The sequence below is a fragment of the Chiloscyllium plagiosum genome, unplaced genomic scaffold (genome assembly GCF_037043375.1).
Source record: "Chiloscyllium plagiosum isolate Xiang-an unplaced genomic scaffold, Cpla_swu_hap1 HiC_scaffold_8, whole genome shotgun sequence".
Taxonomy (NCBI): Eukaryota; Metazoa; Chordata; class Chondrichthyes; order Orectolobiformes; family Hemiscylliidae; genus Chiloscyllium; species Chiloscyllium plagiosum.
The window spans coordinates 117,123,649-117,195,737 of NW_028270146.1; the positions used below are offsets into that span (position 1 = coordinate 117,123,649).

Genomic DNA, 72,089 nt, shown 5'->3' on the forward strand with positions numbered 1-72,089 from the left:
GGCACACAGTTGAGATTTCTCTGTTCGGAGATGACCTGCACAGTTTACCCCGATCATGGCAGCTAAGGGGCAATTAAACCACGGTTTGTCGACAGGGGCGCGGAGGTCCTGGTGGATGGGCTGATACAGAGGGGGACTATTCTCTTCCCAGAGGGGGCCACACCACCAGACCCACCGAGCATGGTCTGAGCTCACCACCCAACTCAGTGAAGTATCAGCGGTCTGAGGAAATGTCCAGCAATACAGGACAAGCACCAATAACCTTCCCCGCTCCATCAGGATAAGGCTCACCTTAATCTCTGCTCCCTCACACTCACTGTATATCTGTTATAGCACCGACCCCCGAACAAGGCTCCTGCTCCACCACTCTCACTGCTGCAAGCAGCACCTTCCTTCTCTCTCTCTTTCCCCTCCACTATATCTCTTTCTTTAATAACACTTTTTGGATACAACGCTATGGACTGACTCCCTCTGGACACATCACCATCTCCACCTCCCCATCCACACCAGCACGAAAAGCAGGGACCCTCCTACCTTCACTCCCTCCCTCCATTTCTCCCATTCCAAGAGAAACAGCCTGGAATAGGACGGAAAGGGACAAGCCGGGTGGTGGAGTGCCCAATGTCCATCTCCCCACCACCACCCGTACCTGTGTGTCTGTATTTGACTCTGTGAGTATCTATATATAAGTGCAGGTCTGGCTGTCTCTGTAGTGCTGAAAATGAAACAATCTCTCTCTCAGCTGGCCTCCCCATCTTACTGCAGCGACAGTGGCAGAGAGTGACAACACTTGAGGATTCAGACTGGGAGGGAGAGAGAGTGAGGCAGCATGATGAATACACACACACGCGCGCAGGCTAGCACACACAATGCTGGTAGATGGAGGGTTGAAAATATACTTGGCCCTGTCAGAGTGGAAATGTTCACCTCTGATTGAACCATTTTGTCAGGAGATGACATGAATTGATTTCTCATTCTGTGACTTGCACTGTTTAAAACTTATGAGAGAAAGTATTGAAAAGTCCTGAAAAAGGCCCAGTAGTGTTGCTAATGACGCAGGAACAACATTGCTCAGTATCGGACAAAACAGATCTATGCTTCCAACGATATTATTGGAAAAGTCAAACGACCGTGCAATTTGAGAGATGCACAGTAAAGGATTTGTTATCTTCTGAGAGAGTAAAAACTCTGCCATTGATGCAGTGGTGTGGGGAGGCCAGCAGAGGGTAGTATTGTATGAATCTAATCACAAAACTCAGAGTCGAGCACTTGCTGCCTCACAGCACCAGGCACCCGGGCTCGATTTCACCCTCGGGCGATTGTCTGTGTGGAGTTTCACATTCTCCCCGTGTCTGCGAGGGTTTCTACCGGATTCTCCTGTTTCCACCCACAGTCCAAAGGTGTGGATGTTAGGTGAATTGGCCATGCTAAATTGTCCATAGTGCCCAGGGATGTGTAGGTTAGGGGCATTAGTCATGAGTAAACGTAGGATAGTATTTTAATGGGTCTGGGTGGGTTGCACTTCGAAGGGTTAGTGTGGATGTGTTGGGTCGAAAGGCCTGTTTCCACACTTTAGGAATTCTATGAACTCTGCGAACAACAGGGACAGACAGAGACAGAGGAGGAGGGAGACTTTGATTCCAATTTCAATTACTTCAAAAGCAACTTTGCACAGAGATGCAGACAGAGGTACACACAAACTGAGATACTGACACTAACACACATAACATATGCACACAGAGATACGCACACAGATATGGACGTTTACACACAAACACACGAACATAACCCCACATATAGGCACACACTGTCTTTAATACAGAGATATATACGTTTTTATTAATAAGTCATCAATGGTCAGTTGGAGAAGGCAGGAAAATGGGGTTGAGACATATTGTAGCCGCGACCAAATGTCATGATAGACAAGATGGGCTGAATGGCCTAATTCTGCTCCAGGGTTCATTGCTCATATGATCCTGTGGTGACTGGAATTGTCTTTCTACAACGTCAGTGGAGGCTGAATTTGTTAAGCATTTCATTTAGGAGCGTTAATGAGAATGTGGACAGGCTTGAGAGGCTGAATAGTCGATGTATGTTCGTAATTGTTGACTCCTTCTATATCAAAAGAGTGGTGATTTGTTTGAGGGGAACACATTTTGAAGATAAGGACATTCCCATTTCTGACTGAGACAGGGATGTTCCTTTCTCCTTAGGGTTGTATGATCTGTGGTGTTCTCATGCCGAAGTAGCAAGGTTCCGTTCCATAGATCTTTGATGAACAAGAGAATCCATATTTATTAGGAACCGAGAGGAAGGGGATGTTTAGTTGCAATCACATCAACAACGCACATTCTGAATGGTGCAGCAGGCGCGAGGGGCTGAATGGCCAGCTGCTGCCCCTAACCGATATGTTGTTCCCTCTACCACACAATAATGTTACAGAGGTAAAGAAAGATCCCATTTAGCTAGTCAACATCGTTATAATGAGACAGACGGAGACCATTCTGCCCTCTAAGGATTTACACAGGAATAGATTGAAGTCCTTTGGCCCGCTAAGTACATTACACAGTGTAGGATGAGGCCATCCTACCTTTCTAGCTTGCTGCCCAGCAACAGGGGAAACCTGGTAAACTATCAGGGAATAAACATTCAGGATAATTGTTTATATTCAGGTTGTAAAGTTGTAACTTGGTGGAATGCCTCAGTGAACAGTGTGACATTATCAACAATTTACAATCTATACCAATGACTTGGATGAGGTGACTGATTAGATTGGAGCTCAATTACTTCATTTACCAAGATAGTCATTTCACAGCATATGGAATCTCTGCAATGGGATACCCACAGGGGAAGTTAGTGAGCAAACTTTCGCAGAAAACAGTATAACAAGGGCTAAGGGAAGTCAGCGCTCAGAACAGATAAAATAACAGTAACCTACTTAAATGGAGAGAACATCGCAGAACACATTGGTACAGAGGGATGTGTGTGTCTCGGTACATGAGCCACCTAAACCCAGTCAGCAGATTCAGCACGTGAATAGGGAAGTGTATTTAATGTTGCTGTTTCATGCAAAGGCTATCGGGTATAATCACCGGGATGGTTTACTGAATCTGTACATGATGATACTGAGACTACATCACATGTATTGTAAGTAGTAATGAACCCTGAAATTGAAAGAAAAAAATAAGCAATTATTGTAGAAACTTTTCACAGATGCTTCACTTTACTCCTTGCTAGAATGACGGCCTGATAGAATCATAGTGTCATACAGCACGGAAACAGACCCTTCAGTCCAGCTCATTTGCACTGACCAGATATTCCAATCTGATGTAAAATCATTTGCCAACATGAGACCCATAACTCTCTAAACCTTTCTTATTCATATTCCCATCCATTAAATGTTGTAATTGTATCAGCCTCCACCACTTTCACTGCCAGCTCGTCCCATATACGCATTACCCTCTGTGTGAAAAAGACACCACTCAGGTATCTTTTTAATTTTCCCCTCTCACTTTAAATCTTTGCCCTCAGGTTTGGACTCCTCCAGCCTTGGAAAATAACCTTGGCTGATCCCGCACCCATGCCCCTCATGGCCTCTACAAAGTCAGAGTACTTCAGGCCTGAGAATGAGAGCTGATCATATTGAACCAAATAATTCCACGAGGAGAGTGTATTGGGGCATAGCTGAGGGATGAGAGAATAACACTGAAGATTCCAGTTTAGAAAACAACACAATCATTTTAACACAGGTATGAAGACATGAATTTATTGTACAAAAATTATGCAGACACAAATAAATATACCTTCAAATTATAAATTACAAATTATTCCTAAATGGAGCAGGTAACAGGGATGGAGGCATTCAATCAGGAGAATGTTCAACCAGACCTTACCCAGTCCAGGTTGGTGTTTGGGTCACATTATTGCATGTTTCAGATCAGAGAGAGAGCAAATGCAACCTGTCGTAGAAGCAACGGCCATTTCTCCGTCTCTACTTGTACTTCTCTACGGCAACATATGAGAGCTGAAAACCAATCAGCCATCTTTAGCACTCTTTGAGGGTTCCTGTTGAGGATTCATTGCAATCTCTCCACTGCCTACAGCAAAGGGAATTCAGCCAAATCCAACTGTTCCAGGAGAAACCCCAGTGCCAGCAGCTTCTGTGAGGCAGAATCACTTCAGAGGCAGAATAACAATTCAAACATTTTCAATGTTGCTTTTGTCGTGAAATTAAATGTTAGTTGGACAAAGCTCTTTCGAATTAATATTCTGCAGAGTTTCATTTTTTTCAGTTTGCCTTTAGATGTGTGTGTGTGCGTGTGTCTTTGTGTGCATATTTCTGTGTCTCAGATTTATAGAAAAATAAATGTTGATGTACATATTGTCAATGTTCAAACTCTATATCATTTATTTATCCATCATATTTCGAGTAACTGTGCTTTTGTTTTAGATTTTTTACAAATTTAAGAAACCTGTCTGACTTGTTCCTTACACTGAACCTGACCCAGTCTGAGACGGATATCATTTACCATATCACAAACTTAGTTACAATGATAATTTGTCGTGACGTCTGGAGGAGTGGGACTAGAAAAAGAAGCAATGACTCTCTAACCTCGGTAGGAACAGGGATAAGGAGAAATTTTCAAAAGGCCAGTTGATTGGGAATTGTTCCTCCCCATAGGTTTGTGGTACCTGTGTGTTTGCATTTATTCAAAGGTGTGTTAGTTAAATATTTGACGGGAAAGTGACTCAAGGATAATGAACTGTAGATAGGAACGTGGGGCTGAGACCACAATCTGATTAGCCACAAACTTAGTGCCTGGTGGGGCAGGGACCCACTCCTGTTCCTCAGTCCGACTTCACCCCATTCCATTCAGACCCTCAATCTGCTACTCACGAGCAGTTGGAGACCACCTACTCCTACTACCTGGTGCACAGAAACTGAGGTGACCATTCAGCCCCTGAATACAGTCAAACATGATTTGGTGTGGATTGGAAAACGTTCTTGGGAAAAAGAGTTGTTGTTACTGTGAAACAGTTCCCTCCTCTCTCTTTACAGAAGTTCCCCGTCTCCATTTATTTGTCATGCTGTTGACCCAGATACACAGTGAATAATAACCCTATTCTGTACCCAGATATTGCTCACAAAATCCTCTGGCCTCTTTGACTACAACATTCCTTCACAGGACAGCCAGGAAAATAACAACGATGAACCTTCCAATAACAGAATTCAAGAACATGAGAAGCAGGATAGGTCATTCAGGCCCTATTGCCTGCCTTTCCCTTCAATACGATCATGGCTGATCTGCTCTATGCCCCAACTCCTGGAGTGCCTGCCGTGTCAAACATCCATCCATCCCTGCCTTCCCACTATCTCAATGATCCATCTCCCCAACCTCTCTGGGATAGAGAAGTCCCGATGGTCACACCCCTATGTGAGAAGGAAACACATCACACACATACACCGTGACCTATTGACATGAACAAAATATATAAAAACCAGGTAATAGTGACTGGCCCTGACAACAAGGCAGTGGTTAACTCAGGATGGTATCAAGGAACCTGAAGAAAATGGAACTTAATGGAACTCAAGGGTAACCTCCCCACCGGTTGGAGCGATTCAGCGCAAAGAAGATGTTTGTGGTTCTTCAACATGTCCGATCTCAGTCTCGGGACATCTCTGCGGGAGATCCACAGCACAAACATCCTCATTTACGCCTCGATGTCTTTCCCCCATCAGAATCTCAGAAGTGGAGATGGTGACTGAAAATCATGTAATGTTCAGAACAATGTGCCCCACTCAGCTCCTGAAGCAGTCTGTGTCCATGTGCAGCAAGACTCGGACTGCATTCAGGCTGGTGCTGTTGAAGTGTCGGTAATATGCATGTAACAGTCCTGCTGGACACTGTGCGTTACCAGAGTAAAGAGAGGTGCTCATTCAGCACCTCAAGCTCACTTCACAGGAATATGAGGAGGTCATTCCGCCCATCAGTGCTATTGGATAAGAATAGGGATAGCCCATTCATTCTCTCCTGACTATTACACAGGAAGATAAGGAGCCCAATCAAACACATTGAGCTGCTAAACAGGATCCACGGGTTGGTTGCCCAGTCAGGTTCTTGATCGTCTCCCATGACATCAGGAGGTGGCCATTCAGCCGCTCAAGCCCCTTGTACAGAAATAGGAGAATGTTATCTACTACCAAACATGACAAACCAATGAAACAGAGACTGCACGGATAGACTGCTCCATGCCGTTCCTCCTGGCTCCATAGCTAATGGTATACAATGGATACATTAATATGATTTGTTGACGGTGAGGAGGGAGGACATCTCCGAGAAGGCAGACCGATATTCCTTATGGAGGTCAGAAGCTGTTGGGAACGGCCAACATTTTCAGGAGTTAAGCATTGTAGCTGCTGACAGATTTGTGAACAATGTGACTTTCAGTGCAGGGTCACACACCAACTGCACATTGAGGCAATGAGAGCTCATTCAGAGCCTGAAGCCCTCTCCCAACTGACATAGGAGCTTCACAGAGGTACATAAGTTACCAAGAAGCACGTATCTTGGGGAAAATGTATTTCTTATGCCATCAGTGTCTATCTCTGAACATAATGTGTGTTCGTCCATAATCTTCAAGTTTCAATGCAGTCAACACTTGTTCCCTCACCGTGCGACAAATTAAACATCCACTTCCTTCACACTCTCTTCATGTTACCATCATCCCAGATATTATCCTGATAAAACAGCTTTGCACTACCTCTGTGACAAGGAGACCATTGATTTATAAAGGTCAGAAAGTCTGTCCACAATAGCCGAAATACTGCCTCAACAACACTCCACAACTCCTACACAGATTCATTTTGTAATGAAGGCTGACATTTCATTTCCTGTCCTGGTTAATGGATGCCCTGCATGAATTCTGTTCGTGATGTGTGACCAAGGACATTCCGGTCCTTTTTGGCAAAAGCACTTCCCAACCTCTCAACTTTTAATAAATACAACATGAAAAGGAATGAATAAGTTCACAAAAAAAGAACAAAGGAAATGTACAGCCCAGGCCTCCAAGTCTGAGCCGATCCAAATGTACTGTCTAAACCTGTCGGTCAATTCCGAAGCATCTGTATCCCTCTGCTCTCCATCTACTGCATCTGTCCACACGTATCTTAAATGAATCGACCGTGCCTGCCTCTACCACCTCTGCTGGCAACGCGTTCCAAATGGCCACCACCCTCTGTGTGAAGTACTTGCCGCGTGTATCCCCCTTAATCTTTTCACCTCTCACCTTGAAAGCGTGACCTCTCGTTATTGAATCCTTCACACTGGGAAAAAGCTTGTCTCTATCCACCCTGTCTAAACTCTTCACGATTTTGTAAACCTCAATCAGGTCCCCCCTCAATCCCCTTTTTATTAATGAAAATAAACCTAACCTACTGAACCTTTCTTCATAGCTAGCACCTTCCATCCTCGTAAACCTTCTTTGCACCCTCCAAATGGCGTCCATATCCTTTTGATAATGTGGCGACCACAACTGTACACAGTATTCTAAGTGCGGCTGAACCAATGTCTTGTACAATGTTAACATGACTTGCCAGCTCGTATACTCAATACACCATCCAGGGAAGGCAAGCAAACCATATGCCTTCTTGACTACTCTATCCACCTGTGCAGCAACCTTCAGAGTACCATGGACCTGCACTCCCAGATCTCTCTGCCCAACAACTTTTCTCAAGGCTCTTCCGTTCATTGTATAATTCGCTCTAGAATTAGTCTTGCCTACATGCATCACCTCACATTTGTCTGGATTGAAAACTATCTGCCACTTTCTGCCCAAATCTCCAGTCCCTCTATATTCTCCTGCATTCCCTTATGCTTTCTGCTACTCCAACAATCTTCGTGTCATCTGCAAACTTGCTGATCATACCAACAGTGTCCTCTTCCAGATCATTTATTTATATTACAAACAACAGTTGCCCCAACACTGACCCCTGTGGATCACCACTGGTCACCTTTCACCATTCCGAGAAACTCCCTTCAAATATTCCTCGCTGTCTCCTGTTTCTCAACCAGTTCTTTATCCACCTAGCTAGAATACCCTGCACACTATATGACTTCAATTTCTCCATTAGTCTACCATGTGGAATCTTATCAAACGCCTTACTAAAGTCCATGTATATGGCATGTACAGCCCTTCTTTCATCTAGCAAATTGCTCACTTCCTCAAAGAACTCAATTAAGTTGGTAAGGCACGATCTCCCCTGCACTAAACCATTTTGCCTATCACTGTAAACCCATTCTTTTCTAAGTATAAGTAGATCCTATCCCTCAGTACCTTCTCCAGCAACTTTCCCACCACTGACGTCATGCACACTCATCTTTGGTTACCCAGAATATTCCTACTACCCTTCTTGTACAGGGGACAACATAAGCTACCCTCCAATCCTCCGGCACCTCACCTGTGTTTAAGGATTCCACAAAGATGTCTGTCAGGGCCCCAACTATTTCCGCTCTCGCCTCCCTCAGCAACTTGGGATAGATCCCATCCGGTTCTGGGATTTGTCCACCTTAATAACCACTAGCCTACCCAACACATCTTCGCTACTTATGTCAGCGTGATCAAGACTAATCAAACTTCTATCTCTAATCTCAACATTTATCATGTTCCTCTCCTCAGTGAACACTGATGCAAAGTAATCATTCAGAATCTCACCCATTCTCTCAGGTTTGACACACAGCCTTTCTTTGTTATCCTTTAGTGGACCAATCCTTTCTCTAGTTACTCTCTTGCTTCTTGTATAAGAATAAAATGCTTAGTGATTCTCCTTAATTCTGCTCACTGAAGATATTTCATAACCCGTTTAAGCTTGCTTGATTCCTCGTTTAAGACTTGTCCTACTTTTCCGATATTCTTCCAGGGCCCGTTCTGTTCTTAGCTGCCTAGACCTTATGTATGCTTCCCTTTTCCTCTTGGCTAGTCGTAGAATTTCTCCCGTCATCCACGGTTCACGAATGTTGCACTTCCTATCGTTTGCCTTCAACGGGACATGCCGATCCTGCACTATCTTTAACCTACCTTTCAAAGCCTCCCACGTCTCAAATGTGGACTTCCCTTCAAGTACCTGTGTCTATTCGACATTTCCGAGCTTCTGCCGAATTTTGATATAATTGGTCTTGGCTCAGTTTAGTACTCTTCCCTTAGGACCACTCTCTTCTTTATCCATGAGTATTCTAAAACTTACAGAATTGTGGTCACTGTTCCCAAAGAAATCCCCCACCGCAACTTCTACCACATGTCCTGGCTTGTTCCCCAGTACCAGGTACAGTATGGCCTCTTCCATCGTCGGACAATTGACATACTGCAGTAGAAAACTCTCCTGGACATTTCTAACAAATTCCACCCCACCCAGACCTCAGACGCTAAGCATATCCCAGTCAATGTTGGGAAAATTAAAATCTCCCATCACCACTACCCTATTGCTTCTACATATTTCCAAATCTGTTTACCTATTTGTTCTTCTACCACATGCTCACTGTTGGGAGGCCTGTAATACAGCCCCAACAGTGTAACTGCACTCTTCTAATTTCTCAGCTCCACCCATAATGCCTCACTACTCAAGACCTCCATCGTGTGCTCCTTTAGCACAGCCGTGATATCATCCTTGACCAGCAATGCAACTCCACCCCTCCCTTTTACTTCCCTCCCTGTCCTGTCTGAAGCGTCTATATCCAGGGATGTTTAATTGCCAATCTTCATGCCCTTCCTTCAACCAAGCCTCTGTGATTGCAATGACATGATACTTCCAGGCACCAATCCAAGCCCTAAGTTCATCTGTCTTACACACTATACTCCTTGAATTAAAATACATGCATTTTAGGCTACCAGTTTTTTTTGTGCTCATCTACTCTCTGTCTACTCTTCCCTTTATGAATGATATCTTCATAATTCTTACAGTCTCCAGTCTCCACTTGTTTTCTCTTCTGGTACCCAGTCTCCTGCCACATTAGTTTAAAAATTCCCAAATGCAGTCGCAAAAAACCCACTAAGGACATTGGTTCCAGTCTGGTTCAGATGTAGACCGTTCATTTTGTAATAGTCCCACCTGCCCCAGAACCGGTCCCAATGTCCAACAAATTGAGCTCCTCCCTTCTACACCATCTCTCAAGCCATGTGTTCAATCTGTCTTTTTTTTTATTTCTACGCTGGCTAGCACGTGGCACTGGTAGTAATCCCGAGATCACTACCTTTGAGGTTCTCCTCTTTAACTTCCCTCCTAGCTCCCTGAATTCTTCTTTGAGGACATCATCTCATTTTCTACTTATATCGTTGGTGTCCATAAGCACCAAGACTGTTCACCCTCCCCTTTTTGAACGCTCTGCAGCTGATCGGTGGCATACCTGACCTGAGCATCTATGAGGCAACAAACCATCCAGAAGTCCCATTCCGGCTACAGAACCGCCTAACTACGCCCTTCACAAGAGAATTCCCTGTGACAATGGTCCTACTGAACAGCAGAGCCTGCCACGATGCCATGAACCATGCAACTGCTGCCCTCCCCTGGTAAGTAATCTCCCCCAACAGTATGCAAAACGGTATACCTATTTTGGAGGGAGATGACTGCAGGGGACACCTGCACTGCCTTCCTACTCTTTTTCTGTATTTTAGTCACCCATTCACTGTCTCCCTCAGCAATTCTAAACTGTGTTGTGACCAACTCACTAAACGTGCTATCCACGGCATCCTCAGCATTACGGATGCTCCACAATGCATCCATCCACAGCTCCAGAGTCGTCATGCGGTCAAACAAGAGCTGCAGCTGGACACACTTCTTGCAAGTGTACGAGTCAGGAACGTCAGCCACGTTCCTAAGCTCCCACATCAAGCAAGAGGCACAGGCCACGGGTCTGAGTCAACCATTGTTGTTTTGCTAAAAGGTTGACATAGTACAGTGGAAGTATATAGTATCCATTTGCCTTACAGACATCTTACATTTCATGATTTTCACTTATCCATGGTGTGTGTGTGTGTTTGTGTGTGTGTGTGTGTGTGTGAGAGAGAGAGAGAGAGAGACAGACAGAGAGAGAGAGAGTGACAGAGAGAGAGGGGAGCTGACAAGAATACTATTGTTATTTTGGTATACTCTAATTACATTCAGGGGTTCAGCCTTTTTTACATGAATGTTCGTGTTTACTTCGGTGTTTGCTTGGAACTGAGAATTAACCAAAGTTCAGAATGGTTAGGATCATACAAATTGAGCAGCTATTTAAACCAAATCTGTATCTGCTCAAATTTTCCAAGTATTGACTCACACTCCATGACTCAAGAAGGGAGCTGACATGACAAAGAAAGGTCAAAAAATAACTTCAGAGGACATCGGGGTGCTATAGAGAAATATAGGTTAAGTGAGTAGTAAAAGACCTGACAAACAGAGATTTACGTGGATAAATGTGAAGTTGTCCATTTTTACTGGAAGAAAAGCATTTTGTTTTAATAGAGAGAGATTCCATAGCTCTGAGATGCAGTGGGATCAGAGTGTAACATAACCTGAATCACAAAGTGCTAGCAGTACGTAATTAGGACAGTGAATAAATGTTTTCCTTTTATCGTGGGGGAATTTAAACACAAAAGTAGAGAGCACTGTTGAGCTTGTATCTTGAATGCTCTAATTCTTATCGGTCACGCTGTTTATGGAAGGAAGTAAATACATTGGAGGCAATTCGGAGAATGCTTACCAGAATAATACTGACAGAATGACTTGTCATACAAAGGGAATTCGGATAGTCTCGGCTTTTTGTCAGTTTGTGGTTAGGAGAGGAAGAGGCAAATTAATTGAAACAAGATGTTTCCTCTTACAGAAGAGACGGGAATGAAGGATTACTGTCTAAATGTCAGTGGTTGCCCATTTAAAACACATCCAGATGATTTGTTTTATCTCAAAATGTGGAAACTCTGGCACGCTATTGAAGCAGATTTATGGAATATTTTAAAGGCAAACATAAATAGTTTATTGTTGATAGAGGGATGGCGAAAGGTTTTCAGGGTAGGCAGGAATTTGGATTTAACTTTACAATTAATGAGACATATTCATGTTGAATATCTAACTCATCCCTGTTTGTATGGGATGTGGCAGGTTGATTAAACTGACAAATTGGAGTTTCAATGTAAAGATCCAACAAACAAGTTTATAATGCTGAAATCCTCCATCTTCAGAGCTTTTTCAATGGTTGAACTTTTCAAGTGTTTGTTTAAAATCACTTAATTTGTGCTGTAACACTAATTGCCGATATGGAAACTGTGACGAGATTCCAGTAATGAATACAGTGATCACAAAAAAAGTTTTAGTCCAATGTGTGACTTAATTAAGATTCATCTAGAACACAACAATGTGAAAGAAAATTAGTGTCACTTCCCGTAAGTTCTATGGAGGGGCTTCTGTCTGAGAACATGCCACAGCAATGCAACAAACACCAGCTTATGTCAGTCACATTAACAAAGTTGCTTTAATATGTCTATAATGATTGCATTTTTCTGAGAGATTAGAGATTATGTTTGCTTAAAAAATAGTTGCATCGATAAAAAAACTTTCAAAAGTGGTCAGTGGAAAATTGCTTGCCCATTCAATATTCAGATCTCAATTTGTATTCGAACATTTAGATAGCTGAACTCCGAAGAAAGAATAAATATATTGAACGATTAGGTTTCCTATATCCTCTGCTCCCCTCATTCTGCCTGTGGTGTCTTTCAAAGCCCCTATGAAAGTTTTAAAGGAAAAAGCCTACTGTTTTCCATTATCCCACTACCTCTGGAAGTTGATCTACTTAATAATACAGTTGATCAAAGAATATAATACTGAATCCCTGAGCATCCAGCAATTTTATACCAGCCATCAGCCAATTGTGCATACAAGACCTAACTTAAAATGTCTTCTTTCATGACTAATTTCAGCTGCGTATACGGTAAAGAACCAGGAAATCTAATTTCTCCAGGGACAGTTGCAGAAAATAAGTTTGCTCCAGTTTGTGTATAAATGATAATTGATTCAGAAATCAAAGACGTGAAAGGATATTGCTGGAGAGCTGTTGTTTAGATTGTTCATGGGCTGCCTCTTGAAAGCATGTGACAGCAGTGCAACAAACACCTTGGCAGACCAGACCACAGCAATCACACTAAATTTGCATCTCTCATGCTTGCTTTGTTCCTACAGATTGAAGTTCTTATTTAACTAGAACAACGAATCCATCCAAATAAAACCCAAAAGAACTGTGAATGTTGTAAAACAGAAAGAAAAACAGAGTTGCTGGAAAAGCCATTGCTTTAAAATATCCAAATATCTTCAGTGAAATGTTTCCCCTTCATCAGCCCGGTCCTGAACACTTTACCTCCCATTGAACTCTCTGGTCTATACTGCAAGGAAAAATTCCTTCTCCCCGACATTCTCTGCCTCTTCCCCTATCTGTGCTCTGCTTTCTTGCAAACTAGTTATGTAAATTTGACAAAAAAATCACCAAATCATGCCGTCATCCTTCTGCAGTGTGAACAGTTTTAAAAAAGCAGCTGAATCAGAGCTGCAATACTGAATCCAGATCCTTCAGCCATTCCAACAGTTGGCACACACTTGTAGATGGAGGCAAATGCTGATTTCAGTGACTAAACTTACCTGTTCAATTGCAAGCCTGGTAAACGTGACAGCCTAAACTGCGATGGAGATGAAAAACCGTGCCTTCCAAATCTAAAGCGGTCATGAAAAAGTATGTTTGATACGATATGTGACCATGATTTTGCTTCATTCAGAGTACCAGAAAGTGAAAGTAAGTTGCTGGTGGACTGACAGTTACAGTAAGATAACGTACAGACTCCTCATGAAAACAGCACACAGCAGTGCAGAGAATACCATTTCCGACCATAGCAATCACATACTGCCTCTCCATTATCGACATTATTCTTCGGGTCGGAGAGTCTTTTTCAAAACAGGCAGTTTTAGGAGAGGACATCAAGGAAGCTTGAATTCAAAATTGCTTGCAAATTTGAGTTGCTTATCCCTGATCATTGTAGTCTTTTAAAATGAATATATTTAAGAAATACGTATCCCATCACTCTCTCACCCTTATCACCGGCTATAATGTTCATCAAACCTATTAGATTAGATTAGATTAGATTAGATTAGATTAGATTAGATTAGATTACTTACAGTGTGGAAACAGGCCCTTCAGCCCAACAAGTCCACACCGCCCTGCCAAAGCGCAACCCACCCATACCCCTGCATTTACCCTTTACCTAACACTACGGGCAATTTAGCATGGCCAATTCACCTGACCTGCACATCTTTGGACTGTGGGAGGAAACCGGAGCACCCGGAGGAAACCCACGCAGACACAGGGAGAACGTGGGCGGCACGGTGGCACAGTGGTTAGCACTGCTGCCTCACAGCGCCGGAGACCCGGGTTCAATTCCCGCCTCAGGCGACTGACTGTGTGGAGTTTGCACATTCTCCCCGTGTCTGCGTGGGTTTCCTCCGGGTGCTCCGGTTTCCTCCCACAGTCACAAAGATGTGCAGGTCAGGTGAATTGGCCATGCTAAATTGCCCGCAGTGTTAGGGTAGGGGTATGGGTCGGTTTCGCTTCGGCGGGGCGGTGTGGACTTGTTGGGCGGAAGGGCCTGTTTCCACAATGTAATCTAATCTATGAAAAGGGTTGAAGAATAAAATCAGTATTGATTACGGTATCCGTCTGGATTGTAAAAAGTTTAACAAAAACAGCTGAACTCAAGCTGCAGGACTGATTCCAGAGTCTTCAGCCATTCAAACAGCTCGCACTCAATAGTAGCTGGAGGCAAATGCTAACTTCAGGATTTAATTTATCTTGTCTGACCAGTTACAGGCATGGCAAGGTTGACAATCCAAACTGCAAGGGATATGTAAAATATAATTCTCCAAGATTGTTTGCAATAACTGGAAAATATGTTTGATCTTTAGTGTAATTTGTACTTCATTTGATATTATATTCTCCAAGACAAATGCTGGAGAAGAATCAGTTCCTGTGAAGTTATGTAGATATTTCCTTCTGCATCCAAGAACCATGTGAAGGCCCTAGTTACCACAGTCAGCTTAACCCCCAAAAGATGTATTACATCCAGAAGTTGGAAGATAGTGTTCTTTCTTACAGGATACTTTTGCAGTCATCATTTTATGAATTCTGGTGAAGCCCTGCTGGTTGAACTGAGAGATGGAGTCAAACGTGATGGTTGGCAGTGCCAAGGGTGGCATGGTACTGACAGTAGGTAGTACAGAACTTGCTGCCTGGTCACAAACCATTATTGAAATGGCATGATCCCAGGAGCTAACAGCAACAACAGAGTGAAGACAGAGCAGTGACCTGTCCTTTGCTGCGTAGTGGTGGTGGATATTGCTGAACCTGTACTCAAGATATTTGCAGGCCACGGCTCACTGCCGGAGTTGAGGAGCTCTCCTATTCACTACACAGACAGACACGAGTGGCTTTCAATTGGTGACTTCATTTGCCCCCCACGGACAGGATAATATAATGGGGCAGAAGGGAGTTGTGCTTTGCTCCTGAACTCCCCTCTGTTTGGCCTGACTTATGAGAATCTTGGCAAATGCCAGTTGACATGGAAAATGCAGCCCTGCATGTGGAGACAGTACCAAAGGTCTTCATTGGAGATATTGGAAAATTGGTTGCCTCGTCTCCATTTGAGCCTGGAGCTCTTCAGTTGAGATATTTTGAGACGCTGCAACAAGTATAAAGTTTTGAAGAAATTAATTTGTTGCATCGTATCTCCCTTTCTTTGCTTCCACACTCCAGCCTCATTAGCTTGTCTTGCCAACAGGCAATGAGGGTTTTGAGCTAATAAATCTTGAACCAGTTTTATAAAACTAGCTGTCAATCGCGTGAAATATTTACTCAATTCTTCCGGTTTATTATGATGATTTTATTGTGGATGTAGATGCACGCTTAAAATGACTGCATAGCACTTTTCTGACTATTTGCATATCACCTGACAGTCCAAAGTACAAGGTCGATGAAAAACTGTACACTCCAAAATCTATCATGAAAAAAGTAAGTTTGAAAACAATATGTGATTAATGTTTTGCTTCATTCAGAGGACACAAAATAGAAAGTAAATTACTTTCTCTGGACTTTTCAGGAAACATCACACAGCAACGCAGGGAACACTACTGCAGGCAAGAGCATTTGCATTACTGTCTCTCTGTTATCTGCATTAGAATTAGGGATTCAGAATTTACTTTCAAAAATATTGTATCAGGAGAGAACATCGAAGACACTTCATTGTAAGTTTGCTTGCATTTTGTTATTGAAGTTTCTAAACTCCGAATATGAATACATTCAAGAACTTGCTATCCCATTTCTGTCTCTAATCGTTATCACCAGCAAAAAAAGTTTTGAAGAACAAATTCATCATTTATTGCTAAATATCACACAACACCAGGTTATAGTCCAACAGGTTTAATTGGAAGCACACCAGCTTTCGCAGCGTCGCTCCTTCATCAGGTGATAGTGGAGGGCTCAATCCTAACACACAGAATTTGTAGCAAAAATTTACAGTGTGATGTAACTGAATCATGAACATTTATTGCAGTCACCAATCTGCGAGTGTGGCCAGTTTCACTCAAACGGCTGAATGCAGGCTGCAGTCCTGAATCCCAAATCTTCAGTCTTCCAAACAGCTGGCACACAATTGTGGGATGGAGGCAAATGCTCATTTAAATTACTTCATTTATCTTTTATCATCAATTGCAGGCATAGTAAGTGTAACAATCCAAACTGTGACGGAAATGAAACCTATAGTTGTCAGGAACAACTGAAGAAATTGAAGTGTCAGTTTGATCCAAAGTGCAATTTAACTCCTGAATAATATGGTATTTGGAATAAAGGCTATTGCTGGAGAACCAGCAACTCTTGTGGGTATTTCCTTCAGAATACATGCAAGAACAATGTTAAATACGCTGTTCCAGGCCACAGTTAGCACATTGTGGAAACTGCTGGGCTCTGCCTCCCAAATGTATATTTTTCCGAGAAGTTAGATTGTGGTGTTCTTTTTTAAACAAGACTTTTGCAGTAATAATGTTGTGAATTGTGGTGGAGTCCTGCTGCTTGGACTGAGAGCTGGAGCCAGCGCTGCTGTGGTGGATGGCACCACCAAGGGCAGCATGCTGCTGATGTGGCCTGACCAAGAAGATATTGCTGGGTTACTATCCCAAGAATGAAATGGCCCAATCTAAAGAGCTGATGGTGAAATCGGAACAATAGCAGAGTAGCCAATCTTTCTGTGCCACCATTAATGTTTTCAATTGATGAGGAAAAGTCAATTCTGTATTAAAACCAGTATCCAAAGCTCTTCACTGGAGAAATTGGACAGTTAGTTGCCCTTCTATAATTGCCCTAAGCTCTTTATTTGAGACTTTTATAGACTATGCAATACATGTAAAGTATTGAATAAATAGGTTTGTCACATCCTTCATTTCCATGTTCCAGCCTGACTGTCAGTGGCTTGAAATCCTGACACTCCTATTCAAGTTTCGAAAAATGTTTTTGTTCTGAACGTAAATGTTTGCTTCAATTGACTTAATGGCACTTGATGACCATTCGCAGCTCTGAAAATATCAACTGCTGAAAGTGCAAGGGAGCTGGTGTTTCTGCTTCTCCAGAAACTGAGAAGGTCATTGAAAAATAAGCTGAATACAATGTGTGACTGTCTACTAACAGCTGGCAGATCTGGCTGCATATATGGAGTGAAAGCATAGTTAATGTTTTTAGTTGAATGACTCCTGTTCAGAACTTCAGATCTCTCTGAAGAAGGGTCACTTGACTCAGCGTGAACTCTGCTTTCTCTCCACAGATGCTGCAAAATATGTTGAGTTTCTCCAGCAACTTCTGTATTTCTTTCAGATTGTCAACTTCCACAGTTTGTTCTTTTACATTAAAGAAATTATTGACTGGCATGTAATCTTTGCTGTATCGTTAGTCTTGTAAAAAGACATTTTAGGTGGAAGCTTGCAGTGAATGCTGCAGACCTAATGCTGGGACTGAAACCTGGAGGCTTTGGCATATGCCAAGGATGGTATGTTGCCAGCAGTGACCAATGAAGAGATTCTTCATTGATAAAGGGCTTTTATCCGAAACATCGATTTTCCTGCTCCTCAGATACTGCCTGACCTGCTGTGCTTTTCCAGCACAACTCTAATCTAAAATGAAGAGGGTTACTCATCAGTTGACGGTGCAGCTTAATTTCAAGAGCTGCTACTCCAGTAAGAGGGAGGACAGATCAGCACATTTCTGAGCTCTACTATTCATTCTGATCATCACTGAGCCTGCAAAGCTGGGCACAATCAGGGAAATGAGGGAGGCAGGCTTGAGAGCTCGTGGAGCGTTAAGATGTCAAAGAGAACTGGTCTATGTCAGCATGGCTTAGCAATGGGAAGGTGCTAGACTCCCTCCCTGCCACTTTCTCAATCCTACCACCTCCCAGTTAAAAGCCAGTGAATAATTGAGCGTGCATTAAACACAAAGTCTTTCAATAATCATTTCTAGCCCTTCAAAGTTCAGGCCTTCAGTTGTTCACTTCCAAGCACTGGACTGTGCAATGAGGCTAAATATATTGAAAACACATTGACTACCTAACTCTCTGCTTCCCAATACTAATACATCAGCTACCTCCCCTCACCCCATCTCTTCAAAAAGAACAGACCATGGTGTCCTGCAAACCTCCGTGAAAGTTGAAAAAAAGCCAACATATATTGCAGTCATAGCTTTTGAAAGTGGCCTTTTTTTAACAGAATGTAATGTGAAAAGGAATTTCTCGAGAGCAGAAATTTCTGTAAGATTCCTGGAGGAACTTCCTCTTGACAACATCTCTCGGTGCTGTAGCAAACACCACCATTCCAGACCACAGCCCCTCCCAATATTTGCATTATTCCTGGTAATAACAGTGATTCCTCTTTATTAAAAAAATGCTGTATCAGCTCAATAGAGCCTTTTGATCTTCAGGGTTTATTTTCAAATGTTTGCAGGTCGTTTATAGGTGTAAGTCCTTTGTTTAACATGTGCTTCATGATGACTTGTGGCTGGGGACGTTTTGACAGATGAGATTGTCAGGAGGATGGGAATCAAAGTTTGCCAGACGTGAGGGCAATCCTGAGGAAACAAGTTTGATTTGATCTGATTTTGATGTGGTTTAATTATGCTTCATTTGGGATACAATAATGTGAAAAGGGAATGTTGGAGAACCATTGAATCCTTCAAAATGTTTTGTGCAATGCGCGGATGCCAGTTCAGACAACAGCAGCTACATTAAAGAGGCTGCTAGACTGCCTCCCGAGTAATTTAATATTTGAGACAGAGTTGTCGTAAACAGTAGTACCACCATCCCAAATGCTGAGATAGGAAATTGCTCGCTGATCAATACTGAGGTTCTATTTCTGGACATTGCAGCCATAGTGAAAATACTGCAGAAAAGGGTTCCTCTCCTTCACCCCACCTCATCGATTCGCTTTATTTCTCTTTCCTGCTCATCCTCACTCCCCCAACCCTCCCCTATTCTACACTCCCTCCAAAATCATTGCCATGGTCTCCACAGTTTGGTGACATTTGATGAAATATGGCTATGGATTGGGACCAGCTCCTGGTCTCCTCGCCTTGGTCTATCTCCTATACAGTGTGGCCATTGAATGCTTTACACTTGTTATAATTTAACTTGGCCAGAGGCCATGTGTATCCACGGAGTCAGGCACTTTCCCTAGTAATAGTTATTTGTTTGAATCAAGCTGAAAAAGTGCTTTCATAGTGAATTCAATACAGGGAGCATCACATCCACACCGTTTCACTGATGTCATCAATGCATAAATACTGAGGTTATTACACTGCTCTGGGTCAGAGACCTGTAATTACTTCTGGGTTTATTATGGTCAGATCTTTCAGTAAACTCCGAAAGGATGAAGGAGCAGGAAAGGAAAAGGAATAAAATCCTCTTTTCAACAAAACAGCCAATACTGACTAATATGACATGCACCTTCAGTAAATTTGAATAATGAGTAATTACAATGTTCAGATTCTGAATCAAATATTGAGTTACTAATTGTGCTTCTAAGGGTTAAATTAGCAATAGGGTATAAAGAGCTTGAGTTTCTTTTTCCGAGATAAGGAAGTTACACTTAAATTCTTGCATTTGGGATGTTTTCCCTCTGTCCCAGTGCAGACAAGTCTTTATTTGACCTCCTTACTCCCCATCCACCAGCTCCTGCCCTCACAGCCAAAACTCTCAATGTTGATAAGAAGTGCCAAATATTAACTTTGTGACCATGCACATATTTAAAATGATTTAACTGGTACTTTATGACCAGTTGCAGCTGTGAAAGCGTTGACACCTCACACTGTGAATTAGATGGAAACCTAAGTTTGTCAGAAACTAAAGTAAACAAATTGGCAAGTAAGTTTGGTATAATGTCCGATTAAATCTGCTCTGTTAGGGATCCAATAATGTGAAAGGGAAGTGCTGGCAGTTGTTGTAAGATTATGTCAGGATTGCCTCACGAAGGCATCCCATGGCAGCGTGGTGAACCACCAACACAGATGAGAACAATGACAGAAAACAACTTCTTGACTGGTTCAGGAATGCTCGGCTTATTTTGAGAGACCAATCTTGAATCAGCATAAAACATCCAAAGTTTTTCAATGGTCGGTTGAATTTTGCTTGTCATTCAGTATGAAGGTCTTGCATAGCCCAGAAATGGCTTTAAACAAGGGTAACATACTGAGGAAATAGTTTTTTCTTCTTTTCACTCCGTACTGTCTCTTCCACACCCCAACCCCAGCATTCCCTCAGTGTGGCGTACTGTAGACATCCTGTGGAAGTTAAAATAACTACATACCAACACGACCAAGATGGTTCATGGTGCATCTTGAAAACAAATAAAGTCCCACCAACATTTTCCAGATCATAGGACAGCATTGTCAATACTCTCCAGGGGGATGGGTGGTGATGGCATCAATAACTAGTAACATTATCAAGATTACAAGACTGGGATTCAAGGTATACTGCTTTGTCATTACCCCCTCATTAACTTCACCATTACAAGGCTAAAATCGGTAACATTGGAATCTTCACTGCTCACCTGGTGATTGGTTTAATTGCAACAATAGTCAAGAAGCTCAATATGATCAAAGAGAGAGCAGTTTGATTGACTGGCAAAAGGACGAAAGTACCTAATTGCCACTCCCTTCACCATCACTGAGCTAAGATGTTGAGCCACCTAGCACTTACACTCTACAGAATGAACTACAACTACTCATTAGACTTACACTGAAAGACCTTTCCTGCCTATAATCACTATTTCTGAAGAGAATAACGATCAGTTAAGGGATGTTACACCTGATTCTGACTTTGCATGGGTATCTCTGTTCTTTTCTTATAACTATGGCAAATAATGCGATTTATTAAAATTGCAAAGCCATTCACTAAATTAAGAAAACTAGTCGACCAGGCTTGGAATATTGAATCTGAAGTCTGCGATTTTTTTTGTTAAAATGCCTTGGACGTAATTCTGGATAAGGTTACTGATGTTAAGTGACTTAGTTTGTGCTCTTTGATGAATTGCAGTTCTGGAAACATTGTCAGTGCAAACAGTGAGGGAAATGGGAATGCAGGTTCTCCTGGATTCAGTGAAGTAATTGCAAAGTAAGTTTAGTTGCAGGCATGACTAAGTTAGTCATTATATCAAGGTTGGACAAACCATTAGGAAATAACTGGTGAGCTGGTAGTTTGTACAATGTTGTACAACAATCAATGGTAACAACTCGGAGGCAATGATTTGATCAGCTCTCAAAGAGGAACTTGCCTATGTTCACTCGCAAATCCTTTTACTATGTGATACTGCGAAACCTGTCCTTATGAAAATTGTAGATTCCTTTGAAGACCTCAGTTGAAGCTGCTTCCACCACTACACTATTAGGCAGAACATTTAAATAGAATCCGTACAGTATGGAAACAGGCCACTTGGCCCAACAAGTCCACACCAACCCTTCAAAGAGTAACCAATCCAGATGCATTCTCCTACCCTTTTACCCTACTCTATCCAAAACCTTCATGATTTTGCACACGTGTAAAATGTCTTCTTTATCTTCTGTTCTCCATAAAGAGCACCCCGAGCTTCTTCAAACTATCCTCATAGTTATCCAGTTGCTCATCTCTGGTACCATTCTTGTGTACCTTTTGTGCACCTTCTCAAATCCCTTCCTGAAGCGTGCTGCATAAATACTGGAAATGAGGGAAAAGCAGGACTGTTTATAACTATTTGTCATAATTTCCTTATTTTGCATGCCACGGTCCTATTTATAATGTTCAGAATCCTAATGGTATCTTCAATCTGTACTGCCAACTTCATAATTTGCGTGCATACACACAATTTGTATAAAATGCATTAAATATTAGACTGGGATCATTTAAGGAAGCATTGATCATTGTATCAAAAGATTTTAGCTTGTGTATAAAATGAACAAGGAACAATCCAGAATAATTCTGAGTTGGAGGAGAGCTGAGCTCAATGCGGCAAGAGGGCATTTGAGCACAAATCTGGGTAATGTTCAGCTTCAGCTGTACAGTACAGCTTAACATTTCCACAAGCAGGAAATGGTGGCAAAAACAATACTCTAATTCCCTGCATGATGTTGCAAAGGATATGGATTATTGTTACCCCGAGTGAGAACCGTGCTAAATATAGACTGTTCAGAGGGGAAATAAAGAGTAAGGGAGACTGGCGGCTAACTTTAACAGGGGATACAACAGTAATTATTAGTCACAAACAGTGAAAGGGTAGCAAACGAATGAGTGGGGCCAATGATCATAAATCCCCTGCTTAAACTTCATAGGGGCAGGGGCCTGGCTGAGGTATTATGAAGAGGAAGTTGATGTCCAGTTCATGGCGAAAAACAAATGTAGTCAGGACTTGGATGAGATGAAGTTTGACAGAATTTTAGAAAGGCTAAAATACAACAAAATTGCAGATGCTGGAAATCTGAAACAAAAATGAAACTGCTGGAGAATCTCAGCAGGTCTGGCAGCATCTGTGTCGGGAAAGCAGAGTTAATGTTTTTGAGTCCTGTGACCCATTGAGCATCTCCAGCAATTTCTGCTTCAATTAGAAAGGCTGATTGTCATTGAGTGTTGGTAGCTGATAACAACTGAATTGGAGACATCTGAGGATACAGAGAAAAGTAACGATGAAGCTGCAGTGGTAATATCCACAACAACCTTATACTGTTCAAATACAGACATGGAATCAGAGACAGGAGAATCACAACATTTAAAATAATTTTGTTCAAAATTGTCTGGATAAATCCAGCAACCAGATTTATTTTAGTGGTGGGAAAGCTTCTAATGAACTGTAATCTCAGCCTCAAGCAACAATACTGGGAGATCATATGGACTAACTTTATATGCTGACTACAGAATCTAATGTGTAACCTGTTTACCTAAATCATCTGATGAAGGCTTATAATTCTGAATCTTCAGTTTTCTTGGGTATTTAAGCCGGTTTAGAAACGTAGAAAATACGAGCAGGAGGAGGCCAGGCAATCCTTCGAGCCTGCTCTGCCATTCATCACGATCATGGCTGATTGGAGCATGACCTTGTTTCAATAAATTAGCTGAACAAGGCTTGAAATGCAGCATTGAGAGACTTCTCTTTTTTTTAATGTCTGGCAATAAATTATGGACCCAGACACTATTTTCGTTTGCTTTTCATTTTGTGGTTATTAATCAATTGCACTTTAACAGACTGAGCATTCAAAAAAATGATAGTCTCAATTCTACAGAAAAGAAAGCAGTGACGAAAAAGTAAGTTTGATTTGTCATGTGGCTACATTGTATTTATAATGTGGAATCTAACAACATGAGAGAAATTGCTGGAGAGTCAGAATGTCCTGTAAAATAATGTAGAGACTTTCTCATAAAGACATGCCCCGAAAACCAGTCTACAATGTTTGTACTTAAATTTCTCCAAAAACCTTTAATGGATTATGATCAATATGTATAGTTGTCTCAGATACATTACTGGCAAATGTTGTAATGCCAATACCAAACTCAAGATCTCTTTCTCAACTGTCAAATATTCCTGTTGATGAATGTTTAGCTTCCTGAGAAACAATTGATAAGTCTTTTTATCTTCTCATTGTTTTCTTGTAAGAGTACAGCACTGACATTTTTATCACTTGCATCGATAACAACCTTGAATAGCTTTGGGGTATTAGTTGTCGCTAATATTGGGGCAGTAGTTAACACAACTTTCAGGCTGACAAATGCCTTCTGATAATTTTCCAACCATTGAAACTCCCTGCATTTCTACAGTAATTCAGTGAGTCAAGCAGCCACACTGCTAAGATTCCGTACAACTTTCTGATAAAACCCACTCGTAGTACTACCAAATTCAGAACAGCCTCTGTTATCCGAACGTCAATTATCCAAATTTCATATTATCCGAACAAGATCTCAAGGTCCTTTGTTTGCAATGAGATCAGTTATCCGAGCAATGAGTTATCTGAACAATCAGTTATCCGAACAATTAGTTATCCCCACCCGTCTCATTTGGATAATCAAGATTGTTTTGTAGTCGCACAACTCTTTTGGTCAATGGGGCCATCTTTCCATGTTCAATGACATGGTCCAGGAGAGTGATTTGTGTTTTCTTGAGTTCGCTATCAGCCAGGTTTATCACCAAGCCTGCCTCCCAAAGTCGAATGAATAATTTTGAGAAATTCTGCAAATTTTCCTTCCATGTGTGACTAAAAACCAGGTCATCAATGTGTACCACGCAATTGGGGAACAAAGAAATTGCTTCATTGGTTAGTATTTGAAATGTAGCTGGCACATTCTTCATACCACTTGACATGACTGTAAACTGGTGCAGTGCATTTTGGTGTCAGAAAGCTGAAATTGTCTTCACCTTTTTGAATAAAAGTAGCTGCCAGTATCCTTTGAGTAAGTCGTACTGAGAAATATAAGTTGCTTGTCCCATCTTCTCAAAGTGCTGATTCCTAATTACACATGTTGCACTTTCCAAATGACAACAGCCCATTGGTTGAAGAGGTTTTCCTTTTTTTAAAATTAAAATGTTCAGCAATGTATTACACGCCTCTGGAGTAGGTGGGACAGGAATCCAAGTCTACTAAATCTAATCTAGGAACTTAAGCCTACTGATCTAGGGGTAGGGAGACTATCATTATACCATAAGATGCCTGCTTTGCAACTTATACAGTATCGATGCAATTTCCCTTAATTGCTTCATTAATCCCTGGGGATGTAAATAATAAGCCACCTGTCAGAGTATTGTGTGTTGCTCAGGTATCACTGAGTAGTGTGCTGATCTTTGAGTCAGAGGGTTCAAGATCTACCATCGAGTTTCGAATAGTCTATTTGATACTGCCACAGCAGCGCAGTCCTGAGATAACCCTGCACATCAGATGTATATGAGGCATTAAACGAAAGCCACTCTGCCCTCTAAAGGGACCCTTATTACTTTGAATTAAAGTGAGGAGATTATACCTGGTGTCCCGGCCAATATTTATCGCTCAATCCCGATGAGCTGATGATCTGGTCATCATCTCCTTCCTGCTTTTCTCATGATACACAAATTAGATATCACATTTCTGACATGTGACTACATGATCAAAATTACTTCAGTTGTTCTATAGAACATCTCTGATTGAAAATTGACTTTGTCAGAACCTGCATGTTTTATTACTCAACTTGTTTGTTCATTTTTCACTCTCTGCTGTAAGAAAACACTCCTTTCCAACTTCCATCAAATGAGAATGAGACAAAGCTCAGTGCTGTAATATTTCACTTTGTACTAACATCTGGATCAAACTAAAATACCATTGAATGCAAATATAAAATCAATTGAACCAGTTTTAAAGGATTAAAGCAAATTATATTTTTCACCAAAGGAGTGTATTGAAATATTTCAATAGTACTCATTGTGTCAAGTACCAGCAAACAGTGGAGTCTGTTCCAATCTATTTTATCTTGTCTAAAGAATAGGCTGAGGAAAAGAATAGTGCATGAGGAGAGCAGTACAGTGTGGATCAGTGATTAACAGCAGGATAATTATTCTCCAGCTTAAAATAGATATGTAGTGGAATATACTAAAATGATAGAATAAGAGAAGCTAAAGTGGGATATTGTTAGTTGAATGTTTTATATGCTTGTTAAAATCGGGTCAGTCAGGCTCTTATTGAATGGTGGAACAGGCTCGAAGGGCCAAGTGACCTATCCTCATTTATTGTTCATACCACGAAACAATTTTGCTAGTTACTCGAGCAGAGGTATTAAACACACATTTTAAACTGTTACATGGACACATGCTGATATTTCCGTCTATGATTCCCTGGGTTTGATAGCATGTAGTTGACAGTGGCCGCAGGGTTCTGCACTTGTTTCAGAGATCTGGAAAGAGATGGTTTAGGATACTCTGAGATTGCATTAAGATGTTATATAAATGCGCCACTTTTCTACTTGCCTTCCTGCTAGGGTGGAGGGGGTTTTGCTCTTCATCAAACCTGTGCATCATTTGACTTCAATCTGCTTACCTTTGTTGCATTATTGTATGGAGTTTATTCTATTAAGACAATAGCCTGAGTTTTGCCCAAAGTTTAAGAGATTTTTACTCACATTGGTGAGTTTCTGTATCCCATGAGGTAGATTCATTGCAGTCAGTAATGGAAAATATAGCAGGTCAAATATACTGTTGTTAATTGTTATTCGGTCATTTAACAGGGATAACTATATGATCTTCTATGAGCCCCAGGATTTAAAAGCCTTTTCAGTGGAGCCACTGCTGATTTACCCAACGCGCTATACTGGTGAACTCACTGACACTGAAACCCCTATAATCTGGGACAATGATGAAATACACACTGACTGGAACTGCAACTTATCAGAAAAACTAGGGAACAGCGAGAGGTTGGGGCCGAAGCTCAGAATACAGAGGGACTGCAAACCCAAACACCCATTGACACAGCTTCTCGTGATGAGTTATGATGTGGTTCTGCATTATTCGGTTCTGATCTGTGATCAGAGCCAATGCTTCTCTGTCAAGCCTATGTCGTTTATGAATAAAAATAATGTCTACTAGAAGGCAACTACAAAGCTCTCTTGCGATAATGTGACACAGAATCAAGTGAAATTTGGAGGATCTCCTTTTGGGACTTCTTGCATCCTTTCAAGTGGCAACTGAATTTGGTGATCAGGTATCAGTTACTATCGAATTGGATGAAATCTTGTTAGTGGTTCCTTTATTTACATTTCTCTATCTGTGAGGTTTGCCCCATTTCTTTATTAAAGAGCCAATGGGTGTGAGATCTCTTTAGTGCTGTCCATAGGATAGCCGTGCTTCTGCCACTGTGCAACTGCATATTGATATCTGCCTTTAAAAACAATCTGAATCTATGGTCACATACTGGTTTTGGAACTGACCCGGGGCTCATCACAGAATGAGCAACTCTTCAACTGCTTCAAACCAATGTGGGCTAGATTTTCCAACTGTCATTATCACAAGGGTGCTTTTGGTGCCACATTCACTATTCAGAATAATAATTAGTTTTTCTGCTCGTGCAGAATTTCTCCCTGTTACTTTAAATAATAGTGTGCTGTGTGTATGTGCATGTGGTTTGTTTCTATTTATTTCTGTTCCTCAATGGTTTTGAAATTGCTGCTGTATAGGATCAAAGGCAAAGTAATGTCTCCACAAGGACATTGTTGCTGGTTTTTCTCTGAGACCAGTGCAGAACTTTACCAATTCATTGTCGGCCTGATACATTATAGTTAGGTTTCACCTCTGCCAGCTGGTACAACATGGAAATTTGAGTATTGATGAAAATAAAGTTTTTTTTTATTTAAGTCTTTAGTATTGTACTTATCAGGACACTCTCAAGAATACCAATGGGAATTCTGTCTGGGTAATGAGTGCTGATTGGTAAAGTCATGGAGAATGGACCAGGTGATGATTGGCAGTTAACTGCCAATGCTTGTTGTGATTCGACTAAATTGGTGATGGCCATTCTCTGATTCATTTGGCAGGGCAATACCTTGACCACTCAGGCAACCTGCCAATTGAAAATTTAACAAAGTTTAGCTGTTAACTCTCTGTCACCATCTGACCAGTCCATTTCCATTGGGGACATCTCGATCAATCATTGTGCACTTTCCAAAGCATCAGAACTCTTTCCTTGTCCAGTGTAAAATATTGTTTCCCTTAATATCAAAATCCTTGCAGCTATCCTGATGTATGCAAAACAAAAAAAAGAGCATGTCCTATTTTATAGCAATATCCAATATCTACATTTGCAAACAACCATTTGAATATGGGAACCTTTTGTTAATGGAGTATCCAGCATCCAGCTGATATGATTAAAATGGAATCTAGGTTTTGAATTTGAAATTATTTAACCCACTTTGTTCATGCAGATCCTCTTTGAATATTGTATCAGTCTGGCTGTTGAAAGACAGCTTTGGAAAATTGTTTATTTCTGTTAACTTCTAATTAATGAATTGCTGAAACGGTGGAAAATGCATTCTATTGCATTTACAAAACTAAGATATCTTGTGAAATCAGGAGGTGTGCACAGTGCAAATAAAATTCCCATTTAATGCTGGCCTGGACAAGACTGGCAACCTTAAACTTGTGCTTATAGAGAAAGGACTGAGACCAGTCAGAATCATTGGTGACCTTTAAGTGGCAATTGGATAGGTACATGGATAGATGCTTAAGCTAGGACAAGGGCCTGTTCTGTGCTGTATTGTTCTATGTTCTATGTTCTATCTTAACTGGCTCATTATCATTTAATGCATTGAGTTTAAACTTATGTCGATCTCTAAATTCTTCAATGCCTTGATCCACGCTGTCTCTTGTACCCTTTATATACACAAACTGTTCTTTCATTCTCTGTTTGCTTTATATCTTTTTGTCCATGAGTATGGTCAAGTCCCCTGAATTAGATTACTTTACTGATAAACTTCCTTAGATGCCCTCTGGTACTCATTCTCACTTTGAAAGCTTGCTTAAAAGCCGGTTTCATGTTTCTGGTCATTGGTCCTAACTCTTCTGATACATGCCAACAACCTTCTCCTGTTTGGCATTCGGTGCATCCTTTTCCAGTTTGGAAGATCGAACTTGAATGCTGAATATAGGGTAAATGACAGGATTCTTGGCAGTGTGGAGGTACATGGGGATCTGGGTGTGCATGTACAGAGATCCCTCAAAGTTGCCACCCAAGTGGATAGGGTTGTTAAGAAAGCATATGATGTTCAGGCTTTCATGAACAGGGGAATCGAGTTTGAGAGCAGCGAGGTTTTGCTACAGCTCTACATGTCCCTGGTGAGACCACATTTGGAATATTGTGTCCAGTTCTGGTCGCCCTGCTATAAGAAATATATAGAGGCTTTGGAGAGGGTGCAAAGAAGGTTTACCAGGATGCTGCCTGGACTGGAGGGCTTGCCTTATGAAGCTCAGACTTTTCTTCTGGAGAGAAGGAGGAAGAGAGGAGACCTGATTGAGGTATACAAGATAATGAGAGGAATAGATAAAGTCAATAGCTAGATAATTTTCCCCAGGGCAGGATTGACTGGTACGAGGGGGTCATAGTTTTAAGATATTAGGAGAAAGGTATAGAGGAGACGTTAGAGGTAGGTTCTTTACACAGAGACTTGTAAATGCATGGAATGCACTGCCAGAGGTGGTGGTGGAAGCAGAGTCATTAGGGACATTTAAGTGACTGCTGGACATGCAAATGTTCAGCAGTGAGTTGAGAGGTGTGTAGATTGTTATTATATTTTACATTAGGATTAAACCTCGGCACACCGTTGTGGGCCAAAGGGCCTGTTCTGTGCTGTACTTTTCTATGTTCTATGTTAAATCATCTCATAAATGTGAGTATTCATGTCCACTTTGGCAGATTTAATGGATTCTAATTGGAATGTATCTGCCAAAGCTTTAGCAAAACTGAATCAGCAAACAGCTTCAAACTGAGCACACGATCGACACAAAACATTGCTGCTCCTCATTAACTTTTCAAATGCACTGCTCCATTCCAAATAGCGGACCACCCGTTCCCATTCAGAGAAAATTGTTTCTCATGGATGGAAGTGGTTGTTTCAGTACTTCTGCCATTTTTGTTGAACTCATCTCAAGTTACACTTTAGAATTTTAGAGTCAGGCCAAGACTGTTTGTGTTAAGCTTTGTCAATTTTGACCAGTTTGCCAGCTCTTCATGTTCTTGAATATTGGAATGGGACTGGGTTCTATCAGCCCCAGAGACAGGCTGCAAGATCATTAGGTGGATAATAGGGTGGAAGATGATAAGGGAAGGAAGGAGTTTCAGTGGCTCTCATATTTCCACCTCCGTAGTATTTTATTGATCCCAAATTAGGGAAAGGATGGCCATTCAGGTAGTCAATGTAGAGTCTGTTCCCGCCAATGCTGGCAGTTTATTAGCAGTAGGTGGGTCCGTCATTGTGTGGGAGACCTCCCCCTGCATCCTAGAGACATACCTGGAGGATGTCCGTCCTAATGAAGTACCTTATGGCTCATAACAGGGTATCCCATCTGCATACTGGAACAGTCTCCTGTCAATGGTGGCGATCATTACGGGAACTGGAAATCAGTGTAAGTGAGTGAAAGAAGCCGTGAGGGCGAGAGTGTTCACAACATTCCCAGGACCAGGTTGGCAGGTCCTATTGAGGCCATTAATAAGTCATTAAGATCCCCCAATTGGAGCATGGACACTGGGTTACTCTTACTCCTAGTGAGAGTACTGTGATTACTGCTGTTTCAGTGCTATCAAGCAAATAGTGAAGTGTGGCCATGTGATAAAATCATTTACATTCAGTGCTGGATACTTGAGACTTTTTTGTGAGAAACTTTATAATTCTTCTAGATGTTCTGAATACACTTTTTGTTTCATACAATGGTGGTTTTCTACACAGGATTACAGAGGAAAAACAGACCATTTGGCACAATCAGTTCATGCCAGTGCTTATGTTCCACTCAAGGTGTTTCTCATCTTTCCTCATCTAAATCGCCCATTGTAATTCTCTATTCCCATCCCTTCCAAGAGATCACCTAGTTTCCTTAAAATACATCAAAACTAATGATTTCAACTATTCCATCTGGTCACATGTTCCCCGTTCTCATCATTCTTTCAGTGAAGAGGTTTTTTCTGAATTCCCTTTTGGATTTCTTGAGGTACCATCTTATATTGACAGCCTTTAGTTATGTTCTACCCCGTAGTGAAATGTTTTCTCTGTACCTTCTCTTTTCAAAACCTTTCATTATTTTAGAACTATCAGTCTTCTTTTCAAGAGAGAAGTGAACAGCAAAACAATTCTTCCTTGATATACACAGCCAGAAACTTGTGTAGCATTCTTAGAAATCTTCTCTTCGCGCTCTCTCATACATTCTATAATATGTCAACTCGAACTGCAGGCAATACTCTAAATTATAGTCAATCAAATTTTTATAGGGACTCTATTTTCAAATCTGTCCCTTCAGAAATAAAGCTTAGAGCTTTGTTTGCATTTTTAAGGCCTTTGGAACCTGTGGTGAAATTGTTAGTGACTGAGGTAATTGTCTGAAATCCCTTTGTTTGTCTCCCTCACTTAGACGTGCATCTTTGAATAAGTGACCTGCACATTATTCCGACCAAGATGTAACACCTTACGTTTATCTGTGTGGATCTTCATTTGCTAATTATTTGAACATGCCGTAAATTAATTAATGATCTCTTGCAACTTCTTGTAGTCCTCAGAATTGGCTACATTTCAACATTCCTTTCCAATTTGATGTTATTGAATTGCTAATTTTTTTGTCATAATTAGATACAATATTAATTTGCAGTTTTACTTTATTATGTTTTGAATTTTTAGAGAGGTGCAGTAATCCACACGTTAACTATAACAACTAAATGTAGAATGACAGATAGATGAAAATTATAACAAACACAGGACTAATTAATAGACTCTATTATCTGCAAGGTCAAAGCAGGGAATTATTTTTTACACGAATGATATGGTGAGATTATCTGTAGTGCAATAACTTTTTGTCCATTTCTTTTTTGTTACAGTTTATTTCCCCAATTCTTTCTGTGCTACTGGTATGAAATTGAAAAGGCACCCATCCTCCATTTTAAATTAAATGATAATAAAAAAAACAGCAATTATGTAAAATGCAGCATGATTTATGAAGCCATCCCTCTAGGCTTATACATATTCACAGCCATGTAGAGTTATATAGGGAGAGGCTGAATAGGCTGGGGCTGATTTCCCTGGAGCGTTGGAGGCTGGGGGGTTACTTTATAAAGGTTTATAAAATCATCAGAGGCATGGATATGGTGAATAGACAAGATCTCTTCCCTGTGGTGGGTGGATTCTCATCTAAACCTATACTCGTGAGTATAGGTTTAGAGTGAGAGGGGAAAAAGTTGAAAGTACGTAAGGAGTAAATTTTTCATGCAGAGGATGGTGTGTATCGAATGAACTGCCAAAGGAAGCGGTGGAGGCTGGTGCAATTTCAACATTTAAAAGGCATCTGAGTGTGTATACGAATAGGAAGGGTTTAGAGGGATATGGGCCAAGTACTGGAAAATAGGACTAGATTAGTTTAGGATATCTGGTCAGCATGGGCACGTGAGACTGAAAGATCTTTTTCCAAGTTGTACATCTCTATGACTCTATGATCTACCCCTTTGCTCTTAATGTACTAGTCGAATCTCTTTGGATTATCTTTAACATTATCTCCCAAGGCTATCTCATTTTCCTTTCTTGCCCTCCTCATTTCCCTCTTTACAATGTCCCTGCACCTTTTGTACTCTTCGAGATTCACTTGATCTCATTTATCTATATCTAATATATGATTCATTCTTAACCTGACCCAGAGCCTCAATGTCTTTATTCCTCCAGTGGTCCCTCCTCTTACCAGCCTTACCTTCATACTAACAGGAACATCACGCTTCCGACTCTCATTAGCTCACTTCTGAAAGCTTCACTCATGCCGGCCGTCCCTTGAGCTGCAAACAGTCTACTCCAATCAACGCTTGAAAGTTTTTGTCTCATACTATCAAAATTTGCCCTAGTCCAGTTAAGAACTTTAACTTATATATAATGCCAATCCTTTCCATAGATATTTTACAACTAATCAAATTATGACCCCGGCCCCAAAAAGCACCCCTACTAACCATTCAGTCACTTGCCCTGCCCTATATCACAAGAGTAGGTCAGGTTTGCTCCTTCTGTGGTAGTTACATCTGCATATTAATGAAGAAAATTGACTTTAGCACTTACCAAATTCCTCACCATCCAAGCTCTTAAGACCATGGCTGTCCCACTTTATGTATGGAAGGTTAAAATTTGCGATTATTACAATCCTATTATTCTTACATATAAATAAGATCTCTCAACATTTTTGTTACTCAATTCCTCTCTGACTACCGGGGGGACTATTACAATTGCATCAAAGTAATCATGTCCTTCTTATTTCTGAGTTCCATCCACATAGCTTCACTGGACTATCCCTCAGAAATCCCTTGTGTTAGAACAGTAGTAATGTTTCACCACAAGAAAAATTGACTCCAATCTCCTTCTAGCTCTTCCTACTTGTGCCGTACCTTTGATGGTGGGAGGGGCTTTGAACATAAATGATTCAATTTACTGGTGATGGTTAGTAGCTGAAAATAAAGATACTGTGGGTGACTTGGGTGATGGGAAATAAAAGGTTACATTGTGTGGAAGGAAAATTCTGGATATAAACAAGAATTTTTAAAATCGAACTCCATTCTGTGTGCCCAGGTCTTGCCTACACCGCTCTACCTCCAGAGTACTTTCCTTTTACTTTGATGAGTTCAAGTTAATCTCATCTGCTGTTTTGTATTTGTTAACCATTTGTTAACGGGTGTTTGCCGTTTCAAAATGTAGGGTGCCTTATTGTGTACATTCTCAGAGTTCCGTGTTTGGAGTCCTTGTTGTTTCAACTTGTGCTTTGGTCTATAATGCAATATTACAGAAAATTATTAATAGCAATTTAAGGTAAAATGTTAGGATATTGGAAGAAACGCTAAGAGCATCAAGTTTGATAGAGGGGTTGTGGGAAAGGACATGGAAAGCAGCAGGGTTTCCAGAACTTCTAATCTCTGCCTTCCCTGATTGAAATCAACATGTGATTTATAATTTTTGAGGGCAACGGGGGTGGTACCAGGGGACTGGAGAGTGGCGAATGTTGTGCCCCTGTTCAAAAAAGGGAATAGGGATAACCCCGAGAATTACAGGCCAGTTAGTCTTACTTCGATGGTAGGCAAAGTAATGGAAAGGGTACTGAGGGATAGGATTTATGAGTATCTGGCAAGACACTGCTTGATTACGGACAGCCAGCACGGATTTGTGAAGGGTAGGTCTTGCCTTACAAGTCTTATTGAATTCTTTGAGGAGGTGACCAAGCATGTGGATGAGGGTAGAGCAGTGGATGTAGTATACATGGATTTTAGTAAGGCATTTGATAAGGTTCCCCATGGTAGGCTTATGCGGAAAGTCAGGAGGCATGGGATAGAGGGAAATTTGGCCAATTGGATAGAAAACTGGCTAACCGGTCAAAGTCAGAGAGTGGTGGTAGATGGTAAATATTCAGCCTGGAGCCCAGTTACAAGTGGAGTTCCGCAGGGATCAGTTCTGGGTCCTCTGCTGTTTGTAATTTTTATTAATGACTTGGATGAGGGAGTCCAAGGGTGGGTCAGTAAATTTGCAGATGATACGAAGATTGGTGGAGTTGTGGATAGTGAGGAGGGCTGTTGTCGGCTGCAAAGGGACTTAGATATGATGCAGAGCTGGCCTGAGGAGTGGCAGATGGAGTTCAACCCTGCCAAGTGTGAGGTTGTCCATTTTGGAAAGACAAATAAGAATGCGGAATACAGGGTTAACGGTAGGGTTCTTAATGAGGTGGAAGAACAGAGGGATCTTGGGGTCTATGTTCATAGATCTTTGAAAGTTGCCACTCAGGTGGATAGAGCTTGTAAGAAGGCCTATGGTGTATTAGCGTTCATTAGCAGAGGGATTGAATTCAAGAGTTGTGAAATGATGTTGCAACTGTACAGGACTTTGGTTAGGCCACATTTGAAGTACTGTGTGCAGTTTTGGTCGCCTCACTTTAGGAAAGATGTGGAAGCTTTGGAGAGGGTGCAGAGAAGATTTACCAGGATGTTGCCTGGAATGGAGAATAGGTCGTACGAGGATGGGTTGAGAGTGCTAGGCCTTTTCTCGTTGGAACGGCGAAGGATGAGGGGTGACTTGATAGAGGTTTATAAGATGATCAGAGGAATAGATAGAGTAGACAGTCAGAAACTTTTTCCCCGGGTACAACAGAGTGTTACAAGGGGACATAAATTTAATGTGAAGGGTGGAAGGTATAGGGGAGATGTCAGGGGTGGGTTCTTTACCCAGAGAGTGGTGGGGGCATGGAATGCGCTGCCTGTGGGAGTGGTAGAGTCAGAATCATTGGTGACCTTTAAGCGGCAATTGGATAGGTACATGGATGGGTGCTTAAGCTAGGACAAATGTTCGGCACAACATCGTGGGCCGAAGGGCCTGTTCTGTGCTGTATTGTTCTATGAGGATTGTTATTTGTTAATATCAGTGTGTCAGATAGATCTCAGTCTCAGGGAGGTGTGATGTGCCTCTTTGTTTAGTGATGAACTCAGGGGAACATACAATAGGAAGGGTGTAAACCCAAAGGGGTGAAGGAGCAGAGGATCCTCCGTGTGTATGTGCACAAATCAGGGAATGTACCATGACACGTGGACAGAAGAGCAAATAAACCCGACTTCATCAATAATGCTGTAGAGAACAAACACAAAGCAATTATATTAAACTGAAATAAAACAGTCTCTTGTCTCACCTGGAATATTGCATCTAGTTTCAGGTGCCATGTTTTTGAAAAAATGCGAAGTTATGAGATTGGATGCGTGACTGATTCACAACACTATTCCCGGGATGATACACCTCACCAACTCTGAGAAATTGAGAATGTTCTCCTCTGCTGATAGTTTCCAGACTCTGTGAACAGTTGCTATGATTGGTTCTCAATTCCGTCTTGCGTCATATGGATCCCAATGGCTGAATATTTCAGGTACTCATGAGCTGTGCCTTGCCTGATCAACATAGACCTCTGATTTATTATTTTTGAGGGTTGCTGTTCAGTAATATCCCTGTATTAGATAGATCTCAGCCTCATTCCCTGGGATTTGACAGGTGTGGTGTGTCAAATAGATCCCAGGAATTGTGCTCCATGAGATTTATGTGTGAGAAAAACTCCAGTTATGACAATACGCCCTTGGATTGTGCACGTGTTGTGTCTGAATACCTGACTGAATGTTGACATTTTTGGCTGATGCATGTTTCGTTCGGCGCTTTAGGTGGCGAGTTATGCATTACTAACCCAGGCTGTCCCGAAATTGGGAGTACATTTAGTTTAGACAGTGTAGAGTAAACTTCCAAACTCTGTTGCCTGCCTTTTAGAGGCTTCTCATTTGTATCATTACGTGACCTGAGGTCATGACCCTTTGTGCATAAGAGGAAATGTTCTCGAATCATTCTGCCTCTGGAGTGTTCCATCAGGCATATCGTGTGAAAGATGCATTTACATTAGTGGGCTGCATGGTAGCGCAGCATTAAACTAAATGACTGGATGAAACACAACCAAACAGAACAAGTGAAAGTATTTGGCTGGGAAAGGAGTGGGATGTGGGAAAATGTATTATTACTGACTGGCCTTGAAGAAAGAATTAAGCAAACTCAAGGTTAGTGCATATTCATTCGAGATTTATTAATGATTTCAGAAAGCATTTTTATCCAAAAAGTTAATGTAAAAGCTAACAGAAGTGAATATAATGGCTGGATGCCACATTGAGATGAGAACACATTCGCTGTGAGGTGGGAATTTTCTGTACATCAGTAACAGTCACAAGAAAGGGTATACAAAGGCTCATCAGAAAGGGTAGGCAACCATTCTGAGTAAGGAACAAATAAAAACAAAACAAATGGGCTTCAAACAACTGGGAAGCTACAAATTCTTACAACCACAACCATCTCAAAGATATCAAAGTAAAAACGAAAATCCATCAATAATTGTCTCAGTTACACGCTGATAAACTGAAGTAATCTCATTGTTAGAGTCAGCAACAGGACAGATTGGAGATGGGAATTCAGAGACCTTGATAAGCAGATCAGGAAAATCAAAGGGGTCCACAACTCATTCACTTAACCTGAAAAAGAGAGATAAAGCAATGACGCAGATATTTATGATCAGAGACTTTCAGATTTAATGTTATTCAATGGCACACTTAGAGATTTCACAAAACATATTGGGCTGCTTGGTGTGAGAAAGATGTGATTATTTTCACCTTCACCAGAGTGACAGCAGCGCTGTAGAAAATACTCAGGAAGAACAAGGTGATGAACGTGGAAGCAGTTGTCCAGATGTTGCTGTTATCATCCTCATAGTCTTCAATCCAAGTGCGATCTATTGAATCTATGAATATAAAGCCGAGAAAACGCATTTAGATTGTTTATTGATCCAGATCGATCTATCTGCATCCAAGTCATGTAATTAGAGACCATTACATCTTCATAAAGCAGTCAGGTATTTCTCAATGTGACTCTTATCTGTATCTATTAGTGCATTATTGACTCAGCAAGAAATTACAAATACTAACTGCACATGTTCTTTCTTCATTTTTCATGTCAGAACATTTTGAATTATTTTTCTTTGAATCTATTATTTAAGGATATTATTATTTAAGGAATGCTTATTACGAATGATTATTTTAATTATATCATTATATTTTAAATATAGGCTGTGACAGCGGTTTAGTTGAAAATTGTGGCCATCACTGAATAAAAGTTCAAATGTGATTCTCATCTTTATGTATTGGTGACCAATTGCTTGGCAAATCGTGAATATAAGTGACATCACAGTCAGGACATTGCTTCATATTTTTGTTTGTAGGATCTGTATATTGAGGAATAAGATTTTGTACGTGTGTCCCTTAATTTATTTGATCTACTGCTTGGTGTGTTTGGTTTCCCTTTAATGTTTGTGTATGTGGTTATGAGAGTCTCTTACTTCACTCTAGCCCATGTTGGAGTCTGTGCATGAATAAACATATTCCTGTTCCTTTACTGCTGGTGTGCTCATGTGTTTGTGCACCTAAATTTTGGTCTTTTCACATTGTGTAAGCATCATCATGCTAATATGCCACTTCGTTGCTGCCTATGCTTATCTTGTAATGTCTTTGTGAGTGTTCACTTTTCATTAGTGCTATCTAAAATGTGTGCTTATGTGTCTGTTTCAGATCCTACCTAAACTAGGTTATTTTCATGTTTATGCTGAATAAATGTTAGCATGCAATGTTATGTTTTGATGGATGTTTATATTTATCTGACGATGTCTGCTTGTGTGGCAATCTTTCCCAAACCATCTCCTGATAAGCTTGTTTGTGCTATTGTTTGTGGATGCTTGCTGATGCTTGTGCCCATTATCCTTATTGAATAAATGCCCCTCTATTTGTTGATCTATGCACTTGTATGTCTGCATGTGAGACTCTGAATTTGTGTGTACATGTGACATTGTATGTATGCTTATCAATGTGGTTAAAAAATAACTAATTAAGCTGCCTCTGTTATCGTATGTTTGTGATTCTGAAAATGGGAAAATAATGATATTAATATTTATCTCTGTGCACTTACGTGCCTTTGTGAGTTGACATGTGGGAGGACGTATTTTCAGAATTTGTATCTGTGTGTTCATGTGTGTATTGTGCTGTACACATTGTGCTGTATGAATGTATATGTATTCATGCCCATTGTGTGTTACCGTGTGTCTATGTTTCTCATGGTTCTGTGTGAGTACCCCTGTTCATTTGTGCAAATGATTTTCTTTCGGTGTATGTGAGGTTTTGTATGAGCTTAGGTGAGTGTTCAAGTATCACTTGCATGTGTGGCTCTGTGCGAGTATGTGTGTGTGACATCTTATCTATATGCACATTTGAGTGTGCACATAAATATGTGTCTTTAGGTGAGAGCCCGTATATGTGTCATTGCGTGTGTATTTGCGATCATCTCTCTGCATCTGTTCTTATACCAGACTGCAATTTTTATTATTCTAATTTATTGTTCTAATTTTAATGGATTGCTTATAATTAGGTTTGACCTTGGTGTTGTAGGAAACATTTCCAATTGTCGTGGAGAGATAAGCGTTTTATGAGCAACTTTCTGTTGCAGTGATAGAATTTCTGTCTCTGAGAGAAAAGGTGCCCCAGAGATAACATTTCTGAATATGTTTATTAGAAAATTTCTACTTGTGTTCTGTATATGAAACAAACTGTAATCAGGTATTCGAATACCAGAATTGATCCCATGTGCTCCAGAAAACTGAGACAAAACTATGGAATTCAAACCGGGACTATGCAAACACCAGTTTTGGATTATGGGAATCAATGTTAATCATTTGTTAACAGAGCCAAGCGTGTCTAACATGCTTCAAAGGTATTGTTTTGCATGGAAATGTTAAATCTTTGGACAGTAAGCAAGAAGCTGACTGTTCCTGTTAGTAACTGGGTTACATTACAGAGGACATCTACCATGAAAACTGTGCACACGGAGCAAGAGGACAGACCATTCAACGTTCCGCTCCCCTCTGCTCCACGACAACTTATCTGTCGATTCTCTTTGGTGTGAAAGTGAAGATACATTCTGTCAACTCATGCGCTGGCACAAGATCCCTGGAAGATCCCCAGAAACAAAGGTTACATTCAAACTGTTCTGTACCCTTTACGATTGGCATGTTCCAATCAAATTTAATTTTAAAGTATCTTAAATTAACATTTCCAATTGGTGCAATGTGTCAGTTTAAAACTGACATGAATTTTGTAAAAATGTCCAATCGGGGGAATCAAGAACTCTACCCTTGACATAAAATGGACATTGTCAGATTTTGTCACAGAGGGATTTAGGATGGATAAGGTACTTGGCGGAATCCTGCAATGAGTGAGCTTTACTCTGTCTCTGACCAAGGGTGAGCGGAGAACATTAACTGCACAAGACACTCGTCCTAGACCTGTTAATAATCCACTTTAACTACACAGATGGAATGTAAGTCAGAGTGAGAAACAATTAATTCAATATTTAACTCAACTGGAGAAAAAAAAACCTTTATTACTTTTGTTGAATTATTAAATGCAACTTTGAGATTTTTATTGACATGAATTAACAGTGTCCATCAGTGCAAGTGAAATGTTTACGAAACTCGGTTTACCGCTGGATTTATCGACTGTTCTGTTGATGATCTTCAATGGAATCGCTTCATGTCCCACCACACAGGAGTAAGAAGCACCGCTGGCCCACTCCTCCGCTGTAATGGATAACAGGCTGTAGATGAAGAAGGAGGTGTTGTCGCTCTCCGCCATCACCTCAGTGTTCTTGTAGTTACTGGGATTCACCGGCTTGTCATTGTTTGTCCATTTGACGAAGATCTCTCGGGGGGAGAAACCTCTCACTAAACAGGTCAGGGAGAGAAACCTCTGAGCGGAGATTTCTTCTGTTGGTGGCAGGAGGACCGACACTGATGGTTCCAGCGGATTAATCACTGCAGAATATTGGAGACAAACATAAATCAACCAAAACATCCTGAACCAATATCACAATTTCACTAAATATTAAGATAAGCCATTTTTAATTTGGGATTTATTCAGTTTCGTTTTCTAAAGGAGCAGTATGGTTCAGTCTGCTCCTTTAGAAAACACTTTGTTCAGTAAAAAAGGAAAGTTTAACGTGAAAGTTGCCTCCATGTTTCCAGCCCACAACAAGGGCATTCTGTCCAACTGTCATTGCTGATGGTGAGGTCACAACCCAGGCTTCTTCCCACTATATCTGACTTAATCAGAATACAATATCCTTTGGTCCATCTTTTTCTGAATCAGCTACTTAGCTAACCTGCCTTCAGATACATCATTAATGCCCCCAATGGTGTTTGTTCATTACCAATCAAAGCCTGCCATTGATGTAACTGGATCTGGATTACACATGGGATGCTTTGTGTTTTAATCTCACCGCTCACCTTTCTCCTTGTGGATGGAGTCTCTCAGCGGAGTTGGCAGATTCTGATGGTACACCACACATTCAAAAGTAACGCCACTCAGCCAGGCTTCAGTAGAAATGTCTAATTTGCTGATCACGCTGTCGGGATTCTGTCCAGGCTGCTCAGCAATCTCTGATTTCAGAGGCTTCTTTTCTTGTTTCCAGGTCACGTTGACTCCAGAAGGAAGATTGGACACAACGCAGGTTAACGTCACCGTCGCCTCCAGTAAGACTTGTTCTACTGGCGGTGGGAGGATTTTAACGGTGTTAGGGTGGCACTCGGTATCTTCTATGAAACAAAAATCAAAGTCAATGAAAAATGCCCCTTTCTGATACAAACAGCCAATCTTCAGATTACTCCTTCACAGGGTGAAGACACCACCTTCAAAATGGCAACTCCAACTATTGTTGAAACGATGCTTACTATTGTTGATGTATTTTGATCTGTGAAAGCATTTGTGATTACCTATAACATACCCTGTGTAATTATTCCGAAAGAACACTGGCTTTGTAACAAGTGAAACCTGTGAAAAAAGTAAAATAATCGAAGATACCATCATGTAACCCATGGAATTATCTTTCTTTCGGAGTTTGTCTCTCACTTAAGACCATCTATTGATACTTGTGACAAGAGTAAACTGAATATAATGAGTTCATTTCCATGTTCATAACCTTTAGGTGCAAGTGCTGCTGGTCACGCTGACTGCCAAATCACATCCCAAACTTTGGACAAATTGTAATAAATAATTATTATTCTCTTTGCAGAGTTCTAAAGTGTTACGGGAGCGGTGAACAGCCATGGAAATTCTGTTCATCATATTTAACGTGATCAAAAATACTTTGCGCTATTGGTGTGATGTCATTCTCTAATTTATGTCATTGTTCCTCGTGAGCTGAGTTTGGAGTAGATCTGAAAACAAGACATTGAGTACAGCATTGGATATCGAGAAGGACCCCCATCTCCTTAAGTCTTTCCCTCCATTCAGTTAGTTCAGACCTGGTCTGTACTTTCACTTTATTTACCAAGCTGCAGTTTTTAATTTCTTCATAGAGCAGGGGAGAAAAAAAAACAAAAGCGTCTTAAATTAATCTACAAACGCGATGGAAATGTACACTAATTTTATAGACATCCACTACTCACTGTGTAAACATCACCACTCCAAACCAGGCTAAATCAGCCTGTCTCGAGTTCCTCGTTCATTCATCGCTATTGTAGCATTCCCACCAGAATTTATTCTCCTGCCTCATCCACTAATTACAGAGAGCATCTTAAAGAAGCTCAGTGAGATCACATTTATCCCAGTTCATCAAATGTGATACCCACTTGGTCTGTGGTCTGATCCCATAAATGAAGTTAAAGAGCTCAGTACCAGATAAAATTCGATGTCGTACAATGTCCAAGGCCAACAGGTCATTCCTGAGCAGGGGATGAAGCATTGAACGCATTTTGATTTATTTTCAAGTAAGGGTCACTGCATATTTTAACCACATCATTTTGAGACTCCAACATCATAAGATAGAGGATCAGAATAAGGCTGTTCGGCCAATCCAGAGTTTAGATCAGAATGATGCTGGAAAATCACAGCAGGTCAGGCAGCATCCGATGAGCAGGAAAATCGATCTTTCGGGCTAAAGCCATTCTCCTGCCTTCTCCCCGTACTAAACAAGAGCCGATCTATCTCTGGCTTGAGTACACACAATGGCCGGGCCTCCACAGCCCTCTGCAGCAATAAGTTCCACAGACTCATCACCCTCTGGCTGAAGAAATTCCTCCCCATCTCAGTTCTAAACGGTGCCCTTTTGACCCTGAGACTGTGTCCTTGGGTCCTAGTCTCGCCTACTAGTCAAAACATCTATTCCACGTTCACTCGACCTCAGTCTCTCAGTATTTTCTATGTTTCAATCAGATATCTATCCAATATCCCCCTCCACTCCCTAACTTATCCTTGAAGCGGCTACCAGGCAAGGATTCAGCACTCTGAATACCTCTCCCAGCATGGTGAGGCAACAAACTATTTAACAAAGCTCACTGTCTATATATCTATCTTCAACAGAGAGGAAACATGCTTTTCTGTCTTGCCAAAATGCTGAATTATGAGCAATGCTAATGTAACACTCAAACTAATATGAGATACGTGGCATGTTGGGAAATGAGAAGCTGTACCGTGCTGTTTACTACGCCTGATAAATTATTGTGTTTGATTCACATCAGAGTTCAGAGTGATTTGTAGCTCTCTCAGTCTGTGTCTCTTACCCTGGAGTGCGGTGATGTTTTTACTTTGAATGTTCTCTCCATGAGTGACCTGGCAGGTATAGACCGCGCTGTTGAACCATTCACCAGAAGGGACCATCAGCCGACTCATCACCGAGAAGTTCCCGTTCGCCTCACACGCGGGAGACGTGAAGAAGCCAGAATCCAAGGGTCGGCCATTTTTCAACCAAATCACGGAGATTGACTTCGGATGGAAATCGATGATTGAACAGACGACGGTTGCAAACTTGCTGCTTGCGATTTCTTCACTGGAGCTCACAGTTAGGAGAAGAGTTGGTTGGAGAATATCTAGATCTTTAGGAAATACATCGCATAAATTATCTGACGAATTTCAGAACAAATACAATCAGTCCTCATATAGCAAGGTTTCTTGTGGTTAATGGATACAAGAATCATAATTGTGCAGATTGCTGGAGAAGCTGGGATCCACACAGAAGGATCAGCAGGACAATGTGAAAGGCTAAAATTATAGGACGCAGCAAGGGAGTCAAGGAGGCATAGAAACTATAGGCCGGTAACATCAGAAGGGAGATAGCAACGTTGGATGGTATTCGTTTTAATGACAGAGTCTGATGAACAAGGCAGATGAATTACCGGCATAAATGAGGAAATGATACGGTTGTTATCACGGAGACATATTGAGAGCCGGGCAGGAGTGGCTATTCAATATTCCAGGATTTAGTGCCTTCAGGTGAGACAGGGAAAAATGGAAAAGGGTGGGGGCGGGGATGTGCGGTACAGAATGTTGCTTCTGTCGCAATTCTGACAAGAGTATTTTAGGCGGTAAAGAGAAATGAAATCATGGATACCTCCTTGAACAAAGGCAAATGGACAGTACTTCAAAACCAAAATACAGCAAAAATAACTACTGGGAGAGCACGATATACCTTACTATAGGTCCAAAAGACCAAGTGCAAATACATGGGCAAATTTCAGAGACGTGGAAATTAAATAGAGGAATGAGAAAAGAGGTTTTGAACTTCCTCAGCATAGGTTTGGATATTCACTTTGTCAAAAATTTAGAGGGAACACAATTCTGAAAATGCCCCCAGGAGAATATTTTAACAAAGTATGTGTTTAATACAGAGAATTTGAATCCAGACCTTGCAAGAGAGGTGTGAACCTGAACTTAACCTTAGGGAGTGAAGTCGACCCAGTGGGTAAAACATCAATGGTGGAGCACTTTGCAGACAGTGATCGTAAATCAGTTGGATTTCAGATTGTACTGCAAAGGAATAGAAATTGGCCCAAAGTTCTGAAAAGGGGAAGGACAATTTTAGTAAGATCAGGTAATGACTTGACCAGAGTGTACTGGAAGCTGACACTTATTGGTAAATCCGAGTCAGAGCAAGTGTGACACATTTAAGAAAGAGATAGGAAAATCACAGGGAGGTCATTTCCCAGGAAGCCACTGTGTGGGACCAAGAATGCAGCGGGCTCTGGACACCAAAGGGCATGGAGGATGAGATAAAAAGAAACAAGGGAGGCTTCCGGTCTACACTGAAATCTCAAAACAATAGAAATTAGTATGGAGTACAAGGGGGAGTTTGAAAGACAAAGGAATTAGAAGAGCAAAAGGGACCATGAGAAAATAATAGCAGTCAAAATAAAGGGAAATATTTTTAAAAGTTACAGGCTCATTCATAATAAAAGAATTATTCAGGAAACAGTAATGCCCATTAAGTGTTATTATTGGAGTGGAGCCGGAGGATTAGGTTGTGGTCAAAACGAATGTGTTGTGTCAGTGTTCACTAGTAAGAGGGACAATGTGGGGACCGAAATCATGGAGGGGTGTTGTGATGTAGTTTTCAGAAATTAGGACACATGATGTGATGTTCTGTGTTGTCTTGCTGAATGAAAAGTGGTTATATTTCCAGGGCAGATGAAAAGTATACCAAGCGGTTGAGCGATGCAAAGGATGAAATAGTTGGGTTGCTGACAATAATTTAGAATTCCTGTCTGGCCACAGCAGTTGTGCCAAGTGAGTGTAGATCAGCCAACATTGCACTGTTATGCAGGACGAAGGAAGGGATAAATAATGAAAACACAGATCTGTCAAGCTAGTCTCAGTGGTAGGGAAACTATTGAGAAGTGAAATTAGTCTTCATTTGGAAGATAAATCTACAATTTTCAGCATGGTTTTATTGAGAGGAAGTCATGTGTGACAATTTGATAGCAGTTTTCAGAGAGATAACTCGATGTCCAGATGATAGCAATAATCAGAGCCAATGGGATCCGAGTTCATTTGACAGATTGGATCTAGAACTGGCTGAGTGGTGGGAGCAGGGGATAATAGTCATCGGGGGTCTGCGTGACTGGAAATCTATGTCTCCTGGTGTTCTGTAGGGATTGGTGTTGATTTCCTTGCTATTTCTCTTACATACCAATGATTGAGACTCAAATTTAGGAGGATTAACCAGTGAATTCATAGATGAAATGAAAACTGTCATGTTGTTAAGTCATGAGCATAATGGCTTTAGAATGCAGGATGATATAAAAGGGTTGGTTGTTCGTGAAGAGAAGTTGCAAATGGAAATTATTCTGGATAAATGTAAGGTGATGTAATTCGGCAGACGAATCTGTGAGGTATGACGTTTTGAATAGTGGAACCCTGGAAAGGACTGAGGATCTTTGGTGTACGTACCCAAAGATCCCCTATAGTACTATGTTGTCTGGATAAAGAGGCTAAGAAGGTGGGAGGATATTTGCTTTTATTATCCGAGACATTGTCAATGAAGAGTAGGGAGATGATACTGGAACTTAATAGAACACTGGTTAGGCCATACTGAAGCGTTGTGTGCATGTAATCAAAGGAATGTGATTACACTGAAGGCAGTATTGATGAGATTTGCCAGGATCTTGCCTGGGTTGGAGGGTTTTAGTTATGAAACTAGATTAGATAGACAGGGGTTTTCCTTGGAGCAGAGGAGAATTAGGGAGAAGATTATCATGATGTCTAGAATTATTTTAGGCAAAGACAGGGTAAACTGGATGAAACCTTTCCCCTTGATGGAGAGATCAATGCCTCAGGGGCACAGGGTGAAGGTAAGGCCAGGAGGTTCCAAGTGGATCTCAGGGGAAAACAAAAATCAAACAGAGGGTGGTGTTAGCCTGGAGCTCAGCACCTATAAGTCATGTAGAAACTGAGCCCCTCATAATAAGTATGAAGTATTGAGATGCATCCTTGCAAGGGCAAGTCACACAAGGCATGTGTCACACATGCTGACACATGAGACTGGAATAGTTAGGTGGCTGTTATTGATAGGCGTGAACTGGATGGATCAAAGGGCCTTTTTTCCTGTGCTGTATAAGGTGATTCTGTGAAAATGGTTATAAATAATGCCTTATTCATATTAATCCCAGATGCTCTGTTTATCTCAGTTTCCACAACACGTACCTGGACATGGCATTTCTTTGCTCTTGTGTGACCCGCTGTGTTGAACCTCACAGTAGATTTTGCTGGGGCAACCTACTGCTGACTCGGGCAGGGTTAACTGGCTGCTCAGGGTGTAGGTTCCCTTCTTGTTTCTCACTGATGGATAAGTCTTCAATCCAGTCGTGATTAGCTCCCCTCCTTTCTTCCAGGTTACCTTGGTGACGTCAGGGGAATAGTCCATCGCCAAACAACCAAAGATCGCAGAACCGGTGTTGTGCTCCTGACAGGAGGAGACCAGGCCATAAAGCGTGGGGGGAGATGGTGTCTCTACAATAGAATGACCAATTGAGCATGTTAGTTTCTGTTCATTTGACCTTACCAGTTACCCAAATGTATCCTCAGCTGTAAACGTTTGCCAGTATGCTCCCGCTGAGTCTACAGCATAACTGGGATTTATTTTTGGTTCCTACCAGTTGCTGATCATGATCATTGGTTCCCTCTTTAGAAACATGCCCTCAACCTTGACCATTGCCATATAATTTCGGAAGAAGAACATCCTGATCCCACCCCAGTAACTGTTTGAAGATCTCACCAACTGACACTTTCACTGGATTGCTGTGAAGAGCAGAGAAGTTTCACAAAATACAAGGAAATGCAGATTCATCGAAATTCTACAGTGTGTGCAAACAGGCCATTTGGCCCAACAAGTCTACACCCACCCTCTGAAAAGTAACGCATTGAGACCCATTCCCCTACCCTATTATGCTACAGTTAACCCTGACTAATGCAGCTAATCTCCCAATCACTGAACAACATTTGCAATTCCCCCAGCTTGCACATCTTTGGACTGTGGGAGGAAACGCACACAGACATGGGGAGAAGGTGCCAACTCCACACAGAGAGTCACCCGAGGCTGGAATGGAACCTGAGTCCCTGGCACTGTGAGGCAGCAGTGCTAACCACGGAACCAGCGTGCTGCCCCACTAGGTACCGTGCTGCTGGAAATACCCAACAGCTGGCAGTACCCCCGGAGAGAAACCAGAGTAAATCATAGAACATAGAACATTATAGTGCAATACAGGCCCTTCGGCCCTCGATGTTGCGCTGCCCTGTCATACTAACCTGAAGCCCATCCCACCTACACTATTCCATGTACGTCCATATGCCTGCCAATGGCGACTTAAATGTACTGAAACTTGGCAAATCTACTACCGTTGCAGGCAAAGCATTCCATACCCTTACTACTCAATGAGTAAAGAAACTCCCTCTGACATCTATCTTATACCTATCTCCCCTCACTTTAAAGTTGTGTCCCCCCGTGTTTGCCATCCCCATACTTGGAAATCAGGCCCAGTGAGCCTTCCTCACTTATCAATGTAAGGCAGAATGTTCTCTCTGGGAGGAAGGTCACTGCAGCAGCAGCACAGGCAGGAGCTGAGCACTGGGACGGGGAGGATGGCTGTCACGGCTGAACTCATGCCAATTGGCTGGAAGTTGAAACATCTAATTTACAATTATCTGAATTCTGGAGGCCTCTGAAAAATGGAGGACCATTAAGGTTCAGAGACTTTGGAGTGTTACAGCTGAGTATTTACGTAAATATGATTTGAGATATTAACAAGTAATGTTAAACTTTAATAAATATCAACCTGATACACAGTTCACCACCAAACCTCATCTTTCAGACTAACCACTGCACTTATTCTGTCTAGACCTAAATTTCCACTCACATTGAGAAACCCTACCCTGCTATATACCCATTCATGCCCGGAACACACAACCCCTATCACACGAAACACATCCAAGGCAATCCATATCGGGAGTGTAGCTGAGCAGAGAGATCTCGGTGTCCATGTACATAGATCCCTAAAAGTTGCCAGCCAGTTTGATAGAGTTGTTTAGAAGGCATACTTTGTGTTGGCTTTCATCGATAGAGGGACCGAGTTTCAGAACCACGAGGTTAGGCTGCAGCTGTACAAAACTCTGGTGTGGCCGCACTTGGGAGTATTGTGTACTGTTCTGGTCACCACATTATAGAAAGAATGTGGAAGCTTTGGAAGAGTTCAGAGGAGCTTTACCAGGATGTAGTTTGGTATGGCAGGAAGGTTTAATGAGGAAAAGATGAGGGTCTTGAGGCTGTTTTTGTTTGAGAGAAGAAGGTTGAGAGGTGACTTAGTTGAGACATAAAAGAAAAACAGAGGGTGGACAGTGAAAGTCTTTTTCCTTGAATAGTGATGGCTAGCAGGAGAGGACATAGATGACAAATGTCAGAGGTTGTTTCTTTACTCAGAGAGTAATAGGGCCATGGAATGCCCTGCCTGCAACAATAGTACACTCGCCAACTTTAAGGGCATTTAAAAGGTCATTGGATAAACATATGGATGAAAATGGAATAGTGTAGGATAGATAGGCCTCAGATTGGTTCCACAGGTCAGCGCAACATCGAGGGCTGAAGGGCCTGTACTGCACTGTAATGTTCTATGTTCTATATTCCAGATGGACATATAATCTCAATTCCTTTCAGTCATTTACACTCCTGCCGCCCTGCACCTGGCCCATGGTGAATCTGGCCCTGACTGGACCTGGCACCATCATTTTCACAACCTCTGACAAAAGCCCACTACCCAAGACATGACCTCAGCCCTTGATCACTGACCTCTCATCTTACCCAAGTCAACCTGTGCACATTGCATCCTAGCTCCTTTCCCATCTGTGCTTTACCACCTACCATTTTGCCAGACTCCGAGCTTTGCATTTTGACCAACACATCAACCTGTCACTTCATTACAGTGACCTTCCACCCCCAAAACATCCTGGCACTCTGCCCACCTCTACACTAACCAGCCTGGCATCCTGTCCACCTCTCCATAAACCAGCCTGGCAAAGACAGAGCTCCTGCATTTCAGCTCAAACTACCCCTCACCTACCAAGCACAATTCGACCAAATTATCCTGTGACCATTACCATTTACCTTGATGCCACCTTGCCAGACAGAGTGCATGCATGCCTACCCAGCAGCCAGTCAACACCTCACAGCCTACCAGCCCAAACTCTCCCACATGCCCAATCTAGCCCCTCACTTGCTCACCACCTTCCAACTTTGAGCCTACTCCACCATAATGTCAGTGCATCATTATGTCGTACAGCACAGAAACAGTTCCTTTGGTCCAGCTCATCCATGCTGACCAGAGTTCCCAAATTAAACTAATTCCACCTGCCTGCCTTTGGCCCATATCCATCCAGACCCATCCAGTTCCTGTAGCTGTTCAAATGCCTTCTAAACGTTGGATCTATCTCTGCATTTCCCACTTCCTCTGGCAGTTGATTCCAATGTTTTGGACAGTTACAACATGAAGCCCTAACTCCTGCACTCAGTGCTCTGACCAATGAAGGTACATGTGCCAAACACCTTCAACACACTAGGTACTTGAGGCAACGCTTTCAAGAATCTATGAGTCTTGAATCTATGAATTTCTGTGGTGGAGAATTCCAAAGGTTCACCATGCTTTTGCTGAACAGTAAAACAGGAGAAAGTGAGGTCTGCAGATGCTGGAGATCAGAGCTGGAAATGTGTTGCTGGAAAAGCGCAGCAGGTCAGGCAGCATCCAGGGAACAGGAGAATCGACGTTTCCTGAAGAAGGGCTTATTCCCGAAACGTCGATTCTCCTGTTCTCTGGATGCTGCCTGACCTGCTGCGCTTTTCCAGCAACACATTTCCAGCTCTGAACAGTAAACAATCAGGTTCAATGCTATCGGTGTGTTGGGAAGATTAATGATGATCCCATGAATGGAATAGCATTCCAGAGGGGCCGAGGTGCCTTCTTCAGCTTCCATTTTGCATGCTGACATGTCCCTTCGGCAGCATGTTCCAAAATTGTGATCCTTGAGGATAAGGGCGCGCATGCATGTAAAGCTTTCCTCCAAATCAGACTCTCAACTATTTCCCTGCCCGTTTCCTCTTCCTCAATCACAGCCATGGGACTCACTTCCTAACAGCGCTTTGAATGCGCTAATGCCACTCAAACTTCAGCAATTCAAATAGACTGATGACAACTGGTTTCTCAAGGCGAGATAAAAAGCCTAATACTTCCACACCTGTCTAGAGATTCAAACAACCACTGGAAGAATTGAAAATTATTTGAGGCACTTGTGTGTCTACACAAGGTGACATGGTTTCCTTTTTTAAAAATCATGCAACACCAGGTTATAGTCCAACAGGTTTAATTGGAAGCAATCAAGCTTTCGGAGCGACGCTCCACTATCATCTGATGAAGGAGCGTCGCTCCGAAAGCTAGTGTGCTTCCAATTAAACCTGTTGGAATATAACCTGGTGTTGTGTGATTTTTAACTTTGTACACCCCAGTCCAACACCGGCATCTCCGAATCATGGTTTCTTTTTGTGTGATTTGACTGTGTTTTCACTGAATGAACAGAGCTATGTCTTAATCATATAATAGGAATGAAGCTTCCCTCATTTTTAGCAACTGCTGAAAATGTGTTGCTGGAAAAGCGCAGCAGGTCAGACAGCATCCAAGGAGCAGGAGAATCGACGTTTCGGGCATGAGCCCTTGAATATTGTATTTCTGGCAGATAAAAGTGGTTTTGAAGCGCGAGATGAAATTGAACTGTCTGAGATTCAGGTATCCGAACTGGACAATTTACAAATGGTCAGGACTGTTGACAAGTTAGTCAGAGATAGCACTGAAACAAACTGTACAACAGACTTAATCCTAGAGGATACATTGCTCAACTCCTCACGTCAAATATATTCACTGTAACTGAACATTCATCAGAGGAACTAACTAGTGGATAAATGTGAACGAGAATGCGTTCACAAGAACATAAATAACCACTGAGTTAATAAACTTAATAAGTCATTGTATTTAACAAAATTATTGAGGTGGGAAATATCGCCAATTAAAGCCCATATCCGGAGGAAATGGATAATTCTCTAAATTATTTTTACATATTCTTAAAACGTTCCTCGAATTGTGGAGATTTTGCATGCACTGCATAAAGTCAATACTGCATTCCAGTGTGGAAAGCATTTCTGTTGAAGGAATTAGGGCAAGGTCATTTTCTTTGTTAACTGCTTTTAATGAACGAAAATGTTTAAAAAGGTATGAATTGAAAGCATGCTTCTGTCTGGAGTTGCCCACTTTAGCGGTTGTCTAAGTAAATGTGGGCACTGCTGCCTCACAGATCCAGGTACCCAGGCTCGGTTCCAGCCTCAGGTGACTGCCTATGTGGAGTTTACACAATGTCCCCTGTGTCTGTGTGGATTTCCTTCCACAATCCAAAGATGTGCATGCACATGTTATATCGTCCATAGTGTTAGGTGCATTAGTCAGGGGTAAATATAGAGTAGGGGAATGGGTCTGGCTGGGTTACTCTTCAGAGGGTCGGTGTGTACTTGTTGGGCCAAATGGCCCGATACATACTGCAGGAAATCTAATCTAAATGATTAGTTAAGTGTGACAATGTGAGCAGATTCCTTCCGATCGCTACATTGCAATAAATCGGTCAAGTATATAAATTAAAATAAATATTACTCTATTTTCAGTGTCTGAATAAACAATGTGCTCTGTTACCCTCTAGTTCATGTCTTCTGCAAATTTGTGAACTCTGCATACGTCTGAACACATCGATGTAAAATGAATTCTCTGCGTTTGCAGCAAGCACTCCCATGATTTTAAGAATAGAGTTCCTACAATATGGAAATAGGCTATTTGGCCCAACAATTCCACACTGACCGTCTGAACAGTAAGTAGCCCAGCCAGACCCATTCCCCCTAATTTATATTTACTCCGACTAATGCACCCTAACCTTCACATCACTGAACACTATGGCTGTGCTAAATTTCACCTGACATGCACAACTTTTGGACTGTGGTAGGAAACCAGAGTGCCTGAAGGAAACCCACACAGACACAGGGAGAATGTGCAAACTCCACACAGGCAGTCACCCGAGGGTGGAATCGAATTTGGGACCCTGGCATTGTGAGGCAGCAGTGCCAACCACTGAGCCACCATGCTGCCCTGCGAGTTCATGGGTGGATTATTTTAAGTAATTCGAAATTTGGCCTTGGTCACATAATTTACTATAGCAGTTGTTTCCTAAAGAATGACTCTTCAGTTGATATTTTGTTGTAAAATGTAACTATTTATTTAAAATGCACAGATTGGCAACACCTAAAGCACTGTGCAGATTAAATAATTCAGTTAATGTTTTATTTTTATCCTGCAAATCCAGTTTAATCAGGGACATAACAATTAATTAACTCAAGTTACATGTGAAACTGATCAAAGCAGTGAAACTGACCTGTTCTTCATAGAATTGAGCAGAATTTCCAAATGGTCTTTGCCAATGATCTTTTCCAGTCAGAAAAATATGTATGTAGTGTACAGCGGAATTGAAAGGTGTTTCTTGATCAATTATAACACAGACATGGCATTTTTGCTCAAGAGCAAGAACTATTCGAACATTAGACTTTTGAAATTCTATTTATATTTCTCTATGACTTGCAAACTGTTTAAAGACAGACCTTGTGATTGAACTAGATAGTTGAGTTCTGAATTTGGATTGTAAAGCATGGATTAGATTAATCCTTAATTATTTATTTTAAGTAAAAATGCAGATCAATTTCACAAACTGAATAAGAATTCAATCAACTCAATTCAACAGAATCAAGGGAAAAAAACAGAATCCAATCAACTCAAAACAACAGATTTGAATGAAACATAATCAGAATCCATTCAATTCCATTCAACAGAATCAAATAAAACAATTTCAAAAACCAATCAACACAATTCAACAAAACCAAGTAAAAACAAAGTCAGAATCTAATCAACACAGTTCAACGGAATCAACTAAAGCAAAGCCAAAATCCAATCAAATCAATTCAACAGAATCAAGTAAAACAAACTCAGAATCTAATCAACAGAATGAAATACAGCACTGCAAGAAAGTTTTATGACACTTTCTAACCTGCTTGTCATCAACAAAATTATCAAAATAAATGTGAAGGTATCTGTTTTCCCTTCATTTCTAAAACATTTGCGATTTGTCTTTCACTTAATAATAGGCTTTATGATATTTCACCTCGCATGCTGAATGCATTGAATGAGGAACCTGGAGCAGTTCACTGTCACCAACCGTGTTAACATTGCAAAAACAATGTAGAAACCAGAAACGGTTTCCCAAATATAACACATTTAATGTTACCCAAGCACAGTCCCTCCTCAACAGATCAACGATCACCAGATCACAACACGGTGTGTTTGTAGCAGAACTAGCTCTGCAAACAGTTTCAACAGAACCAAGAACATGATGTAACCTCACAAAAAAAACACATTGAAGTCTAACAAAACTGCTCAGAATCCAGCAAACTAATGATTAAATTGAATAGAAATAACAAGTCATAACAGCAACCTTGTTTGTGAGGGGACTTAACACTTAAAGCTGTAACGTTTCTGGCAACAGTTCAACTTATTTCCAACCTGCACACCCTTCTTGATCGTGACAATCCTGTGCAGCGCACAGTAGAGCGGTTGAAGGCATATATTGATTAATCACTTCATGGTCAAAACAAAATTACTGAATGGACAAATATTACTACATTATAATTTTAAGTTAGTATCAATTACATAATCTGATCAATTCTGTAGTTTCAGATTTTCGTCCCAAACTTTATTTTGAATGAGGCTACTCAAAACAAAATTCAGTTAGATTAGATCAGATTACTTACAATGTGGAAACAGGCCCTTCGGCCCAACAAGTCCACACCGACCCGCCGAAGCGCAACTCACCCATACCCTTACATTTACCCCTTTAACCTAACACTATAAGCTTACAATTAGAACTGAAATTTTTTTTTAAAAAAAGTCAATGCATTAAAAACTCGTTTTTTTTTTCATTTCTCACACTTCCGGGTTTCTGCCTTAAGTTGTTTTTCAGACCGTTACAAATGTTTTCAATCAAGCAGAGAAAAATGTGTCATATAAGTTTAACAAATGCAGAAATGATTCATGAAAAACAAAAGAACTTCACAAATATTGGTAATGAAAAGGTATCCAGAGAGACAATCTCCTCACCAGAAAGAAAACACCAGTTACAGAAAGCAGGAAAATGCAGATCAATTTCACAAACTGAATAAGAATCCAATCAACTCAATTCAACAGAATCAAGGAAAAACAAAGTCAGAATCTAATCAACACAGTTCAACCGAATCAACTAAAGCAAAGCCAAAATCCAATCAAATCAATTCAACAGAATCAAGTAAAACAAACTCAGAATCTAATCAACAGAATGAAATACAGCACCGCAAGAAAGTTTTATGACACTTTCTAACCTGCTTGTCATCAACAAAATTATCAAATTAAATGTGAAAATAGAATCATGGTAAGAACATGTATTAAAGAAATGAATAATGATATTTTAGCATATTTTAATCATGTTTGGTAATATCTCGAACATCTTTGAATTCTTAACGTTTGTTGTTGATAATAAAACTCACAGTCAGGGTGTTACTAACATTAAACATTATTTATAGCTGACTGATTAAGACATTAGGTGTTTCAAGTAACCCAGCCACACAGAATGCCCATCTGATAAAAAAAGAGATACACCGAGTAACTGACTCCATCATCCCCATTGTAACTATTTGCTGAGCCTTAACTGAAGTCTGTAATCAGTCTGAACAAAAATCAATCCGAACCAAACCAAACTCAGCACAGAATCTGAGTTTCATTTAATTCAGAAATTAGTCACATGAATAGAAAGTTTTTAAAAAGTCACTAAGAAAGTTCAAGGGTCTTACCTGAAGTCACTGTCACCATGGTCCCCTGGCCCCAGTAATCAAGATAGTCACAGTGTTACATCCTCTGGGCTGGGTCACACAATAACTAGCTCTGCATAAAACAAATCAAAAATCTACCATCATTTTAAATTTTCAGAACCACAGGCAAAATAAAGTCACGATAAATCTTCATCACATAATTGCGCTAGTGAATTCTGATCATTCTTAATAAATTTTAATACTGTTTTATACTTCACAGAGTAACACATGAGCTGATTCTCAAAATCCAAAACTGGTCTATCAATAATTACCCAACACATCTACAAATTAAACAGTGATACTGGCATAAAACCGCACAGAACTAATACTGCACTGAAGGTTAAGATGGTTTGTAGAAGTAATCACTGACTAGTTTCAAACAATGGAGGCTGAATAGGTTTTTGTATTGATCATAATTGCAGTGTCACCCCAGTTGTATCACTGTGAGACACGTTGTGTCAAATACTATGACAGACTGTAAACTGTAAAATGCAGAGAATTTCTTCACTTCCTAGAAAGCAGTGATTCAGACTCCTCTAAAAATGATTCGGTGCATGATTCCAGCTTTTACGATCCATTGTATTTTGAAAGCTTGGAATACTTTTCCAGGTTTGGTCTGTATTTAACTTGACAATCAACATGAAGAAGGTAGAAACAAATTATACATTTGTACAAACTAGCACTACTGGATTGCGTTTAACTTGCATCTCACATTATTTCTCGCTCCTGCCGTGATAGAAATCACCAATTTGAGATAAACACTTGTTAGTGGTTTTTGTATGAGGATGTCGCTGTGCACAACACTGTGACCCACTGTAGTATCACAATGATGTAGACCAGTACACTCATTCTCTGTTCTTTACTCCAGGTCTCAGTTTTCATTTAAAAGAGCCATTTAGTACTGATCATGTTTAGAATGAATGCCATAGTTGACATAACAATTAGCAGTGATTTCCAGAGTTGCCAGATATATTGAAACTAACATTTTGTCCGAGCATTTAATTGATGGAAGTGTTAGCAGTACATTTGACATGCCCAAAACATTGTCCCATTGTGTCAGCAGTTTGCTAGTTTAAATGGTACATTTCCTCTTTGATAGTTTTGTAAGAGGCAGCCTGAGGTCTGCTTCAGATCGCAGTTGGTATAATTGCATTTAAAACTCATACTGACCGTCTGTTTATGGTGGAATTGACAAAATGTTCCCTCGAGCTGTTTTTGAATGGGTCCAGCCCTGGTTCCTCTCGCTGTGGTATCTTGCACAGTAATAGATGGCGGTGTCTTCGATCTTCAGGTTCCCCATGTCCAACGCGAAAATGTTGTTTGAAGTGTCTTTGGACGCAGTAAATCGACCCTTAATCGCTGGTGCATAGTTACTGCTGGATGAACTATAGTAGTACAGCAGCCACTCCAGACCCTGTCCGGGAACCTGTCGGACCCAGTTCATGTAGCTGCTGCTAAGATCGAACCCGCTGGTTTTACAGGTCAGTTTCAGGCTGCCTGCGGGACGGCCAGTCTCTGCCTCTGGCTGGGTCAAAACAATCTCCGACTGGACACCTTTAAAAAAGAAAACAAATAAACCGTGAGCATTAATGCTGATGACATGATGGCTGAGTGTTTTGCATTCCTGCGGTAGACTAACATTGAGACAGAAACAAAGAGAGACTTGAACAAAAAACACTCACATGATAAGAAAGTCAGTAACAGACTGAGAAAAAGTGTCGACACAGTCATTCTGATAACTTGTGGGAAGCGGTTCTGTCAAGATCTTTCTAAACAAAGCCGACCCAGGAGTGTTAAAATACGGTCTAGTGCCCAGGATTTATATGGCCATCGGAAGGGGCAGGCTTACAGCTTCCGCGTGTTGGTTTCCTGCTGGAGGCTGAGACGGGATCCTGGTAACAGCTTGCACAGCCCGCACACATGGGATCATGTCTTTACATCAGGTTCTGCTTAAACATGGACACATACACATCTTGGGATAGTGGTTTTGCTGAATAGCTTCTTTGGAAGTAAATTTGAGTAGCTTCAGGTCTGTTTCACATGATAGTTGCATGTATTTTGTTTTAAAAAAACAAATTCAACTGGAAGTTAGCTCCCTTTATTTCTACATTCATTCACAAGCAGATAAAACTAAAGTTAAAGTTCAAACATATTACCAGCCAATAAAACAGTTGAGTTTTTCTTCCCTGGATACTGCAAGTCTCTGACGCACTACAAAATAACATGTAATTCATATGAAACATTTCAGAATTCAATTTAGGCAACAGAGCGTGTCCAAAGTGATTATATTAAGAATATTCAATTAGAAGTTAACTCCCTTTAATCCTACATTCCACCACAAGCAGATAAAGCTAAAAAGAACTTCAATAATATTATTAGCCAATAAAATGAATGACTTTATTTGCTGTCACTCAAAGTCTCTCTCACATTACCAAATAACATACCATTTCTAATCTGCGTTTCTAAATTCAGTTTCGGCAACCTAATGTGGAGCATGTCTAAAGTGACTATGTTCAGAATGTGAGTGTATGTCACTAAACAGTTCGGACCCGGAGATTAGAAGCACCCCCTTACATTGCAGAATGTCTCTCCCTGCATCTTTTTTTTTTCAAATTGCTCCGACACTAAAATGCACAGTAAAGGAAAGCTGTGTGCCTGAGAAACAAAATGTGAGTCCGCAGTGATACATAACACCGAGGTAAACTTTTGAAAGAGCATCTAATGAACTAGAACAAGACAGTCCATAAGTTGTTTTTTTAAATCCTCAACGTCTAAACCATTGCATGTAACAATCTGGGTACATCAGGAATGTTTGGTTAAATTAGAGAGTATTACAGTAATAATTACCACGAATGTAGGTTATAAACAGTACATTTCTCTGCTCATTGATAACTCTGACAGGGCAGTTAACTCATAAAAGTCAGCAAATATTCGCTGTTACACTACACCAGTGTTAACCATGTATAAAGGGCTCACTCAGTTTTAATGAGATGCATGAATCAGAGAATGGTGTAACAAGTGATGTGAGTTTGAACCAGTTCAATTTTGTTAATTTACTTTGAGATGATAACAAATGTTACTGCAATGTGGGATTTTGGATCCATTAACTTCATATTCAGGAGCTTTAAAGATACTCAGTAAACAGGCTGAACTAACCAGAACGTCACTGCATTCAATGTCCTGTTTTCTGATAGTCATACAGTGAATGCTGTATTCAGGGACTTTCCTTTTTAAAGAATAAATGCCAAGGGAAATGTGTCCATTGTGAGTAAATGGGAAAATATAGCTTGTTTGGTTGGACTTTAGTTGTTTCATTTTCCCTTTAATCGGCCAGATACAATAGTTGGCAGCAATTAAGCTGACTGCAGAAAAGGTCCTTGAGTTCCCAGTTTCATTTACTGGAAGCAGATGGAGTTTCTGCAGTGGATCAAAGATATTTTGTCTCACTGTTGACCAGTTGGTGGAAAGCCAACTGCAAACTATAACCACCGCCTCCGCAGAAACAATACGACTCAGCAACAATGCTGGAGAAAAGTTTATTTTCAGTTGTGTAACTTGGAGAACTAGTCCCTCCTCTCACTGAAGGAAATATTCGCAGAGTCTCAGATACAACCTTAACATCAACAGTTCATTCAAGGATCACTACAGCACTGTTTAATATTGGGAAAAATTGATAAATAGTCATAGAGTCATGGAATGATACAGCATGGTTACAGACCCTTCGGTCCAACCAGTCCATGCCAGTCCTAATCCCAAACTAAACTAATCCCACCTGTGTGTACTTGGCCCATATCCTTCCAAACATTTGATAGTCATTTACTTATCCAAATGTCTTCTAAAGGTTGTAAGTATCCACTACCAGATCATCCCACACAAACCATTCTCTGTGTAAAAGGTTGTCTCTGATATCTTTTTTAAAATTTTCTCCTCTCATTGTAAAAACATGTTCCCTATTGTTGAAATCCCCCACCATAGCGAAAATACGCCAATGTCTGGGTCAAAAATTGAAAACAATCCCAGCTCCAAACATTTACAAAATATCATTATGGATCTTCCTTGAGTCCAAAAAAGATTGTCCTCTTTGATCAATGATTTGTAAAATTTATTCGCGTATCTAATGCTATGTTCGTTTTCAAATAACTTTTGAAATGCAAGTGGTTCACATCAGTCGTATTAAAGTAACAGTCCGTGTGTTACTTTATTGATATGTGATATATCACTTATTGATATGTGATATTTTTTAAACGAAAGCTTCGTACATTTCCAGTATGAATCATGTCAATTAGAACCATTCACCTTTCCACTCATGGCTTTATAAACTTATATGAGGTCACCCCCCCCCCCCCCCCCCGCCGAACTCTCACCGTCCAGTGAAACAAGTTCCAGTCTATCTGGATTTCCAACGGTAACTTTGTTCCCTCACATTCTGCTGTTAAAGATCCTCCTGCCACCTCAGGTCCGCAGACAGTGTCCCTTGATACTAGTTCAAAGAAATGAAAGGAACTTGTCCCACCAAATTGTTCAATTTTATTTGGCTTCAAGCTCCATAAAAAATAAATGTTCATGTGATTGCTGATTTATGGGAGAATTCCGTTTACACAATATCTGTTGAAATACCTGCAGTACCATCCTGAATCTGGTTCGCAGGTTCACCTGTTGCTCACAAATGCAACCAGACATCAGGGAACAGTGTGTGGGATATAGGTAAAGTAGTGTTACTTCTGCAATTATAATTACTTATACAAAGTAAACAAACTCACACCAGTGTGTAATTGTTTCAGCCAAGAGCTGAGCCAACAAGAATGGAAACTATGTGGAGGAAATACATAATTGTTTTGTATTAGCTAAAATTGTATGCAAGAATGAAACGTGACTGCAAAACAATGGTTAAATATTACAGACGAATAGATAAGATGCTGCGAGGGGAGCGAGTTATGCTAGATACGCCTGTATAAACAGTGGGTATAAACATCTGTTTCCCACTTTTACAGAAACACTGGAACAAACCCCAATTAAAAGGGTCATAAGGATCAGTGTGGTAGGGGAAGGCACAGATGGAGGGAGTAGATAATGGTGAAGAAAGGATATGCCTAAAAATGACCCACAGCGGGATGAGGTCAAACGGACTTGTGAGGCCAGAAATAAGCATTTTGTCACAGACAAGGCCGGATAAGGCAAGATGATAAACAGGAGTAATGGGTGCTGGTCTTACGGAAGTGGAAGATGTAAACGGGAAGAGCAATGAGATAAAAAAAAGAAACCAAATTACATAAATATTGTGTATTAGTTGAATTCAGTGTGTGTGTCCCTGCCTTGTCGACAGTGGACATCACACCCTCTTGCAAGAGTAAAATAAAGAGCACTACTGATTCAGATTTTGTCTCGGACTGAAACTATTGAAGTGTGTGAGCTTTGTTTCTCACAAATGAACATCGTCCACACCCACCCCTCCACCCTTCCCTTCTGTACTTTTCACTTTGTGAAATCCGTGTTGTCAATAATCAGTTAAAAGAAAGATTTTTAAAAACTTTCTTAATTCATTTGCTGATCTTGGCTGAGTAAAAGTATGTTGCCGTCAGCATTTCTGGGGAACATGTCTGCATTTTTTTCATGTAAGTTTACAATGATATTAAGTCAAAAATTGTCAAAATGTCCTCAGAAACAACGTTTAGAAATGGGCGCCTCAGGGCTTCACCACCTGTTTGAATATTGATACAGTTCTGCCCCTACTTTTTCCCCATAAGCCAGGACTTACAGCATTGGTGATCATATCTATGTTGATAATGGATTAGACTGTACAGAATGTTCCCGAATATTTATAGTGCTATCACCTGCAGGGTTATGGACAACATGCTATAAAGTGGGTGTTGGCTGGAAGGGTCTGTCTTCACGTGATACAGGTGCGATGGGCGAAGTGATCTCTCTCTGTCGTGAAAACTTGCTACTACTCTAAATTCATCTTTCCTACTTTGTCTCGTTCAGAGGCTCTAATTCACATGATTCATACCGAAAATATTCCAAGCCTTCGGTTCAATGATATCAATAAACTCCACCTGACTCTCCGGCTAGTGATGTGGAAATTAATAGTCTAATTAATGGTGCCAGACGATGCCTGGGACAACATCACTTTATTCAACTAAAGTCAGCAATATACATTAACAATGTGAAAGGCACAAACTGTACTTTTACCCAGAGCAGCCAGTTCCATCTGCATTCAGACACAAAATTCAGACCACTGCACAGAAGATAGACGAGCCCTCACAACATTGGAAATGATTTTGTTTGATAAAACAGTCCATCATAGATTTGCTTAGAACAACTCGTGACAACAAACTTGCTTGATTTTTTTTTGTGTGGGTTAACACATGATATGTTACTGTATTCCGACTGATGTGAACCATTTGCATTTCAAGTTATTTGAAAACGTCCTTCACAACAGATATGGGAGTAAATTTTAGAAATCATTGATCAAAGGGATAATTTTTGTTTTGGATTCACGGAAGATCCATAGTGATATTTTGTAAATGTTTGGAGCTGTGATTGCTTTAAATTTTATTTAAGACATTGGCATACAGTGCACAACTTCACAATTTGCTGTCAAATGAAACTCGCAACCTCTGTGAACCATCACCTGATGGTTCAGAATTTAACAAGGACCTCACAAGGTTCGTGGAATGCACCAACGAATGATTCATGAAATTTAACAAAGGCATTTCTGAAATGATTAATTTAGCTAGGAAGAATGTAGAGACACAAATTCACATCTCTGTTTGCATTTCAATATACTATAAATTACTTTTCTATTACATCCTAAAATACTTGTGTCTTTGTTCATATTTAATACACTCTATCTTGTTCCGGGGTTAAGATAGTTTCTTTATTTATTTCAGTCAAGACTGTATGCTGTATTTTTGCCTCAGTATTGACCAAACTTGGTTTGGTGCCAGCTTATATCATTTGAGCTGCTTTTTCAGGAAGTGAATCTCTCCACCTGTTATGTCAAAATAATCTATTCATGCTTAGATCGAAATAAATTCTGTTAATATCATCCCAAATTCAGGCTCGGTTATTTTGTATTTATTCGTTGGGATTGAACAGGAATATGATCAGCTGTTCTTGGTGGAGTGGGAGAGGGAGTTAAAGTGTTCAGCCATGGGGCCGTGGGGTTGGTTGGCACGGGTTTCCCAGAGATGTTCTCTGAAATGATCTGCAAGTTAGTGTCCTGCCTCCCTGATGTAGAGGAGACCACATCAGGTGGAACAGACACAGTGGATGACATTTGTGGAAGTATAGATAAGTTCCTGTGGGATGTGGAAGGATCATTTGGGGCCTTGTAGGAGGTGAGGGGGAGGTGTGGGTGCAGGTTTTTCACTTCCTGTGGTGGCAGGGGAAGGTCACAGGGGTGGGGATTGGTCTGGTGGGGGGGCATGGACCTGCCGAGGGAGGGAATGGTGTCTCCGGAATGCAGATAGGTATAGGGAGGGAAATATACCCCGAGTGATGGGGTCTGTTTGCAGATGGTGGAAGCAGCGGAGGATGATATGATGTATGTAAGGTTGGTGCGGTGGAAGATGAGGACCAGGAGGGCTCCCTGTTGCGATTGGAGGGATGGGGTTCAAGGGCATTGTCGACCACGCGGGAGGGGAAATTGTAGTCTTTGAAAAAGGATCTTGGATGTTTTATGGTGGAACTGGTCCTCCTGGGAGCAGATGCGAGTGGAGGCAGAGGAATTGAGAATAAGGGATGGCAGTTTTACAGGAGGTCGGGTGGGAGGAGATGTAGTCCAGGTAGCTGTGGGAGTCAATGGGCTTGTAGTAAATGTTTAGTTGGTCACTGGAGATAGAGGTGGAGAGGTCCAGGAAAGGGAGGGAGGTGTCCGAGATGGTCCCTGTGAAGTTTAGGTCAGGGTGGAAGGTTTTAGTAAAGTTGATGAACTGTTCAACCTCCTAGTGGTAGCATGAGGTGGCGTTGATACAGTCATCAATGTAGCGGTGGTAAAGGTGGGCAATGATACCGGTGTAGCTGTGGAAGATTGACTGTTCCACATATCTGACGAAGAGGCAGGCATAGTTGGGGTCCATACAGGTGTCCATGGCTCCCCCTTTGGTTTGGAGGAAGTGGGAGGATTGAAAGGAAATGTAGATGAGGTTGAGCATGTACTGCTTGGGTTGGCGTGACAGGAAGAAACGGAGGGCTTCGAGGCCGACATCATGGCGCTTGGATGTGTACAGGGCCTGGACATTCTGTTCTCTCTGGGGCTTAGCAATAGCTTGCAGTTATTATGGAACTGCAAGGGCAATGGCTGGGGACTCGGAGAAACCAATGTTTCAGTCTTCTGCTTGAAGCACATTTTGACCAGAACATTTAAATAACACAAAGCTCACTGTAGGAAATGCCAGGGCTGCAACTTTTAATAATATTTGAAATTTTGTTAAAAATAGGGATTTTTAGTCATAGTTTCTGAAATAATCAGGAAAATAATTAACCGTTAGAACAAGCTCTTTCAAAGAGAGAGGATTTGCAAAGTTTGAAACCATACAGTGCTGTGGTTTATTTGAATTCAATGTCGGTCAGAGTTAGATATAGACAAGGTGATCTCTCCATATATTGATTCTGTTAATCTGACACACCAACATACCTGTCTGCACAAAACTGTATTATTTGTTTAGTTGATCAAAATTTAGGAAACAGATCAAACAGAATGTATTCGGCTGGGAAGGTGATGGATACAGAAGACAGAATCAAAAACTGGGAACATTAAATCTGAAGAGAGAGTAACAAGTAGTACAAGATCAAAGACATGACAAGGTGCATGTCGATATGTCCCAGACCTTAGTGAATCGAATGAGCTTGTTAGATGGTCGAGAGACTCGTCCAATGATGTCCTGGAATCAGACCGCGAAACAGAGATCAAGAGGTCGATTTGCAAATGTCACTTCAATGTGATCACTTCATACTCTGTGTCCTGATATAGGCCACATTGGCAGATGTTTCCGCCAGATTGCATCCCCTGGGTTTATTTTCTGATCAGAAGTGAGATGTGTGGCTTGCTGCTGGCACATAGAAACAGGAAGTTGCGTGCCAGCTGGGAATGATACATCAGGCGCTACTTTCCGTATTATCAGCACAAACAGTCTTCCTACCTCTGAGGGTGAACACACACTGACAGTGTCAAGAACAAATGGACAGCTTGTTGGTCTCAACATTGTATTCAATTCCATTCCTATTTCCCAGAATGAAACAGAAGAGACACAAGATTATTTCAGCCCGAGTAAATTATCTGTCAGAGAGATAAGAAGAGTTATCATCAGGTGAAAGGAGCTAAATGACAATGTGTAGTTTCACTCATAAACCTATGTTTAAAAGTAGAAAACTTGGGGGAAGTTAATAAGTAAATCTAAGAAACAGCATTCATTAAAAGTTGGAATTGTAAGGTTTAAGCAATAAAATTCAGCATGGCTTTGGTGGAAGTGATATCATATTGGAAGTGGTTGATTCTGTTTTCCGGAGAGGAAATGAGATGTGACATCGGGTGTAAAAAGTGGATGTAATACTTCTTGACTTCAATCAGGTTTTTGACCAGATCTTGCATCTTTAATATGGTAAGGGTTCATGGGAGCTGGTGCAGTTTGGCAAATGCATCGAAGGTTTATTTGTTGGCAGAAGGTAATGGTCGAAGGTAGTCATTGTGAAGACATCTTGTGTCCAGTGGCTTACTATATGACTTGGTGCTGGATCCTTTGCTGTTTGCAGCGTATATGAACGATCTAGTCAAGAATGTAGCAATTTTGATCAATAAGTTCAAAGATGAGGTGAAAAACGTTTGGTTTTGCAATTAGTGAGGAGGAAAGCCAGTGTGACATCGATGACCTTGTCTGTCGGAGAGAAGAATTGAAAACAGAACATTATATCCTAAAGTCTGTGAAGTAAAGTATTTTCGAGACTAACAATTTAAGCGAATGTACGATGCATTGTTGGAATCTACACAATAAAATGGATAAGCAATCTTCTGTTGTGAATATCCACATCATGGAGTGGGGGTTGGAGTTATAGTCTGGAGATATTGTGACTAGAGCATTCATTCAGGAAACAGGGGTCTGAGCCCACAGTGCTGCCATATCAAGTCGTGAATTAAAGTTGATAATTAAACAACTTATTGAAGGAATAAGCTCCAAAGATTTTCCCTTGCTCTGCTTTGGAAAGCACAAAACATCAGCACAAAAGTTAAGGCTGAAGCATTCACAGCAATCTTCAGCCAGAAGTGCCAATTGTCTGATCCATCTCGGCATCTTCCATAGATCACCAATATCACAGATACCTGTCAGCAGGGAATTCAGTTCTTTGTCCATGTTTAAATCAAGTCTGTAATTCAGACATGAGCTGAGTAGGCCTTGCGTAACCCACATTTACGCAGGTTATTGCTGAGCTAGTGCTGCTTGATAGCACCTTCCTAAATCTAACTCATGATTGAGCATGGACTGATGGGGCAGTAATTCACCAGGGTGGTTTGACCTATTTTCTGTGCACAGGACGTGCCTGGCCTATTTTCCACATTGTCAATGCCAGTGTTTTAGCTGTACCGGGATTGCTTGGCTAGCACAAGTCATCAGTATTATTGCCAGAATTTTGTTAGGCTCCATAGCATTTGCAGTAACCCCTGTCCCCCTCCTCCCCCCCCTCTGCCCAACAGTGTCTTGATTTCACATGGAGAGAAGCGAATGAGGGGAGAGTGACAGCCCTTGACATTAAGGTCACATTCGACAGAGTGTGATATTATGGAGTCGTAGCAAAACTGGATTCAATGGGCATTAGGCGACAAACTCCCTGCTGCCTGCAGTCATAACTCACACATTCGAAGATGGCTCTGATTGTTAGAGGTCAGTCGTCTCAGCCAAAGCAAATCTCCGTTGGAGTTCCGAAAGAAAGTGTTCTCGGCCGAATCATATTCAGCTGCTTCAGCAATGACCTTCCCTCCATCAGAAGGTCAGAAGTGAAATCTGCATTAATCTAGCGCTTTTTTGCGACTCCTCAGTCCACATTCAAACGCAACAAAATCTGGACAATATCTAGACTTGAGCTGACAAGTGGCACATAGCATTCACACCACAAAGCTGCAAGACAATGACCATTGACAATAAGAGACAATCTAACCAAAACCCCTTGACATTCAATAGTGTTACCATCACTGAATCCCTCACCATCGACACCCTAGGTTTTATTGTTCATTAGAAATTAAGCTGGACACTCCACATAAATACAATGATTGTACAAGCAGGCCAGAGGCTAGGAATACGACAGCGAGTAACTCACCCTCCTGACTCGCAAAGACAATTGACTGTCTAAGAGACAGAGGTCAGGAGGCTAATAGCACAGCTCACCCCTTGACTGGATAGGAGCAGCTTCAACTGCACTCAAGAAGCTTGGCATTGTCCAGGACAAAGCATCCCACTTGATCAGTAGCACATCCACAAGTGTCCATTGCCTCCAAATCTGATTCTTAGTACCTGCCATATGCACTATCTAAAATACTACACTGCAGTAACTTAGCCACTTCCTTAGACAGTACCTTCCCACTACCACTTGCATCTCGAAGGACAGGAGCAGCAGATACAAGGGAACAGCACCACTGTAAGCTCCTCTCTAAAACACTCGGCATCCTGACATGGAAATATGTCACCGATCCTTTACTGTAATTGGGTCAAATTCTGGAATTCCCTTCCTCAGGGCAAATTGGAACATGTTATTTCAGAAAGGCAGCTTACTGCCATCTGCTGAAGGACATCTACGGACAACTAAAAGCAACCACCATGTTCCATGAGTCAATGAAAAAATCGTTGAAGCTAACATGACAGTTTGATAAAGTGGTTGAGGAGGCATTATGAGTATGTAATAAGCAATCAAAAGGTTTGGAGTAAAGTTCCAGAATCAGTCCCTACCATGGTAGCTTCAATTAATAAAAGAGTATGAAATGAAAATGCTGGAATAATGAACGATAATGGCAGACCTACCAAAGGTTTGAAGCATGTACATGGTTCAGTATTGTCCTTCAGAGGAGGACGTCTGCCCTTCCTACCTGGCCTGCCATACCCGTTCAACAATAAGGTGATGGTCCTTTCCTGTGCCGAACCTGACCAAGAAACCCATCAGGAGAAAGTGAGGACTGCAGTTGCTGGAGATCAGAGTTCAGAGTGTAGTGCTGGAAAAGCACAGCAGGTCAGGCAGCATCCGAGGAGCAGGAAAATCAACGTTCCAGGCATAACCCCTTCATCTTGTATCCTAATGAAGGCCTCATGCCCGAAACTTCGATTCTCCTGCTCCTCGGACGCTGCCTGACCTGCTGTACTTTTCCAGCACTACAGTCTCGACTGAGAAGCCATTTGGTTGTAATAAAGCTTCTTAAGAAAGATCAACCGTAATTAGCCGAGCAAGATGGCAGGCCTTCAAAAAGGTAGCTGATGACCACCTTCTTGGGATATGTGACTAACGTTTTCATAAGTCAGTGAAGAATTCAAAAAATGCAAATTACAGTGAGTCAGGCTCTTCAGACAGAGTGCGGTACAAATTTAAGATTGATGATTGGATGCAAATTCTCCTGTGATGTTGCTGTGAACAGCAGGAGAGTTCTTGCCAGTATTGCACCCCAATATTTGTTCATGATGTAAAGTGTCAGATTTATTGCATTTCTGGTTGTGACCGCTTTCTGTGCATTTCCAATATTAGGATCACAGTGGTGATATCATGACACCAATATTCCCAAACTCCAGTTTGATGCTGAATAGACTGGGTTTGGAATCCCATCGTTTGCCCAGAGTGAAATTTGAATTCAAAGAAAGCCTGGAATCGGAAAGAAAGCCAAATGCTGACCATGTAACCCGAGTCAATGGGAAAATACAAAAACAGCTGGTTCACGAATGACAAGGCATCTGTCACCTTTCCATGGTCTGGCTGACATGAGATTCCAGACCCATTGGGAAGTAATTGACTGTGTTCTGAAGTGGCTTTAGCAAGCTATTCAATGGGCAATTGGGGATAGGGACTCATTGCTGACTCTAACCGGAAAGTAATACATGTAACAAAACCTCACAACAATGATATCAATTAAATGTAATTGTTGCGGCAGTTCCTGATGTCATTTCAAGTATTTCACGTGAATATTCTAAAACGCACTTTGAGTGATGTTGCACCATCTAAACGGACTACAATATAACTCAGTGGGACATTCAGAGTAGATCCAGTTCAACACTGAAGTTTAATTGCAGAATTTTCAGCACTGAATTTTTAACCTAAATAAAAGTTTTAAATTGTGTTTATTGTCCAGAAATAAATAAAATCTGTTGCAATTCGTCTTCAGAAATTTGTATTCACTTATGAAAAAAGTCAACATTCTTAAAATAAACTTGTTTCGATTTGAATCTTACCAACAAATCACTTCTTTCATCTGGCTTTGCTGTTACCATCACTTCCTTGAAACCAGTTAAGCATTTATGCAAATAAACACAGAAATAGAATTCTCAGAATAAATTACAGAACAGCAAAACCCCAATTTATATTTCCCCACAAGCACAGTACACGAATTGTGGAAAAAATGCAAATAACTCAATGGATTCCAATACTAATTGATGTTAGGACTTTTTAATACATAAGTTGTATGATTGTTGAATGACAGAGGTATCAATTGTCATGTTCAGTCAAAAAAACCTATAATTAAGAGATACATTGGCACAGCTAATATTTCTGGCTCTCTTTTTCTCTCTTCCCCTCCTGCCTTCCCCCCTTTTCTCTTTCTATCTGATGCTCTTTTTTGCCTCTCCACAATCGGACAATGTTTTCCTTAATAACATGAAGCCAACACCTCACCAATATATGCTCTCAGCCAAATTCATCCATTTCTTCTGAGAGATTTGAGTCAATACAGCCAGATTTTCTCAAAAATCTGTCTGAGTATTGAGTGATCTGGAAATGCTTGATCGGAATGAGGCTGCAAGACTTTACTGTGATTGTGTTTTCATTGTAACTCAGCAGTATGATTCTCGGCTGAAGAATGTTTAATGGTTCAGTGCAATGCATATTTAGTCTATAATTAACTTTTACTGTACATCTCATGGAATGTTTAATATTGTAGAAGGTGATTTATTCTGTGTCGACTCTGTGTTGTACCTGCTCTGGGAGGGTTTTTTTTAGGGAACCCTGGATGCAGCTCTACACTGTGTCTAAACCAAAATGTATTTGACATCTTTGCAATGGACAGCACAATATAGAGGGAGATTTACCCAGCACATTACATGAGCTGTACAATCACAGAAAACATTTGATGTAGCCGTGTAAAGGGGCTTGAACTCCTACCCACTGTCTTTCTGATTTTGAAATGCTTGATACCAGAATAAAAAGGGAACAACACTATGCATCGAAACTTTGTTATACAAGTAGATTGTCATCTACAGGCACAGACATACATACACACATAAGCAAATCATTTATGAACAACCCTTGCAGTGTTTAATGGATGAGAGCTGAGAGAGCTTTAATATGCAATGTGTGTATTCCATGCAACACATGCCGACAGTGAGTTTGATATGGTAGTTTAAATGTGGTTTTCATCTGTCTTTAATCTTTTCTGTGACAGTCGTGGTTGTGTTTGACAAATATTCAACAGAACTGGAGGACTATAAATGTAGTCACTGCATTAGAGGCAGAGTGCAATGCCATCAAACAGGGAGAAAGGCCATCCCTGTGTATTTTCATGATGAGGAGGGATTGAAGCAGCCGGGCTTCAAACATGAAATGGAGGTTAATTTAAATGATAATTCTGGGATAATTCTGAAAAGAGTAACTTAGAGCAAAGGTCAATGATAGGGAGCCAGAAGCAGCCGGTTCAGCCAATGGGGTTTGGTCTTCCAAACAATGACATCGTGGCTGAGCTGATAACCCTCACCTCCACTTTCCAGCGTTTTAACTGTAAGCATCGATTCAATTACCAAATCAAAATCTGTCCATTTCAGCCTTCAAAGTACTGAATGACCCAACCTCGACAGTTTTCTGTGGTAAAGAATTCCACAAATTCTCTACATTCTGGGAGACGAAATTCTCTTCTGCCCTAAATTTGTGACCTCTAATTCAGAGATTCTACACACTGGTCCGAAACTCTCCCACAAGGGGAAACAACCTTTCTGCATTTACACCATCAAGTTTCCTGAAAATAATAGATGTTTCAGAATGTCAGTACTGAATCTTCTATGTTCCAATGAGTACAGGCCCAAATGACTCAATCTCTACTCTCAAGACAGTCCCTCCATCTTCAGGATCAGTCGACTGAACCTTGTGTGGATTGTCTCTCTGTCCAGTGTACCTTTTCTTTGTGATATGAGTCCCAAGAACAGGTGTTCCTGCTGTGGTAAGAATAGGGCTTCTTTTCAGTTTTAACAAACATTATAGTCATACAGATATCCAGCACAGAAACAGACCCTTCGGTCCAACTGCACTGACCAGATATCCCAATCTGACTGAGTACCATTTGCCAAACATTTGGCCAATCTTCCTCTAAATGTTACCTGTTCATACACCCATCCAGGTGCCTTTTAAATGCAGTAATTGAACCCGCCTCCACCACTACCGCTGGCAGCTTTTTCCACACATACACGTGAAAAGGTTATCCCTCAGGTTCTTTTCAAACGTATCTCCTCTCATGTTAAACCGCTGTCCTCTCGTTTTGGACTCTCCCGCTCGAGGAAAAAGGCCTTGGCTATTCACCATATTAGTGCCCCACATGATTTTATAAGTCTTGTTCAGGTCACTCCTTAGCCTCCTTTTCTCTCACTGCAGGGAAAAGAGAAGCCCCAGCCTATTCAGCTTCAGCTTATACCTAAAACACTCCAGTTCCAGCATCATTCTTGGAAATCTTTTCTACACCCTCTCAGCTTTCACAAAATCCTTCATAGAAATGGTCAGCCAGATTTGTCTGTAATAATTCTAAATGTGGCCTCACAAATGTTCTGTACAGCTGAGACATGACATCTCGACTCCTACACTTAATGTTATGACCAATGAATGAAAGAGTGCCAAACACCTTTTCCCCCACCCTGTCTTCCTGCAACTCCACTTTCAAGGAATGATGCATCTGTACCCTTTGGTTTCTTTGCTCAGCAACACTCCCCAAGGCCCAGCCATTAATTGCCTTACAAAAATGCAACACCTACATTTATTTAATGAAGCTTGGGTTCATGAAAGGCAAGTCATCGTTAACTGATTTATTGGAATTCTTTGAGGTTATAATGAGCTGGTAGACCATGGGGAACTGGTGAACGTGGTGTATCTGGATTTCCAAAAGGCATTCAGCAAGGTGCTGCACAAAAGGTTGCTGCATAAGATAAAGATGCACAGTGTTATGGGCAATGCATTAGCATGGACAGAAG

At 41.1% G+C, this 72,089-nt stretch overlaps 1 long non-coding RNA gene and 1 gene segment (V, D, J or C); one reads left to right on the plus strand and one right to left on the minus strand.

Moving 5' to 3' along the window:
• Positions 1-40,255: 40,255 nt before the first annotated feature.
• Positions 40,256-57,512, minus strand: LOC148149532 (Ig heavy chain C region-like). The segment is given in 7 exon segments: positions 40,256-40,705; positions 41,177-41,485; positions 43,451-43,762; positions 46,866-47,171; positions 55,663-55,703; positions 56,916-57,234; positions 57,363-57,512. Coding segments are annotated over 7 exon segments (1,728 nt in total).
• LOC148149533 (uncharacterized) lies at positions 47,073-55,026 on the plus strand. The gene is made up of 3 exons (XR_015758002.1): positions 47,073-47,197; positions 52,443-52,607; positions 54,790-55,026. It is a non-coding gene; the product is annotated as an uncharacterized LOC148149533 (long non-coding RNA).
• Positions 57,513-72,089: the final 14,577 nt, after the last annotated feature.